General features: G+C 39.5%; 1 protein-coding gene and 1 pseudogene across 2 annotated transcripts; one reads left to right on the forward strand and one right to left on the reverse strand.

Moving 5' to 3' along the window:
* Positions 1-5,888: 5,888 nt before the first annotated feature.
* On the reverse strand, positions 5,889-37,671 carry LOC134212933 (HEAT repeat-containing protein 1 homolog). 2 transcript variants are annotated; one of them, XM_062691285.1, is made up of 7 exons: positions 37,550-37,671; positions 37,035-37,479; positions 36,222-36,950; positions 34,701-36,085; positions 6,375-9,903; positions 6,119-6,311; positions 5,889-6,088 (listed from the first exon to the last, which is right to left on the reverse strand). In XM_062691285.1, the coding sequence occupies exons 2-6, from the start codon at positions 37,469-37,471 to the stop codon at positions 6,119-6,121; spliced, it is 6,273 nt and encodes a 2,090-aa protein (XP_062547269.1). In that variant the 5' UTR covers positions 37,472-37,479; positions 37,550-37,671; the 3' UTR covers positions 5,889-6,088. The 2 variants fall into 2 exon arrangements, with proteins under 2 accessions (XP_062547269.1, XP_062547268.1); XM_062691284.1 differs by having other exon boundaries at positions 5,889-6,311.
* An 18,176-nt stretch (positions 37,672-55,847) lies between these two features.
* On the forward strand, positions 55,848-58,127 carry LOC134210047 (uncharacterized; annotated as a pseudogene).
* Positions 58,128-72,089: the final 13,962 nt, after the last annotated feature.

Here is a 72,089-nt window from a genome sequence, read left to right on the forward strand (position 1 = left end):
TGCATTTGACACATCAGGAAAATGGAAAAGCCAACAGTGTTCTGATATCAATCGCTAGACAAATTTGCGTAAATTTTAAACAATAAGACTTTTTGAAATAAAATTGTTTCTTATTTTCTATATGGGAATTCAGCAGAAAGACGGATAAAATGATACAATGACAGTTTCTCGGCTGATACCAGAAAAGAGGCGCATAATGAGCAAAACGACTTGATGGCTAGACAGCGCATTTAGAAAATTAAATGTGCCAATCACTAGCAATTAAACCGACTGGGATTGCTTGTTCCTGGATCACTCATGCAGTATCGGTTGCATTGTGATGTAAACAGCGGGCTTCGCTTAATAGGTGTTGTACTATGTACAACGGTGTGAGTCCGCTTATCGACGACAAAATAAGTGAGATGCCAAAAAATACGACATTCTACGGTGGGCTGGTTAGTTTAGGGTAGTGTGAATAGGAACATAGAAAACGTTAATAAAAAGAGCAGAAAAGTTTCAATAGACATTGTTTGCAATGAGCGGTAATACGAGTGGTGGTTCATTAATTCAGTGAAAGTGCCTCCTATTCGTACAGAGTCCATAATACGCATATAAACCTTAATGACATTCACTTTTGGTTTTGTTTATCCTATTACATATTAATTAAAAGGTTTTAGCTCTAAAAAGTAATAAAAAAAATATTTTCGAGGTTGTTGCCAAAATCGGGAAGAAAATGTTGCCAAAAACGGGTGTTGCCAAAATCGGGGGTAGACAAAAACGGGTGTTGCCAAAATCGGGATGGGACTGTATACGATTGCAAAAATGGTAATTGGCTTGAAAACCTCGCAGTTTAGTACTGTTGAAGTGCTTAATAAACACTAAGCTGCGAGGCAGCAATGTCCCAGAAGGAGACCCAATGAACATTTCAGGGGCTGTCCACAAACCACGTAGACCGAAATTTCACATTTTCAAACCCCCCTCCCCCCTAGTAGACTTTCCCTCCCCCGCCCCATGAAGTTTACGTAGACTTTCCAAATTTTACAAAATATCATATGTGATTGGACAAACAAAATCGGATTCAAATTTAATCCTCAGCTCCTGAAACCAAATCTCAAAGTCAAATAATTTAATTTCTGTTGAATTCAACTCCTCCTAAAAATTCCAAGAATGTCAAGTCTACATTCCAAAAAGTTTTTCGTGGAAATTTTCCTAGAAGATTCCGATTGATAATCTTTAAAGCTTCCCGGTTATATTTCAAAGAACTCTCCGTGAAAATTCCATGCAATATCAAATTGAATAATCATCCGTTAAAATCCCAAGAATTTTCTTCTAAATTCCAAAACTATTCCCGTTAATATTCCGAGTAAATTTCCGTGAAAATTATTAGAATTATTTATTATTTTAAGTTTAAATGGATATTCCGAAATATTTCCCGTGGAATTTTAGAATGGATTCCTACGTTCTTGCAAATTTGGAACATTTTCCTGAGGAAATTGAAAAAAAAAACCTATAGACATTCCAAAGACTTTTCCGAATAATTTGCGGTGGAAATTATAGAGAATTTTCAGTTGTAATTTTGGTGAATTTCTCGTTAAAATTTCAAATATTTTTTCCTGAAAATACAAAAATTGCAAATATTTTTTTTCTTGCGGAAACTCAAAGAGTTTTTGGTGAGAAAATCAAATAATTTCTCGTGGAAATTTGCAATAGTCTCCGATGGAATTCCGAAGACTTTCCATCGATTATTCCAAAGAATTCGCATTAATACTTCCGAAGAAATTGCCGTGAAACATACGAAGAATTTCCCATCGACATTTCGAAGAATTTCTCTTATTTATCCAAGGAATTCCTCGCGAAAATTCCGAAGAATTTCCGAAATTAAAAAAAAATTCGGGGATTTCCCAGAGAATCTCCAGTGAAGGGTTTCTCGCGAAAATTTCGGTGAATTTCCCGTTGAAGTGCGACATAATTTTTCTAAAGAAGTTCCCCACGAAAATCAAAATATATTCTAGTAGAATCTGCAATAAAGTCCAAGTGGAAATTTTGAAATTTTTACGAAAGTTTTTATAGAATACTTCGGAGAATTTTCCTGCTCAAAACAGAAAAATTTTCTGGGGAAATCCATATAGTTTTAAACTATAGTTCAGACTATTACATCAGTGAAATTCATTAGTTTTTTTCGAGAGAAATTCAAGAGATTATTTCGATAAAGTCTTGCAAAAAAATCTGAGAAAATCCTAAAAAAATCAAACAATAGTGAACTTTGCACATAGCTGCTGTATAATTTGTTTTCCCAAAAAAAGTAAAAAATAAATTAAAAAGTCTACGTAGACTTTTGGTATACCCCCCCGTCCCCCTTCGTAGACTAACGTAGACTTTTTCGAAACCCCTCCCTCCCCCTAAAGAGTCTACGTGGTTTATGGACAGCCCCTCAAGAGGTTCAGAATTTGTTGATCTGTCCAAAATGATGAAAAAAAATGCATTTTTTAGGGATAAATCAACTGATGGCCATGTATCAAAATTTTGTTGCATATAGAAGACTTCTGTCTATGATTTGGTGTGATTTCTGCTTCTTTCAAATGTGCAAAGACTGCTCTAATGTCTTAGCAGTAACGATTTTCACGGGTATTTTTGCCCCATGCAGTAGATCAAGAATGTAGCCATCTTTAAATTGTAGAAAATCTGAACCATATTGATAATATTAACATTCCTAAAAAGTTATGTTTTGTTGCCGGAAAACCCATGAGGCAAAACGCCTGTTAGCCAGCTGCTTCTAGGGAACAACGTACCACGCGTCAGCAAATAAGAATTTCGATATGGAAAGTACGTGGAGATGCGTAGTACTTTGTAAATTAGTCCCAGATGTTTCATCAGAATGTGGAAAATTTCGGTTTTCCACCTTCCTTTCAATTATTTTGACACTTTTTTCGCCTAACCTAGATAATGTTAGGCCATCTTAAACACAGGGAATATGAGGAAATACCTAAAAGGTGTTTTGCATCGCTCGCCGCCCAAACCCCCCCGTGTTCATTTTACAACTGTGGTCGTAGTTCTAGTTTGGAATAATTTTGAAGTGTTGAGTTTTTTTTCCTCGTGAAAGAATGTGAGGCTTATTAACAAATGGGTAATATACGAATTTTATGATTTGTTATACAATGTGCAAAATTGTATGCAGTTTTTCTCAGGTGGGTGGCAAGAAGTATTGAATACTGCTACCCACATAGTTTGGAAAGCTCTGCTCTAGGGATCCAAAAACGAACATTCGCCCTATGTGTTGCATTCAACCATAATACGATAAAACTTGCGTTCAAGTGATATTGTAAACTTTATCCAAAGCAAAGCTCAATATGGCTTCAGAATGCATGAAGATAAAAGCTTAATGTGGGCCCATTTTTTGCATTTTTCAAGAGCAAAGCGTACACTGCCCCTACAATCATAGGTCACCCATTATATGATTTTTTTTGGAGATTGTTAAAATGCACTAAAATTAATGCAAATAAATTCGATTTGTAGGAAATAATGCAATCTATTATTTAAGCTGCTATTTTGACCTCTCTTATATATGTTTATAAGTCCGTTACAAATGAGCATGAGCATGAGCATGATTGACCGCCCACGGTTGCTACTCCGTTATTGCCAGATCAGCTGTAATTACACAGGGAACCAACAGATGAAGTTTGGGACTAACATCATCTTCAATGTGTAAGAACTGGTGACCCAAAAATAAGCAATACCAGCGCCGGCCGTGTCCGAATGCAGGTCAATTAAGGAAAAGGTAGGAAATTGTTGACGTGATACTCGCTTTGATAGAAGCCGACGAGTCATCTGCACTTCCACGAGAAATCACTGGGATGTTGGATATATGGGGTGGGGAGTGTGGCAGGGTTCGTTTTGGTAAACGGTATGCCGTGCATAGCGTGTAGTTTGATTGATTGTAAACAAACACATTCGAACGAACACTATTTTAAATATCGACCGTTAAATATCGTATCGTGTGGTGCACAATTGGATGCGGAATAAATTCTCACTTTCTGATGAATTATTGCGGATCTTTTCAAAATTTTCCATTTTGCGGATTCCGTAAAGTTATTCCGCAGCTGTCAAAATGCTACCGCAAGCCTGAAAATCTTCAATACACTGAAACAAAAATCTGATATTTGTCGTTGTCATCGTAGAATGCCATGTCAAACAGCAGAGAAAAAGTATGAAGAGACAGCTGCGGTAGTTTAAAAATTGAACCGTAAAGAGGAAAGTTTTCTCTGGAACAGCAATACTCACCCGCACAATGCAGAACAAAATTTCGGTGACCGGCTGATCGTTTTGCTTTCCGCACAAAGCGTGGCCCGTGCGAACTATCTGCTTACTGAACATAAACACGACCAAACAGGCGCCGATTGGTTTTCATTTCGAGCGCACAGAGCAACATAATCGGCCCGCGCGAACTATCGGCCGCGTTCGAGTGCAAGTCAATTGGGGATTGGAAAGGAATTGAATGTAATGAAATTCGTTGGGATGAAAACCGAGGAATCCTCTGCATTTTCACGAGTATACATTGGGAACTTGGATAAGGACAGGGTTGTGTTGGGATCGTCTTGGTAAACGATTTGCAAAACTACATGTGAGACTTGTATACATGACATCGAATAAATTTAGTGTATTAAGAGTTTAAGTTTGATTAGTAGAATTGATTTTTAATCTTCATTACCGTGAGTTTTGATGGTTGAACCCAGTTTTCATTGGAATGGAATAATAAAACAAATATATTGATTTCAATATCCATAATGAATATAACGAATATAAAGAATGGAATAAACATGAAAAAAAACGAATGAAATTGAAATGATAATAAATCCATAATGACAATAGCGAATACAAATAATATAATGTTTTGGACGAATGCGAAAATACGCAAAACTCAATACAATTAATTGAATAATGATTGTTGAATTGATTGTATGTAATGTATTCAAAGCAACACCTTCGGCAAAGGAAGTGTATTCACTTTTTTTCATAAAGAAAAAGTTGTTTGAAATGCCTTATACTAGATACTATCTAGTAAATCAGGACGTGATTTAATCTTTGTATTGATTTACTGTGTTATCGTTTAATAGAGTTACTGATAATTGAGCCTCCTTTCAATAATAATATGTAATAATATTTAAATATTTATTGAGAAATTGACTCTTGTACTAGGGTTTTATCTGATACAAAACCGATTCAAAATGATTTTTTCTTAGCACTACATTTTTTCCAATTCCAATGCCAATTCTCTGGAATCCCAATATATTTCATTTAGTCGACATCTTCTGTTGGATTATGGTTAACATGTGTCAGTGAAAGTGATAAATTCATACATTATTGGTAGTATTTTGATCCGTGTATTTTAAACTAATCAACGCTTGATGCAGTTTGACTAAAATAATGGACAACAAGAAAAAATACTGTTTGGATAACACATAAAAATATGTGAAAATGTTTTATATGGTACAATGTGTGTACAATTATGCATATAAATGTTCACATTCAAACTAAAATGGTTTCGAAAAGGCTCTCGAAACAGGTATTTTGTTCCAACAAATAATGTAATGTCGCTTGGAAAGATTATTTTGTAAAAAGACGGCTTTGGCAGGTTTTGTTCTATTATTGGCAGGGGGGGTTTTTGTCGACCGAATTTTATGAAATTTAGCCACAATATTCTTTGATATGCAAAGAATGTTTAGGCCAAATTTGAGCATAATCAGTCATAAAAAACCCTCCTGACAATAATAGAACAAAACCTGCCAAAGACGTCATTCTCCCTACATGTGAACAAATTAACTTCGTACTAATCGCACATTTGCAGACAAACTCACCTTCTAGACTGGTGTGGATTCAGGTGTTTGTTGAATATTTGAATAACGCACTTACTATTTTGTTACGACCAATCCAGGTTTATCTTTCTTCATAACTGGTAGACATATATTCACATAGAGATCAATAGCAAATTACAACAAATTGCACACATAATGAATAAACATTATTTTTAAATTTTATTTTGAAGCAAAACTGTTTTCAAAACACTGTCAAACATATTACTACAAAGGCCTGCTTGGTACCTACTTGATAAGGTTCAGTAGAATGTGATCGAATAGTACTCCACTCATAGATATTTATGCAAAGGCTCACCGGTCACTTTTTCCACTTCGCGAACCGTCTTCTGGACAGCCTTCTCCACTGCTTGATTTTCATCTTCCAGCAACTCGGCCAGGAATGGTATGGTTTCCGGTAGAAGTGGAGCAAAGTTCTCGCCAATTTTGCGAGCTACTTCGGTGCACGCTTGCAGAGCAAACAGCCTATCATGACAAAACAAAGAACATTATACATGAGGAGTTGGATCATGAATATATTTGTCTTACCTTATCTCCGGATCATTGTTGCGCGTTTTGATCAGGACCTGGTGGTTCAATTGTCTCCAAAGGGTGTCATCGGCAACGGCGACTGTCATTTGTGCCAAACAATTCACCACCAAACCACGGATTTCGTTATCTTCGAATATGAGTGTGTTCTCCAACTGGTCAGCGAGCGGCTGCAGTAGCGTATCAAATCGAATTGAATTGATAAAGTTCTGATTGTCGTGGACAAGGATGCTCAGCAAGGTTCGCAGTATATACCGAATCAAGGTGACGTTCTTGCCAGGCACCGGGAAAAATAGATCTTCTTCATCGGTGGTCTTGGCAGCGTTAGTGGCATCTAGAAGCTTGGCGGCGTTCGTTATTAGCTCGCTGGCGAACAGGACGAAAAGATGCTTGAGAGCTTCGGCAACATGGCTGGATAGGTTGAAGAACGTAATGGCACGATCGTTCGTTGAATTATCTCGATTGGCCCACTCGAACACTTTGTAGTACAGCGGCCGGAAGGTACTTTCCGATAGTTTTAAAATCAACACGACAAAGGCTTTGATGACATGCTCCTCAGCGATGTCAACTGACTTTGGGAGAAATTTGGCCGACGATGAGTTGTCACACCGGAACTGAAGGGCCGAAAGAAAGAAGTCCGATAATTCCGACTGAAGAGAATTTAACTCGCTGGTCTGAATATTGTCAAATGCATTGGACAGAAGCTTCATAAGAGGACCAAGAGCGTCCAATGATCCATCCTCGACTACTGACACAAAACCACTTTCGATAGCCGGGATAAGCAAGCGCAGAGGAATTTGAGAACCCAGTTTATCCCATATTGATGTCAGACGTGTGGAGATGTTTGTTAGGCGAGGATCTTCGTTATTGCCAAGCTTAGCTTGAAGTTTGGCAATTCCCACTATTATAGATTGAATATAAGGACTGAGAAAACGGGACAAGGAATCGACGATCTTCAAGATTGATGTTACGATGCCACTGGTTAAGATATCGAATGGATCTGCCTTTTGAACTTGAATGTTGATGAATTTGATTAACTTTGGGATGTACTTTGGTAGGAAAGGAATTGAATGCGCGCCGACGTTAACGCTGACTTCGCCAATGCAAAGAATTAGTGAAGCTAACAGCGACAAATTGGGATCCTTTTTGTAGTCATGTAACTCTTGAACCAATTCTTGCAGAACTTGTTTGAATTCGACCGGATGTTTTGGAGCTAGGAGCTTCGAAAGATGCTTAAACGACAAATACGCTTCCTGAGCAGTTTTGTATCTTCCCGATTGGCTTGTTACAACTCCTACTTCAGTAAGGATTCCTTTGACGAGTTGCAGTAGTGGTCCTAGTAATTCCAATAATTTCGGATGATGACTTTCGTCGAAGTAGTTTGAATTGTATTGCAGCTTCTTGTTAAAGATGTCGATTACTTTCATACGAACAATTACCAAGCGATGCTTAAGCAGCCCACCAAAAACAGTTATCATCATTGCAGGAGCAAGTAGGGAAACAATTCCTTCCAGGATTTCGTAGCACTTAGTCAACGAGATCTCCCAATAAGTAAGCTCACGTTGATCTTCATCGCTTCGGGCCTTCTCCACAATTTTGGCTACCACATTAATGTACGCCAGGCTGCTAACGATAAGTTCCCGATAATATACCCTCATGGCGTCCGTTTCTTTGTCATCCAGCAAAGCGATCTTGTTGATAACTTCTGTCGAACGAATCAATGCGCTAACGAACAAACTCGTAGAATAACGATAATGCCTCAACTGCTTATTCGTATGGCTGTCGACACTGAAGATTGTCGTGTCTGTAATATCAATCTGCATCCGATCTTTTTTATTTTCGATTTGTACCGGCAACTCCATAATATATTGCAACAGCTGGTTACAGGTTTCCATGATAACATCCGGTTTAAATTCCCTGGCGATATTCATCGCAATTACTATTCTCCTGCTAAATTGTTCTGATTCAATTCTATGTTGCTTGTTTCCAGCTTTTTGCTCAATATCCGCCTTTTTGCCACCTTTCATGACATCTGATTCCAACAAAACGCCCAAAAACATCCATAGATACTCAGCGGCACCCAACGTTTGGATTAATTTCATGTACAGCGGAATTCTGCGATGTTCCGGAACGTCCAAAATTACATCGCAGAAAATCTTCAAAATTGGTAGAACTTTTTCTTCCTTCTTTCCTGGGATTTTCTTTTCCATCGCCAAAGTTGGGATAATGGTTTCAATAATTTTAGAAATTATCTGGATACTATAAACATCGTCGTGTCTAACAATAGACGAACCCATGAAAGTGAAAATCTCCATCATGTTGTGCAAAACTTGATCCGGAACCAGGTGAGCCACGTGCGCTAGGAGTAACAAAGCATGGTGATGCGTTTGCGGATTCTGAGTAGCACGAATACATTGCACTATCAGTTCAACCTTGAAAGAGTTCTCCGGGATAGCGGAAGTTTTTTCAGTACTTTCATCAGCGCTAACACAGCAGTTAAACAGCAGAGACAGGATCATCTGTTTCACATACTCTACCGCAGACTGTTCCTCGAAGTCCAAACAGAACTTTAGAATTTCAAACATCTTTGGTATTAGAAGCGCTTTGTTGATCAGATGTTTTTTGTTCTGAAGTAATTCAAGTAAAGTCACACCACATTTCCACTCGTTTGAGGCAAATACCGAATCGGTAGGAATCAACGATTTTCTCTGTCTTCTCTGTGAAACTTTGCTACTCTGTGGCGGTGTCTTCATTTGCTCTATTTGCTCCAGTACTAAAGAAGCATCTAATTTCAAATTTTTAAACATCTTTCCAGCAGCACTATTCGTTTCAGGATTTTGCGAAAATGTTGCAGCTTCCACCACCAACTTCACAATTTCCGCAGCATAAGCATCAGATAGTGTACCAAAAAGCTCTTCGTTGAAAGTATCAATCATCAGAATCGATGTCGACACATGTTTCCTTTCAAAGCACCGCAAAGGAAGATGATTTTTCAGCGCAAGCTGGACAAACTCTCGGCAGCTGTCAATTCGCGTCAAATTGCTGGTAGTGTTTGGATTGATTCTTGCCACTAACAACTTCATAAATTTGGATTCAAACACATCAAAGGAAAGGTTGGTGCCCAATGCGACCCGTTTCAAAATCCGATTACTACGAGCTACAACTTGAACAAAAATATTCTCGTCGTCCAGAAGCTTTAAGATGTTCAGCAATCCAGCCGCCACGTATTCTGGCGTGTCCGAGCGGGTGATTTTGTTAACCAAATCATCGAGAACGTTTCTCAGTAGTCTGTTCTTGTCGGAGGAAAAAACCGTAAACATCACAAGGGACAGTTGTTCACCATCCATCGACAGCTCTTCGCGACGCTTAAGGAGCTTTTTAATGAATGATCGGTAGGGCGGATCCAGGGAACATTTATCGCCAGAAGCGATTAATTCAAGTGTTTTTAGAGCACACTCGCGGATGACAGGCAGTTCAGAGGTTAGTCCTAGAAGAATATTCGCCAGAATGTCCGGATTCATGTTGAAGGCTGTAGATGAAACAGAATAAAGAAAGGGATTATTGAACAGGTTTCAAATATATTCATTGTGGTTTGAAAAAGCTGATTATCTTCATTATGATCATCATGAAAGCATCTGTATCTAAACATTATGTAAATCCAACAGTTTAGAACAGTTCTGTTATAAAAATTGTACTGAATATGCCAGACGTGACGTCATATTCGGTTGCCTTCGGCCATCTTCGGCAACCCAGCTGAGAGTTTCTCTCTCAAAAGAGCGAATTTTCGTTTAACAAATACTACTTTAGGGTTTGGGCCACACCTGTAGTAAAGCACATCGGGTAGAAGCGAAACTCTCAGCTGGGCTGCCGAAGAAGGCCGAAGGCGACCGAATGTGACGTCACGTCTGGTATACTCAGTACAATTTTTATATTGTCGGCGTAGCACCAACTTAGAATTCGGAAGTCCGGACTTCCGAACCGAACTTTCTTCCGAAGTTTTATCTGTCAAACTAATGGATGCGTTGTTTTGCGCATCTTTAGGGAAATCCAGCGCACTACTTCCGAAGTTGGGAAAGTTGCCTGTATCTGGAGAAAAATCCAACTTCGGTATAAAAAGCGGTATAAATTTATTCCGGATACACAATAACAGACATGACGTTTCACTCCGGCCGCCCACTGTGGGTGGCAATGTTTACATTATTTTTTTGACTAATACAGACTTAGGGGACTTTGGCCCACACCTTTACTGAGGCACACGGCACGCCGCACGGCATATTTCGGTGTAAAACATAAATGTCCCATTCTACGGGTTCCCTGGGGGCCCCTGTTAGGTTCCAAGAGTGGCCAATGTGGTCACTTATCGATTTCAAGCGCATAACCATCTGTTTGGTGGAAGATTATGACAAAAGAGCCGCCGCACGGCATATTTTGGTGATAAAACAAAAATGTCCTCTTTTACGGGTTTCTCGAGGGCACCTCATAGGCTCCAAGAGTGGCCAATGTGGTCAATTATCGATTTCAAGCGCATAATCATCTATTTTGTGAAAGATCATGACGAAAGAGCCACCGCATGGCATCTTTTAGTGCTAAAACGGAAATGTATATGGTGCGATTTTTATGCTCCCCTCATAAAACCGACAAGGTCCCCGTGGAAGTCGTTTCCCGGTGGCCATTTTCTCCAGAACCAGCATATCACCACATAGCCACAAAATTGATGAGTTTATCTTTCGAACGGTATATAAACTTTGAAATTCGGTTATAATTTGACTGTTTTATAAGCATTTATATTTCTGGGTCAATTATTCGGCAACTCGGCCGTACGAAAACCATTGTTTGTTAAATATATGTGGACTGTGGATATACAACAGTAAAGCACATGTGGAGATTGGACAAATCAAGCATCCGAAAGATATTCAATTTGCAAAAAAGAGAGCTAACCGCGGTGGAGGTTGGTACTCCGATTCTGATGGGTTTTCCGCAAACGTGACCTTTAAGTGGTCTTGTTGTGTAGGGGTTATCACGCCTATCTAGAGAGTAGGAGGTTGAGGGTTCGAGTCCCTCCACACACTTAGTTTTTATTTCTGCAGCTCGGCAAAAATCCGCACAGCCGTGCGCCAGCAAAATGAAAAGCATAGCACTGATAAAAATATGCTGTAGTTTTAAATGTATTTTCATGCACATATTTGGAGCATGCAAATAAACGTAACATTCAATCGATCCCACTATTCTTTTAAATCGAAATAAATTTAAACGGTGCTTGCTTGTAAAATTCAATCAAATTTAATTGAATATCGAATGTTAATTCGTTTGATGGCGTAACCTGCAGTTTTACACGTCGTTGAATTTTCAAAAGTATTTGCTGTGCAACTCTACGGTATCCAGAAGGTAGCTAAAGCCGGAAGGGTACGATGGGCAGGACATATTGCAAGAATGCTGGACAGCAACCCTGCAAAGATGGTGTTCGCTTCCGATCCGGCAGGTACGATACGGCGTGGAGCGCAGCGAGCGAGATGGGCAGATCAGGTGCAAAACGACTTGGCGAGCGTGGGGCGTATCCGAGGATGGAGAGATGCGGCCTCGAACCGTGTATTGTGGCGTCAAATTGTTGATTCAGTGTTATCTGTTTAGATGTAAACTAAATAAATGAAATGAATGAATGAACGTGGCCCTTACGTGAATGGTTCAACTTCTCATAGAACTTTCGTGTGTTATTAGCGCGGTACAGTTGCTCCGTTCTTCACGGTCTCTGCTGGCGCTTTTTCCTCCGGAAAATCGAGTTTTGTCTGTTCCGCGCCCGTTTGTATCGTGCCTCGTTCGCCCTCGTGCGGTGTTGCAGCAATCTCGCCCATGCTGCATTCTTCTCCTCAACTAACTGCTCACATTCGCCATCATACCAGTCGTTTCTCTGATCCGGGGCCACCATGCCTAGTGCAGCGGTTGCGGTGCTTCCAATGGCGGATCGAATATCTCTCCAGCCATCTTCAAGAGATGCTGCGCCTAGCTGCTCTTCCGTTGGGAGTCCCACTCCGAGGCGTGTTGTACACGACTCACACTACTTGAGGGTCCCAAATGTCGAGAAGCAAATCCAGTTGGCGTTGCTTCGATCCAGGCGAGATGTTATTCCCAGAATCTTGATCAAATGTTCGGCGGCGCAGCTGGTTGAGATGCGACCGAACTAAGCGTTGCTTTTCGGTAAGAACGTTGTACATAACATGATCTACTTTGTAGGTCGTTGTACATAACATGACCACACTCCAATGTAACAGATGCGATTACGAAGTCTTCGTCTTGCTTCACGTGGCGGTTGATGAGATGGGAAAGAATATCAGCGTTTCCGAATTTCTCGGTGGGCACGTATTGCATATTGAAATCGTACGAGAGTAGCGTTAGGGCCCATCGTTGTAGACGATTGACAGTCTGGAGCAGGAACTTACGACCGAAAATCATGCGGTGGAATTTGGTTACTGCATAGATGATGGCTAATCCTTCTCGGTCAATCTAGCTGTAGTTGCGTTCGGCTGGTGCCAAGGCTCTTGAGGCGTGCTGGACTACTTTAATAGACCCATCGGGGAAGCGATGACTAATTGTCGCTCCCAGTCCGACTGACGATGCATCAGCTGAGACTATTATGCCCAGTTTTGGATTGCAATGGGTCATAAGCAAATCCGAAGATAGAATAGTTTTGAATTCGTCAAACGCACGCTGGCATTGAGGCGTCCACACAAATTTTGCATCCGTTTTCAGTAAATCATCTAACGGACTGCGAAGCGCACGCATATTCGGTACAAATTTCCCGTAAAAATGTACTGCTCCGAGAAACGACCGAACTTCCGATACATTTGTGGGTGCCGGCATGAGCTTGATGTCTTCAACTTTCGCTGGATCGGGACGAATTCCATGCTGGTCAAGCAAATGGGCGAGGTACTTTATCTGCTCACGTCCAAACGAAAATTTCTCCAAACGAATCGTAAACCCGAACTCTTGCAGACGTTGAAAAAGCGCGTTCAAGTTTTTCCAGTGCTCCTCTTCGTTTATTCCACCCACGATTACGTCATCAATATAACCGCAAGTGTGCTCGAGTCCCGCCAACATGGTGTCAACGAGCTGTTGGAACGCTCCTGGTGCCGCTTTTACTCCGGGTGCTAGGCGATTAATCTTGTAGAGGCCCTGGTGGGTGTTTATTGTCAGGAGGGTACTCGTTCGACATCGACCTGGAGGTACGATTCTGACATGTCGATAATGCTGAACGCTTTACAGTTGGCGAGTTAGCAGTTAACGAAGATGTCCTGTGGAAGTGGTAACGGGTACTGATGCGGTTGAAGAGCTTCATTCAACCCAGCGGAGTAGTCACCACAAATTCTGATTGCACCGCTAGCTTTCCGCACGACCACAATTGGTGCGCCCAATCGAAATAGTCGATTGGAGTGATAATCTTCAATTGCTCGAGACGATCGAGCTCTTCATCTACGGCTTGATACATGGCGTATGCCACGGGGCGTTTGGGACGAAAAACTGGACGCTGTCCTGGCTTGAGGTCTAACTTTACTGTTGCTTTGGTGCACCGGCCAAGATTGGTGCTAAAAACTTGCGGATAAGTGTTCTTCAGTCGTTCGACAATTGATGAAGAAGAATAGTTTACTTGACCACAGAAAACGTTCATCGGCACGGCATCCAACTCGAATTTTTCCACCAAATCCAGTCCCAAAATTTGTAGGTTCTGCTCGACAACGAAGACGGTGCTGACTTGGGTAACATCATTTATGGTGATCGAGCAGTCGAACTCCGAGAGTAGTTTAAGCGGATCACCCGAAGCCGTTTTTGCATTCACTGACGGTGGTATGGTTGGTGGCTCAACAAGCTGTTGCCATGTCCGGTTCAATATTACGGTGATGTCCGACGCCGAGTCGAACTGTAGGCGAACCGAGACGCCGTTTAGTAACACCGGAACGAATTTTCTTCTTCCTCGAACATTGTTCACTGACACTTGCACAGTTTTTGTTTCTACAATGACATTTCTCAAACGTCTCTCAACCGCTTCTTATGGGACTTTTTATCACTGTCACAATAGGGCACTGCACGGAAGAATCTCTTTTTCTTTCGTTCTTCATGAAATTTGACGTTTACTGGCCTTGTTGTTTTCACATTTCTTTACAGCGAAAAAGAGACAAAGCAGTCCGTGCAGTGCCCTATAACCTTCTTTATGTCCACTTTGGTGGCACATTGAGCACTTATGGTCCTGGCATTGACCCTTTTTATCACTAGCCACGATCGAGAATATTTTTGGAACCGTTTGACTGCATTAACTGTGTTGTTTGAAGCTTCGATCATGGCAGTATCATGACGCAAGTTTAGCATTCGCTGACATTCAGCTGACAACTGCTCGAGAGTAACGTCAGTTTTCTCTTCAATTCGCGCAAGCAACCGGGTTCGGATTTCAGCATCTGCTTCAGAAATTAAGCCGCAAACAAAAATCAACACTTTGAACTGCTCTTCTGAAAAATTTCCTCGAATTCAACACAAGTTTTGTTGATACGACAGGTGTATGTAACAAAATTTTAGGTGGAGCTTTTGGCTATTTGGAGACATCGATAGCGTTTGCTTATCAGCGATTCAGCTGCTCCAAACAGTCCTTTATGTTTAGCGACCGTTTCATCGAAGGTGAAATCCTTCGAAGTTTTCGGCAGTATAAAACTGCAATAGCGTTCGTGCTCCGCGAATCCGAGCTTTCGCATCACTAGAGTAGAGTGGGGCAAGAGTACGCACTTAGTTTTCAATCGATCATGTGGCCCTTATGAAGCAAGCTTCTGCATATCAAATCAGTGTCGATGATTCATATACTCTTCCTTTATGTTACCCAGTGGAAAAAATATTGAAATTATTGAGATTCGTTTTAGTAGAACCCTTATTGCAAGACAAGTGAAAAACGCACTCTTACCCCACCGGTGGGGTAAAAGTGCGCATCGGGTGGGGTAAGAGTACGCATTTATCCAATCATGTGCTTTAAGTATATATTAACACAAAAAAAAATTAATAACATTTAATTAATGTTTAATGATCATATATTACGGAATATTTAAAGATAACGTAACTTTTAAAGGGGGAGGGGGTCCTAAAAATGAGCACTTTCATTCGAACAACCATTGATTTTTATATATACAAAAAACTACAGAGGTAAAAATATTTATCAGGTTTCGCGTGGCGTATACAAAGGCATTTTCCTTAAAGAAAGTCCACCAATCACGTAACGTAAAATGTGGCTATTTCATCACCCATCACCCCCCCCCCCCCCCTATATTACACTATTAGTATGAATCCTCTAAAAATTAAATGTCACATATCTCGCAACCCCTCCCAGCTGAGAGTTGCGTAATTCATGAATGTTTCTTTTGATTAAATGAAATTATCATTTAGATGAAATTGTGTTTTCGTACTATGTTTAGGTGTACAACAAGTCATAATACAATTTCATTATTTCGCTTCAGTGCTTTGTTCGCTAATTCTTTTCTAACACCGAATTACTTCAACTTATCCTAAAAACTTGTGATAAATTCGAATTCTGTCCCTTTTTTCTTAGTTGTGGATCTTTACGCTTTGGAAGAAGTCTTATTTCGGCCGGAGATACGGGTTTGACATCATAACTTGAAGATTCATATGCGTACTCTTGCCCCACCGGTTCCTGCGTACTTTTACCCTACAGTCCCAAAAATTATTCAAGTAATGGTTTTGACTTCTTGGAAAACTAACCGGATTGGTGTTCTGTACCATAAAGTACTCTATACAATAGGTTATTGAAATGGTATAATGTTCACCTGATTGAACGTATACCGTGGACCCCCGATAATTTGAACGGTACCTCATTCAAATTAACGGGGTTCATTTTTAATTTGTACTTCTGGTTACTCTATTTGCATCAGAAAAACTGGATTCTGGCCGCTCTCTTTGCTGATTTGTTTTGATTATGCGTTCCGTTTCACGATGTTTCGTTTATCTTCTCTCGATTCCACGTGCTAAATGACGTTTGAACCATTTTTAATTTGAACGATGTTCAAATGAACGGGGTTCAAATTAAAAAGTGTTCAGATTAAAAGCGGTCATATTACCGGGGGTCCACGGTATATGGTAATGAAATACTAGTTGCGGAAACCCAATTATTTTTAGCAAAATGACCAAAAAGTTATCTAACTCCATATCTCCCTTGTTGTTTATTCAAATCGTTTACAATTACACATGATAATAGTTGGCCAGAATACCTGTCAAACTGATGCAGTGCTGCTAGTTTATCTTTTTTTATTACTTCAAAAAATCGAAAACGTACTCTTACCCCACGCGCACTCTTGCCCCACTCTACTCTAATCTAACCTTTGCTTGATCGTCGAGCCGCGCCGCATCGTTGGCGAAAAGCTCCTCGTAACGGGAACGGGGGAAAACCATGACGAAAAAGTGATGCTGTTCTCGACTTCGTATCGGAACTCTTTCACATTTGAAGCCAACGAATCGAGAATCGCTTCGGGATTCGGCGGAACCTGGACTTGGATGTTTCGGAGCACGTTTTCCTGCTGCTGGATAAACGCACGTTGCTGATCATTGGACTGCTCCTGGTTGCGGAGGAGTTCGATCGTAACAAGCTGCTGCTGCTGCAGCTGCTTCAGCACCTGGAGGATGAGCGCATCCGTGGCCATTAATGCTGGTTGCTGCTGATAGTTCGGCATTCCGGAATCGTCTTCTGCAGGCGATGAAAGCTTGCGCATTTTCCGCGTGGGAGGTGCGATTTTGCTATTTACTTTTCACTCGCGAAAACGACAGAAAAAATCGCGCACCTGAGTCGCCACTGTTACGACGCGTTAGTGGGAGGTGGCCGTGCCACAACACTCTGTTCTCCTCCTCCACTATAACAAGTCGCTCCATAAACTTAATAACTCGTTCCACATCCAATGCGTAGCCAAGATCATGAACCAAATGTTTGTCGCGAGTTTTACATGGATTTTCGTTAGTTAGGTGTATTTGCTGATCGATGTCGACATTTCCCAATTCACCTTCTCCAGCAACTTCAATTTCGTTATCCTCATATTCGTGGTCTAAATCCATTGGAGTTGCTTCTTCGATCGATAAAGCACCTATTTTCATCGGATCAAGTCACATCACATTTCTGTGATTTGTGAAATCAGAGTTGGCGAAATACTTCGAGCAGATTTAACTGTTCTTATTGATATCAGAGTTTTGACAAAACTCGATCCAGGGTCTCACATCTTTAAACGCACTTCACTGTGTAATGACTAAGCGAAAGATTACTGTTCGGTAAATTGGAAGAATCCATCCAGTAGGGTTCTCAGAATATTGTTGTATCGAGAGCGTATTGAGCGGAGCAGGGCTCTTGTGCTTGAGCGCTGATGATAATAAAATCAGAATTAGTTTGACTGACCACGAACTCGGACGTGTATTTATTTCCCTTAAAGAACATCCATTTTTAGTGAAGAAGCTAGTTATATCAGTGGCGACGAGGAGAAAAATAAAAATAAAATTGAACCATTTTCCGCCTTTTTTTCACGACCGCTGGTGAATGCTTTTGGCGTGATTTTTCGGCGCAGGTTGGTTTTTAGTGAAAGTGAGACGTTAATGCTATTCGCGTAAAAACTCGAATTCATTTTTTTTCGAGGGTGGTCTGTGATTGATCAATTCTCTACATTTTATCGATTGGTGTTGCGTGTATAAAAAAACGCTTTTTGCAAAACTAGCTATTTTTGTGCCAATAGATTTTTTTATTGTGTAGAGGAATAGTGTACTTTGTACTTTACAATACTTTTGATCCTATTAAAGAAATGCTTTTGTTTCTTTTATCTTAAAACAATCCTATATTGTTACTATTTTTGCTAATTTATAATATCCACCATTTTCTTCTTTCATCCACAGCACAAAGAAATTGGATATTATATACACTGGATTTTGTTTTTACGCGATTTACATTTTCTCAATTTTCCATTCATCCTAAATATTTAACATATATTAATTACCATGTGATTTTTCTTTGATTTATTCTGGATTTTTTGAAACATGTTGCGAAGAGTTTGATGGCAAATTGAAGTCACACGATCAAAAATACGAGCGAAAAAAAATCGTGTAAAAACAAAATCCTGTGTACCAGCTCATTTGTCTTGATAAACTGTGGTTTATGCAAGGTCCAGCCAGCACCACTTTTCCGTTCTCTTTCTGAGTGCGGTGAGAACCGACGTTTGACAGTTTATGGTGTAGCAAGTGAATCTCGCCGTATAGTGCATTTTGCGGTCGTCGGCGAAAGTGCATTCGTAGTTGGTGGTTGCTGCTGTTGTTGACTACTGGTGGATCGCTGTTCGCAAGGTGGAAGGTCATTGACTCAAGCATTGACCTCGGTCATATTGGTGACTATACAAACTGCGGATTATCAGCTGGGCTTGCTGTTGCTGAAGGAGTTTTGTTGTGGATTGCTGTTGTTGCTTTTTCTGCTGCGGGTGCATTCGAGGTGCTTTTGTAGTTTGCTGTGCATTGTGGCCTGCTTTTGGTTGATTTTGGAGTGCTTTTGGATTGTGCGCCATCACTGCAGGGTAAAGATTACAGGTATGTTGTTTTTGTTTCCTTTTCTTTGAATTTTTAATCGTAGCAGCTGTTTTCATTGTACAGTTAGTCGTTTTTGTGCAATTTAGAGAAATTTATAGACTTGCATTTGTGCTTCCGTTTTTTATTTTGATATTGATGAATAGGATGTCTTTGACAACGACGACAGAACCGTACGTGCCGGGATCCATCCCCTTCTCCCAATATTTGGAACAATTAGAATTTTTGTTCGAGCACAATAATTACACTGCCGATAGATACAAAATTTCGTTTTTGGCCGTTTGTGGCATTGAAGTTTATAGCCAAATAAAACTGCTTTTTCCGGGACAAAACATTAAAGATTTAACATACAAACAAATAACAGACGAATTAAAAAAACGATATGATAAAAAAGATTCCGATGTAATCCATACATATAAGTTTTGGACCCGCAGTCAGGGGCAATACGAGAAGTGCGAAGATTTTGTACTTGCCATAAAACAGATGGCAGAATTATGCGGTTTTGGAGATTTTAAGGAACGAGCCATTCGGGACGCGTTGGTTATTGGAACATATGACCGGAATTTACAAAAACGTTTGTTCGATGAGGATGATTTGACCGCGGCTAAAGCTGAGAAGTTGATCGTCAATCAAGAGCTATCATCAAATAGTACGCGTTTTGTGAACCGTGACGAGGAACAAAGAACCAGTGTCGTTGCTAGGTTGGGCAGAAGAGAGCAGTATAATCCAACTAGACAAGGTTTCCGAGATAGAAGTAGGAGTTTTGAGCGTAACCCATCTAGGCAAAATTTTAGGAATAGAAGCAGGAGTTTTGAGCGTAGTCGATCTTTCTACTCTAGAAGCGGAAGCGGAGGTAGAAGGATTGGGAATGAGAATGAGGAAAAAGTTTTCAAGTGTTCTTTTTGTCATAAAACTGGACACACAAAGAAATTTTGTTACAGATTGAAAAGGAAGAGTCCTCGTAAGTCTATGCAATCAGTGAAATTTATCGACTCTCCCAAGCCTCGTCATACATTTTTAAGCGTCTTAAAGAAGAACTAAATGGGTCTGAATCTGACGATGAGGACATTCATTGCATGATGGTTTCTGCAAAGAGTAGGAATAGCGCACCTTGCTATATTGAGGCATTAATCGACAAGTGGCGTTTATCTATGGAAGTAGACTGTGGCTCCGATGAAACTGTGATTTCAGAAAATCTTTTCCTGCGAAATTTTGGAAAATGCCATTTGGAGAAAAGCAATAGGAAACTTTATGTCATCGACGGTAACAGGCTGGATATTTTGGGAAAATTAAGTCTCGGTGCAATTGAATGGAATAGTGAGTGGCCAATACCTGATTGTTCTTCAAGGGGCTAATGATTTTGTTCCTCTGATGGGTCGAAGCTGGCTGGACATTTTCTTCGACGGATGGCGCAGAACTTTCTTGGAGCCGACGATAAATCAGCGTGTTAATACCGTGACGGTGGAGTTCGCAAGGGAGAAAGTGATTGATGATGCCAAGCGTAAGTTTCCAACACTTTTCGACAAAAATTTGGTAAATCCAATTGTTGGTTTTGAGGGTGATTTAATCCTGATACATGATACACCCGTGTTTAAGAAAGCGTATGAGGTTCCTTTAAGATTAAGGGATAAGGTTGTTGATCATCTCGACTTGCTGGAGAGAGACGGTATTATTTCGCCGATAGAAGCTAGTGAATGGGCTTCACCGGTGATAGTAGTGATAAAAACCCAGATTAATCCACCTAGCGGTGATGGCGCCTTTCTCGCGCAATAAGGTAATAAATGTAGCCTTTACGCTTACACCTCGATGATGTACAAGAAAAGCAAAACAGTTACACCGTCTTATGTTATGATAAAAATTTTACACTAGTAGACGACAGATGGCGCTGCCAAAAGTTTCTCGAATTTCTTATGTTCGAATTTTGACTTTCGGACAATTTCATAGTACTATGAAACTGAACGAAGAGCATACTTACGCCTAAATGCGTGCAACACGTGCATCTTTATAGAACGATGAAACTCTTAATGGGAAGCCACGGATAAAATATTCATAGATGCAAGGCATTTTTCATAACACATTATTGTTCTATGTGACTATGTCTCATCACTATTTTAATATTATCTATTTTTTGCAATTTGCAATTATTATGAAATTCAATAGTGATCAACAGCGTTTTAGTCTCTGTCGGATGCAACTTGTTGCAAGAAAATCGGTTAAGAGTTTCTATGTGAAAATTTGGCTAATGTTTTTTATGGCATTTTGTGCACACACACGCACACACATACACACACACATACGCACACACGGACAGACAGACATTTGTTCAGCTCATCGAGCTGAGTCGAATGGTATATAACACTATGTGTCTCCGGGACTTCTATCAAAAGTTCGATTTTGGAGTGAAATGATAGCCTTTCGGTACAACTTAGTTGTACGAGAAAGGCAAAAAGGATCAGGGGATACGTCTCGTAATAGACTATAAAGTCTCGATAAATAAACTTATAATTCCAAACAAATATCCTTTACCACTGCCGCAAGACTTATTCGCAGCGCTCTCCGGTTCAAAAGTATTTTGTTCTTTGGATCTTGCTGGAGCTTATTCCCAGCTTTTGCTTTCTAAGCGATCTAAAAAGTTCATGGTGATCAACACCATCAAAGGCCTCTACGCGTATAATCGACTTCCATAGGGGGCATCGTCGAGTGCCGCGATTTTCCAGAAAGTAATGGATCAGGTACTTAAAGGGTTGGAGTACGTATTTTGTTATTTAGACGACGTTCTAATTGCCGGTAAGGACTTCGAGGATTGCAGGAAGAAACTTTATTTGGTCCTAGAAAGACTGGCTAGATTCAACATAAAGGTAAACTTTAAAAAATGCAAGTTTTTTGTAGACAAATTGCCTTATCTGGGTCATGTACTGACAGATGCTGGTCTTTTACCATGCCCAGAGAAAGTAGAGACTATCCGCGAAGCTCGCGCTCCGCGGAATGTTACGGAACTTAAGGCTTTTTTGGGTTTGATTACTTATTATTCCAAATTTATCCCAAATTTGTCCTCCCGGATTAGAGTCCTTTATGGGCTTTTGAAGAAGAACGTACGTTTTGATTGGACTGAAGAATGTGACCTAGTTTTCAACCAATGTAAACAATTTTTGCTAAAACCTAATGTGTTAGAATACTTTGACCCTGACAAACCGGTGATTGTGGTTACTGACGCGTGTAATTATGGCCTCGGTGGAGTAATCGCGCACGTAGTGAATGGAGAAGAAAGATCCATCTCATTCACATCATTTTCACTCAACGAAGCACAGAAAAAGTATCCAATTCTTCATCTGGAGGCTTTGGCTGTTGTTACCACAGTGAAGAAGTTCCATAAGTTCCTGTACGGGAAGAAATTTACAATCTACACGGACCACAAGCCGTTGATTGGCATCTACGGGAAGGAAGGTAGGAATTCTATTTCTGTTACACGGTTACAACGCTACGTGATAGACCTTGCAATCTACGACTATGATATAATTTATAGACCGTCAGCAAGAATGGGAAACGCGGACTTTTGTTCGCGATTTCCAATTTCTCAGGAGGTTCCCAAGGAGTTGAATCAAGAATACGTTAAAAGCCTAAACTTCACTGAAGAATTCCCATTGGATTATAAGAAGATAGCAGCTGAAACGGGAAAAGACGAATTTCTTCTGAGGATTATGGAGTACCTGAGGAAAGGATGGCCGGATCGTTTAGAGAAAAAGTTTCGGGATGTTTATTCTCATTACCAAGATTTGGAAGAAATCGAAGGTTGTGTGCTTTTCCAGGGCAGAGTACCCAGGTAACCATTAGCACTTTATTTCGCCTTTTCGGCTATATAGGGCTATTATAGAGCCAGTATGAAGTTTGTTAGCCCTGTGGTAGCCTGGTAGGGTTTTCCTCAATATATTTTCTAGGTTCGGGTTGCCAGATGTGCTCTCCATTCAACTCAGAACATTTTCAAACTTTTTTCAAGAAACAAGGAGTAATCGTTATGAAGAGTCCTGCATACCATCCGGAAAGCAACGGCCAGGCGGAACGAAAGGTGCGTTTGGTTAAGGATGGCCTGAAGAAGTTTTTGATTGACCCAGAGACAAGAAGACTAGACACGGATGTACAGATTTATTATTTCTTGATGAATTATAGGAATATTTGCGTAGGATCGGACAACAATTTCCCCTCAGAGCGCCTTCTTTCATACAAACCAAAGACGACGTTGGATTTCATTAACCCAAAGCATAGTTTTAAGTACAACTTGACAAAATCGGAAGATTGCAACAATGCATGTTCTACCAACACAGAAAACACTCACAGCACGCTAACAAATTTGAGAAAAGATTTATTGTATTATAAAAATCCATACAAATCTGACATTAGACAATGGTTACCTGCTGCATACCTAACGCACATTTCTCCAAATGTTTTACAGATTAACCTCAGCGGGCGGATCGTTTCGGCACACAGACGGCAAATCAAGATCCCTAAGGACTCTCGCCGAAGACGATCGCAACGCTTTGTTTTTAGTGGAGAGAGTCCCAGCATTTCAGCACAACTTTGCAATAGCAACAACAGCAGTTTTGAAGAAGGAACCTATGGCGGTTCCGAAAGTCACAGCAAGAAGAGGAAGAGAAGTGAAGAAGATGATACAGATTCGGACTTTTACGGCTTCGCGGCCGATTCCCTTTTGTTCGAAGAGGATCAGGATCCTCTATGGAATCCTTTGCTTTCTCGAGATGGAGAGGGGCTTGGATACACCCAAACCTTTGGTGCCTCAGCTAGCCAGGCCAGCGAGAGCGCGCTTGTTCCGGAAGGGAATGTTGAAATCTCAAAATACGAAGTGAATTGTACACGTAGTAAGAGAAAAACGCAGAAAAGGAGGAAAGTAGATTATGAGTATTATTAATTTAAGCAAACTATCGAACTATAGAATGGTCGACATTTGAACTGCATTTTCTTTAGTTTAATTCAGTGTGGATTTTCCAATATGCAAACATGAATGAAGAAGTTTGCTTTCTGATTTTAATTATTTTAGTAATCTTCAAGTTTTGATATGGATGCTCAGCATTTTCAGAAATATATAAGCTTTTACTTAAGCGGGAAGGAGTTGTAATGACTAAGCAAAAGATTACTGTTCGGTAAATTGGAAGAATCCATCCAGTAGGGTTCTCTCAATATTGTTGTATCGAGAGAGTATTGAGTGGAGCAGGGCTCTTGTGCTTGAGCGCTGATGATAATAAAATCAGAATTAGTTTGACTGACCACGAACTCGGACGTGTATTTATTTCCCTTAAAGAACATCCATTTTTAGTGAAGAAGCTAGTTATATCACACTGTATGAAAATAAGAAGGCCATCGTCTTGTATGAATTGTTTGCATGGTGCAATGGTTCAGCTGTTATTGCTTTATTTTATTGACATTTCTTCAAAAGATGATCGACCTAAATTAACAGTGTACTAGTTCGGATTTTGTTCACTTGCGGCGCTTATTGTGTCTCCGTAAAATCGTAGAAGTCGGGGATCTTGTTGCTTCTAGTCATCTTTGATTTAATGTTATTAAAAAAGAAGGCGATGTATTTGTCTCGATAGAAAAAAAACTTTGCGATTTTAGGGTGCAAATTTTTAACAAACAGGTTTACTGCTACTCTTGGACGACGCGAATGAGATTGGTGATTCTGCTGTAATTGTGATAATATGTACACACTGAGAGAGAAGTAGGAACAGTATCATATTCTTAACCAAACGAAAGACAAAAATGTATCAATGTTATGTCAAAGATAGGAAGTTTTGCATTCAATATTTTGTTTTCCATGTCCTCCTTTTTCAACTACTTTTTTTCGCCTCGATTTGAGTAATTGTCATATGGTCACCCTAAATAGGCACTGCAGAGCTGAAAGTCGTCGTGATTCATCCGATGAAGTGCGATATCGATCTGAGAAGTATCACATCGATGAACACAGTTAGCGCTCAACTTCCAAGCTGTTCAGTCGATTTACTCGAAGGAGCTAGTTTTCCGAAGTCGTTCACAGACTATTTCGTACGTTTCCGTCGATAACATTTACCATTCGCTAAAAGTATCGTGTTACTTAACCATCGCGAGGTCGTCGTATTCCGCGATGCCGCGCCGCGAAAATACGTTTCGCGTCGACTACTCGCAATTTCCGAAACATCTTTCACACGATGAAATACTTAAATTCATCGGGAAAGAGCTCGGTCTTTCGCGAGAAAACGTGCTTCTACTCCAGCCAAGCAGGCGGCTGGGTTGCACCTTCGTGGAGGTCAGTGATCTCGAACTTGCTGAGGACATCGTACTCAAACACGATAACAAGCACGAGTTCGTGTTTGATGGTAAAATACACAAACTACGCATAACGATGGAGGATGGAGCTGTAGAGGTGCGCTTGTTTGACCTATCCAACGAGATCACTAACGACCATGTTGCTGAGTTTCTCGCCGAGTACGGTGACGTTCTCAACGTTCGGGATCTGCTTTGGGACAATCGTTCGGCTTTCGCCGGCGTTAAAACCGGAGTGCGCATTGCTCGGATGGTGGTGAAGAAGAATATCCCTTCTCTCGTTACGATTCGCGGAGAAGACACGGCAGTGGGTTACAGGGGGCAACGTCAGAGCTGCATACACTGCCAAGATTTTGTACACGTCGGGATTCCGTGTGTGCAAAATAAAAAACTGCTTGTGCAAAAACTCGTAGCAGACCAATCGTATGCAAACGTCACCAAGCAGCCGGCGCTGCCAAAAAAACCAGCATTACCAAGCCATCCTCTATTGAAGGGACAAGAGCAACACAGACAATCAAGACGGCAGATTAGAAAGCCCGATGATATCCGAACCCCATCAGCACAGCGAACGAGCGTGATGCCCCCTCCAGCTCCCAAGCCCCCTGGAGCAGTTGAAGCACAGCCGATAGTTCAAATCCAGCAGCTATCAATACCTTCAGCAGCTGAAAATACCTACATACCAAAACAAATTGATGGCAATGATACGGACAGCTCTACATCAAGCAACAGCCGACGATTGCGTAGCAGACGATCGCCTCCAGGGAAGAAGATGAGGCATTGCGATGAAACTTCCACCGAACACGGACGAGCTGTGAACATCGGCTCCATCAACATCAACACAATAACGAACACAACAAAAATCAATGCTCTACGAACTTTCATCCGCACAGTCGATCTGGATATTATTCTCATGCAGGAGGTAGAAAACGATCAGCTGGTTCTGCCTGGCTACAACGTCATCTGTAACGTCGACCATACAAGGAGAGGAACAGCAATTGCTCTCAAGGAGCACATCAAATTTTCGAATGTCGAAAGGAGTCTGGACGGTGGGCTGATTGCTTTACGCGTTCACAATACGACACTGTGCAATGTGTACGCTCCATCGGGATCGGCTTTTCGTGCTGAGCGGGAACGATTTTTCAACAACACTGTCGCCTATTACCTACGTCATCGTTCCGAACACTCCATTCTAGGCGGTGACTTTAACTGTGTGATTCGGCAGTGCGACGCGACCGGATCAAACCCGAGCCCTGCACTGCAAACCACCGTACAGCAACTTCGGCTTCACGACGTCTGGCAGCAGCTGCGTTCCCGCGAACCTGGCTACACATACATCTCACACAATTCCTCCTCTAGACTAGACAGGCTTTACGTCAGCGCCAGCTTACGAGAACAGCTGAGAGCAACAGATGTTCACGTTTGCTGTTTTTCGGACCATAAAGCCATCACTGCAAGAATATGCCTTCCTCTACCTGATACAGCACCGGGGCGAGGATTCTGGTCTCTTCGTCCCCATCTCCTGACCACGGAAAATATTCAAGAGTTCCAGATGCGGTGGCAATACTTGACCCGCCAGCGTCGCTATTACCGTTCATGGATGGAATGGTGGTTGACATGTGCCAAACCGCAGATCAACTCCTTTTATCGCTGGAAATCAAAAATAGCTTTCGAACAATTTCACCATGAGCAGCAACGCCTCTACGGATTGTTGCGACGAGCGTATGATGAATATCACAACGATCGTTCCATGCTTACCAGAATCAACCAGATAAAAGCCCAGATGCTCTCACATCAGCGACGTTTTACTGAAATGTTCGTACACATCAACGAAAGGTACGTGGCGGGGGAACCGCTGTCCGTCTATCAGCTGGGAGAACGCGCAAGACGAAAAACTAACATCGAAATGTTACGAAACGAAAGAGATGAGATTGTTGACAACGCCGACGAGATCCGAAACCACATGGTACAATATTTCACCCATCTCTATGCACGAGCAGACGCTGCTAATGTGGAAGGCACTGGTTTCCAATGCGAGAGAACCATCCCAGAGGAGGATCCTGTTAATGAAGCCTGTATGAGCGAGATCACAACAACCGACATTCTGTTGTCTATTCGTACGATCGCATCCAGAAAATCGCCGGGCCCCGACGGTCTGCCAAAAGAATTCTACCTACGTACATTCGACGTGATACACCGAGAGCTGAATCTTGTGATGAATGAAGCAATCAGATCGAACGTTCCCGCACAGTTTGTCGATGGGGTGATAGTCTTGGTGAAGAAACGTGGAGCGGGAGACACCGCTCGCTCTTATAGACCAATTAGCTTGGTCAATTACGACTATAAGATACTTTCTCGAATTCTAAAAACCAGGATTGAGAATGTTTTGCGAACCCACAACGTCCTCACCGATTCGCAAAAGTGCTCTAATGGAGCAAAAAACATTTTTCAAGCCACTCTGTCAATAAAAGACAGATACTCGAGTCGGCATAGTGTACACAAATTCAGTTAGAGAAATGGTTAACCTTAATTGGGACACAATTGTGACAAATTTTCAACATCAGGTTTGGCTTCATTCGTTGCGGAGCCTAACGTTACACCCAAAAGTGACTTTGCTGAACACATTTATATCATCGAAGATGTGGTACATGGCGGCACACCTGCATCCTACGGCAGCGCACATAGCAAAGTTGACTGCCACAATGCAGCGGTATTTTTTTCGTGGAGCTCCAGCGACCATCCCGATGCACACTGGGGATTTTCAAAAGCAAAAGGCTCGAAATTCAATTACTCCAGCTGACGCTGCAAAATTTCCAGAAAGTAGATGTTTCCTGAAGGAAAAAAGTGCGATAAATCGATTGCGCGGTGTTTCGTGCTGGTCAGACCACTTTGAAGTGCCCATTTTGCCCAAATTCCCCTAAAAATCACAATATTTTTACTATGCCTTGAACTGACGCTAATATTTTTTCAATAATTATAAGTTCCCTGAAGCGAAAAAGTGTGATAAATCGATTGCGAGGGGTTTCGTGTTGGTCAGACCACTTTGAAGTGCCCATTTCGCCCAAATTCCCTTGTAATTACAATATTTCTACTATGCCTCGAGCTGACGCTGATATTTTTCCAATAAGTATAAGTTTTCTGAAGCGAAAAAGTGTTATAAATCAATTGCGAGGGGTTTCGTGCTGGTCACCCCACTTTAAAGTGCCCATTTGCCCAAATTCCCCTAAAAATCACAATATTTCTACTATGCCTTGAACTGACGCTGATATTTTTTCAATAATTATAAGTTTCATGAAGGGAAAAATGTGATAAATCGAATGCGAGGGGTTTCGTGTTTAAAGTGCCCATTTTGCCCTAATTCCTAATGCCCTGATTTTATGGTATGCTATAACTTAATTACTATGTTTCATAACTATTTTAATATTTAGATTTTTTGGAATGCGCAATCGTTATGAAATTCAATAGTGATCAACTACGCTTTATTCTCTGTAACTTGATGTACGAGAATCGGTTTAGAATTAGTATGTGAATTTACACGCACACACACATACACACGGACAAACAGACACTTACTCAGTTCGTCGAGCTGAGTCGATTGGTAGATAACATTATGGGTATCTGTTCTCTGAGCTTTCTATAAAAAGTTTGATATTGGAGTGAAATGATAGCCTTTCAGTACAACTTTGTTGCACGAGAATGGCAAAAACCATATTCCCTCTTGCCTTCTGCTGGGCAAATGCTTGACTTGCCTTAAACCAAGCGACTACACGAATTAAAAGAAGGAATCAAATATATCTTATATCTTCTTATTATTATCTTCCCTTGTCATAAACCATGGAAATACATCAATTGAAAGAAGGAATCAAATTAATTAACATTGATTCTAGTTAAAAAAAAATACTTTGGAAGCATTTGAAAAAAAGGGATTTATATCTTCCTTATCCATATGCCGGGAAAATGCATCCTTTGAAGAAAGAATCGCACAAGACAAAGTGTGTTTGAACAATATGTTTCTACCTGCTGAAGAACGTTCTTCATTGAATTTTATCGTCTTTTCCGCAACATTTCGTAACATTTTTGTTGAGAAAATATCAGCGTCACTTCAAGCTAAAGGGAAAATATTGTGATTTTCAAGAGAATTGTGCAAAATGGACACTTCTAGTCTGACCAGCACGAAATCCCACTCAATCGAATAATCGCACTTTTTCCTTCAGGAAACATATATTTATTGAAGAAATATCAGCGTCAGTTTGAGTCATAGTAGAAATATTGTGATTTCTGGAGAATTAGGGCAAAATGGGCCTATCAAATAAATATCAGCGTCAGTTCGAGGCATAGCAGAAATATCGATTTCAAAGGAAATATCGGCAAAATGGGCACTTTAAAGAGGTCTGACCAGCACGATACCACCCGCAATCGATTTAGCGCACTTTTTCCCTTCATGAAACATATATTTATTGAAGAAACTGACGCTGATAGTTTAAGGCATAGTAGAAATATTGTGATTTCAGGGGAATTAGGTCAAAATGGGCACTTGGAAGTGTTCTGACCAGCACGAAACCTCTCTCAATCGATTTATCACACTTTTTCCCTTCAGGAAACTTATAATTATTCAAAAAATATAAGCGTCAGTTCGAGGCATAGTAGAAATGTTGTGATTTTTAGGGGAATTTGGAAAAAATGGGCACTTTAAAGTGATCTGACCAGCACGAAACCACTCGCAATTGATTTATCACACTATTTCCCTTCATGAAACTTATAATTATTTAAAGAGGGGCGTAGCAGAAATATTGTGATTTCAGAGGAATTAGGGCAAAATGGGCACTTAAAAGTGGTCTGACCAGCACGAAACCCCTCGCATTCGATTTATCACACTTTTTCCCTTTAAAAAACTTATATGTAATTTTTGAAAAAAATATCAGCGTCAGTTCGAGGCATAGTAAAAATATTGCGATTTTTAAGGGAATTTGGGCAAAATGGGCACTTTTAAGTGATCTGACCAGCACGAAACCCCTCGCAATTGATTTATCACACTTTTTCCCTTCATGAAACTTATAATTATTTAAAGAATATCAGCGTCAGTTTGAGGCGTAGCAGAAATATTGTGATTTCAGGGGAAATAGAGCAAAATGGGCACTTCAAAGTGGTCTGACCAGCACGAAACCCCTCGCATTCGATTTATCACACTTTTTCCCTACAGGAAACTTATAATTATTGAAAAAATATCAGCGTCAGTTCGAGGCATAGTAGAAATGTTGTAATTTTTAGGGGAATTTGGGCAAAATGGGCACTTTAAAGTGGTCTGACCAGCACGAAACCCCACGCAATCGACTTATCGCACGTTTTCCCTTCAGGAAACATCTACTTTCTGGAAGTTTTGCAGCGTCAGCTGGAGTAATTGATTTTCGAGCCTTTTGCTTTTGAAAATCCCCAGTGTGCGATGCATCAACTAGCATGGAACAGAGAGGATGGGGGAATGAAGTTGCACCTCTTCAAATCTAAAGCTTTGCTTATTAACAGGCATATTAGCGAACTTGATTCTCTTCCCTATTACCGTTCCATCATTCATCAAGCCGGTGGTTGTGGTTGTGTATCTGACGATTACATTGGTTCACTTTTCTGTTGCCGAGAAAATCTGATTTAAAACCGTCTTTCCGCTTGTTATAATTGAAGAAGAACGCTCAACAGAATCCCTGCTGTATGATCTTCGTGTTTGGCGGATAGAAATTACTGCTCAAGAACGGGTCTCTGCCGAAGCTTCGAATTTATTATTTTTGCTGTGGAATCATCTCTCCGGGACTCCATTACACCTGTTCACACACGCAGCATGGATTGTCCAAAGTGCTCTAAACCAGTAAACATCAAAACAGATATTTTTGTTGTATGCGGAGGTAGGTGCTGCGAAAGGTTCCACGCACACTGTGTTGGACTCAATCAAGCTACTGTGGATGTTTTGATTAATAATGTTATGTGGTTTTGCAACGAGTGTTTGAGTACTTTATCTTCATTGCTGTTTCAAACCGATGAGTGCCAAGCGTGCGATGGAGATCATGTGAAGAAGCACACTGGGCCAAAAGCGACGGAAGAAGGACAAATAATGAGCGAAATAAGCATATTGAAATGCCAAGTTTCCGACATTGTGAAGACATTGGAAGACTTTGCGCAAAAAATGCACGATACATCTTCGCCAAGACAGAGTTCTACGCCGATCACCTCATCAAAGGCTCTGGATGAAATATTTATTGGACTGGAGGCTTCTTGCAGTGTTGGCTCAAATATCAACTCTGGTGCTAAAGCGAAACAATCGTTTTCACTGTTGCTATCAAACATCGATAATCGGGTAACAGAACGAGAAATCGATACTTTAGTATGCAATTCACTCGGAATAACGGGAATAGGAGAAACACATAATGTTACAAAGCTCGTATCAAGATGGAAGTCGTGCGAAGAAATGGACTATATTTCATTCAAGGTCGTTCTTGATAATAAATGGAGATCCATTGCTTTGGATGCGTCTACATGGCCCCAGTATATCAGATGTCGAGAATTTGTAAGCAAGCACCGTACTACGTGGTATCCCGCATATTAGCTAGTTATTTTTTTGCAATTATTGTTAATTTAGATATTCAAGTGTTAGTTTCTGTTGTAGCTTATGATTGTTTATTGCTTCAGTGAATATGATAATACCAATGTTGTATTGTTTTATAGTTTCAAGACACATCATTTGGGCTCTATTGCCTGTTGATGTTAATAATAATAAATAAATAAATAAATAAATAATAATAATAAATAAAGCCATTCCTCGTCAAACAAATCTCCTATCAGATCTTCCCTGCCTAAAATTAATTATCAGCAATATACCGCTCCTCCCATTCCAAGTCCGCCTGCACCCCTCTGCGGATCTTATCCATAGTTTCTTTGTGCAACGTACAGACAAACCGAAGGTGGAAATAGACCATCCAAATTGTAACTGGTCTCGTGTTTGGATGAACATTGCAAACCGACGATTTCTGTCATCACAGTAAAGCACGCTGTATATGTGGGTAAACCAAAAATTGCCGCACCGGCGATTACTCTTCAGGATGAGACGAACAGATGGAGAAAGCTGCATACACTGTGGTACGGTTAGTGAAACCATACAACACAAATTTTTCTTATGCCCCAGAGTTGACGGAGCGTGGAGAGAACTACAACGAAGGATGTTGGCTTTAACAAATAGACAAAGAATGTTTGACTGTAATGAACTTTTGAGACCATCCCTTGAATGGTTATCACAGACTAAGAAAATAGCACTGCTCAAAATGTTAGGTAATTATATTATCTACATTGAAAATTGCAATGGTAGGATAGATATAGATGCATTAATTTTCACCCTAGAAGTCGAAGTTTAAATCAATTATTGTAAATAATTTTAAATAAGCACATCGACCAATAAACGTACTATTACAAAAAAAACAGCACTGGAACGAAAGGACTTCTTTTCGCAAAGCTTTTTTTTTTGGGCGGGGGTAAACGGAAATTTGAAAACAGACACCAGAGGAGGTTAACACAGGCTCACCCGACCCACTAAATTCAAAACCCATTCGTCAGTCTGTGCCTCACCGCAATTAAGCAATACTTCAGGGGGAGACTATTGAGAATGCTCACATTTATGTTAACGCACAAGGCATTAAAAACATTTCGACGTTAGAGCATCATTATCGGTCGCGAGCATTTTAATTACCCGCGCAGCGCTTTCATTTTAGTTTCGTCACTCGTTTCCGTATCGGTCACTATTTTCGGCTCTCAATTTGGTTGCTGTATTCCGTACCGGTGACGTTTGACAGTTGACAGTTCATCAAATAGCAGCGCTCTTATCGCGCTACCAAATTTGGTCACCTGTCAGTCGCGCTACTGTTATAGCAGCGCGTTTAGTAGCGACCAGTAAAGTGTCAAGTAATGATACTGCGCTGCCAAACGGCTTAAACTCACCACCGGTAATCTTGCTCTTATAGGTGATGCACTCTGATCGATATTGTACTCGGATTCAAGTGCCTTGTACGTCGTATCGGATAATATACAATGCTACACCCTCTATAAGCCTACGCACCTGACTGCACCGCCGATCTGTTGGGCATCATTCGCGATAAAGATTTTATAGCCAATAAAGCCCTTTGGCATACATAATCGACGTGGCTCGTAAAATTGTGCTTATCGGCTATCATCACGCCCAGATGCTTTAACGTTCTCACGGACTTAACTGTGCCGGTCCCTACCTTTATCTTGGCTTCCTGCAACCCATGGCGGTTATGCACAACTACGACTTCTGTCTTGTGATGTGCTAACACCAACCTCCTTGAGTTGAGCCATTCCTCGAGGTGCACTGCCTAAAATCGTTGTTTTTTTAAACGTTGTTCGTCCACTACTAAAATATTTCTAGGTCTTTATCTCGCCTCCGTATTAGCAGAACAAAATTCAGCGCATTGAAAGTATGCAACAAATTTGCTCTATCTCGTACACCAAAGTTGTCATTTTACTTTAAAAGCGAACTTTTTGTAAAAGGCTTGTAATAGTCCCATAGTGTGATAAGTTAATCGACTCCGCTCGTCGAACTTAGCAAGAGTATGTCTTTTTTTTCTGGGCCCATCCATCAGTACGTCACGCTTCTTAGGGGATTGGCTCCAAGTCCAGAGCTACGTGACGATTTATATTAAAAAAAATTAGAGGTTTAATACAGAGACGAAATGGAGACGGGGACTAAAAAACCAGATTAATCCACCTAGCGTTGGCGGTGCCTTTCTCGCATTTAGTTAAGACACCAACCTTATATGGGGTTTATATGGTCCGGTGTACCATTTTCTTCATAACTTTTAAACGCAATGACCGATCGTTATAAAATTCAATAGTGATCAACAAGGCTTTGTCCCCTGTCGAATGAAACCTGTTGCGAGAAAATCGGTTGAGGATTACTATACGAAAAGTTGTCTAATGTTTTTTATAGCTTTTGTGCACACACATACACACACACATACACACATACATACACACGGACAGACAGACATGTGCTCAGCTCGTCGAGCTGAGTCGATTGGTATATAATACTATGGGTCTCAGAGGCTTCTATAAAAAGTTCGTATTCGGAGTGAAATGATAGCCTTTCGGTACAACTTAGTTGTACGAGAAAGGCAAAAAGACAGTTTTTGCGTGACGTACTTTATGGATGTTCTGTATGCGTGCATCATAATAATAAATTGTTTTCATGTCTCAAGGGAAATAAAGGAAAACATGAAAATGGAACTTGAAAATAATTACCCGCACAACTATGGGCCTATTATTTCAAATCCAGAGCAACTACAGAAAAGCTGATTTCAAACGAGTAACGTGGAGAATTTTTTTTAACGAATACAATTTTGTTGAAGAACAATTAAAACTAATTTTAAAAAATGTCGTACTTACCAATTTGCTCAAGCATTGCATTTAGTAACCGAAAAGCAGCGACTTGCACCTCTGCTTGAACGTCCGTCATCTGCTTCCCCATTTTGTAGCCTTCAACCAAATGAGCCGCATAGAAACTGGTCATAAATTCCACTTTGTGTTCCGGTTGCGGGTATACATGTTTCAAAAACTTGCTAATTTCTTGGCCAAATATTTTTCTGATATCTCCATGCTCCTCTTTCATAGCAAAATACTTCTCCACCAGTAGGCCAAAAATCTTCAACTGCAAGCTCAAGGAAGCGGATTGATTGGAATAATCCTGAACTTCGTGAACAAATCGAACGCGATCAATCAAATACCCAGTGGCAATCACGTGGATGTCCATAGGAAGTCGATTGTGCTTTAAGCAGCTCAAGCTGGACGAAGGAGCATACTTGAAGCGTCCGTGCAGAAGGCGTATAACGAAATCGAACACCCTCGTAGCTAGCAGGACTGGTGCATCTTGAGGAAGCGACGAAACCACTAAGAGCACGTTGAAGCACGCTTGAATGGCGTGACAATGCTGTCCTTCACCGAGCATCAGTTCCAATGTGTTGAGTATAGACTCGCAGTCCACGTTATCCATCTTGTTCTTCGATAGCATGAGGATGTTGTGCTTACGGGAAAAATCCGACGTTAGCACCTTTTGTGCCATTTGAGTCCCTAGTTCATCGTTTTCCGGGGGAAATAAAAATGGATATAGGGCAATTATGATCTTATTAAGGTTTGCTCCCTGGTAGAGCTTTTTGTCGGTAAGGAGGTCAATTATTTTTGACGCCACCGCTTCCCATTTGTGCAGATCTCTTAAACATTTCAAGCTAATTCTAATCAATTTTTCGATTAGCTCGTCCTTGCCCAATAGTTTGATCAAGTCCGCCGTATCAAACTTCAAAACTTCTACGACTACTTCCCAATTATCGTCATTCAAGCGTTCCTGCACACTGTCCTTCAACAATTCGCAATTCCCATCTGCTTTTAGACTAATATTGTTGAAATTGTCCACCAAATATCGAACAGCATCCGCTCGGCGATCTACGTCGTAGTGGAAAAGATTCTCGAAGACATTGGTATCATCCTCACTGTATTCAGTTTGCGTCAGGAAACCAAGTACGTTCCTCAGGGCATTTCTCTTATTTTGGGAGAAAGTATTCTGTCCTTTCATTATACGTTTCACGACGATATCAAAACTATTGGGATATTGGTTCTCAAGATGCTTCAAGAATCCCGAATACCACTGTGTCACGGAATCGTCTTTACGCTCGAAATCTTCTTCGTCCGAATCCAAACTAATAACCTCCGAATCGTTTACACTAGTGTGTGTTGCCACTGAAGTGGTATTTTTGTGGAAGTAGGAATCCAACACGCATCTGCAATTGAGTTAAATTTATGTCAAATTAACATTAAATAAACAGATAACATTAAATAAACAGATAATAGGTGAAAACATTCCACTAAAAAGCTCAAAATAATTTTCTTATCAAGATAATACAGACTAATACTTACTGCACAATGGTTTCTGATTCATCTGCATCCAATGTTATCTCCAATAGTAGACCTTCGCAATAGGTTTTATATGCTTCAACGTCCTCTTCCAGGTGACAGATTTTATTCAAGCATTTCTTCAAAATAGCTCGATACAAAGGCGTCACATTAACTCCATCCTGCTTGATCCGTGACAAAGTTAATGGAAGCCACTTTGCGTTCAAAATTGATGCTATCAAACTGTCCGAAAGTTCCCCCAGTTGCCCACTTTGTGTATCGACAATCAACACCATTAGCATAGCTGCATCTCCCGCCAAGGAAGGGTGGATCAAAACACACAACCTGTTTAGGAAAATTTCCAAGGATTTCTTCGCCAAATTTGCCTTCGTGATTAGAAGTCCGATAATCATATAGCTTGCTGCGGTAAAATCAATCGCTTTCGAACTCAAACCCTTGCTAAGAGTTTTCAGGATGGCGGTCACCAGATTTTCCCCTACTGAATCCACCGCGTCCAGCACTCCGATCGCCGTCGTGCAGTAAAACGCAATCATTGCTTGGAGAGCATTTGCCTTACTGTCTAGTTCCTTCACAGCTCGTTCCAAAAATTCTCCATAGGACCTCAAAAAACCCGGATAACCAACGGCATGGTTAAATATTGCCTTCTTCGCCAGAGCACTGCCACTCTTTTTAACTCCATTTAGCCAATACAACGAATCGTTCTTTCCGGGTATGTCCAAAATTTGTACGCACCTGAAACAAATTTTATCGTTTTCATAATGCATGAAAGGTACTTTGGCTATTATTCTACTTTTACATTTATCCTACAACAATTACCTTACGAACATCAGCGTTTCGTGATACGGAAGAATCAACCGGACAAAGTCCTCCCGGTTAAATTCGTGGATGTGGAACCTCCGAATCAACCACTCTAAGCATTTGTGAGCCGGTTGCAGCAAAAAGTACGGCGAAAGATGGAAGAAAAATTTCCGGATGTTCAAGTTCAACTTAACATTCAGCTCCTTGTTTTCCACCGTTCGCTGCAAGTCAATTGCCGTTTTGTCAAACAAAGTATCCTCGAACTGGGCAAAAGCTGGGTTCAAGTGAATCAACTCCTGCAAACCACTGATTCCGATGTCATAGATTACTTCTCGGTCCTTGGAGGCAGCTTGATTGGTATCGAATAGGATCGAAGGCTTCTTGCGGCTGTCGTACAGCAGCGACGTCTGTGGGGCAGCTAGGCGCTGCAGTTGGGCGGCAAGGCTAGTGGTCATTATTGCGGCTGAAAACAGTGAGGATTTATATCATTAGTTGAACTATTGAAAACAAAATTTGATTGAATCAATTCTTACCGAAAATTACCACAGGAACATATATTTTTCACCGAATAAAATCGAGAATTTGAGATATTAATTCCTTCCTATTCCTTCTACGTTAGGTAAACACGTGCGTACGATGTAAACAGCATCAAGCAGAAGCGTGTAGATTTTGACGTTCGCATTGAAAGCTTTCGCAAACGCTTTTCATGAAATTTGAGCTTTTCGTCAGTGCTGCCATAAAAAATAGGTGCTACTCGAAACATTCTATAGTTCGGCCCTGTTAGGTCCATTCGCGATTAAAATAAAAATAAACTTAAAAGTTTCCCATTTTCAACTAAATTCTAATAACTTTTCGTCTAGAATTTAATATAAGCATTTTGAAATGATCTCCGTGAGTCCTGTCCAAGTTAGCACCATCAGTTGTGTTCTTCTAATTTTTATTTAGATTCGTCTATAAAAAAGATATTTTAGTTACTAGATAAAGATTGTCGCTTCGGTTCCCTTTGTTCTGCAGTCCGGAACATGTTGGGTACCAAGCTGTCAAATCGTATGGATTTTCCTTCTTTGACATTTAGCTCCCCTATCATCGTCGGCAAAAGATGTTCCGGACAGCGACGACAGCGAAAAACTTTATCTTGTAACTAAAACATCTTTTGTCTATAATCTCTTCCACAAATTCACTGCGTGCAATATTTCACGTTACGTAAATTATCTTCAATCCATTATCAAGAATTGCACAACGGTTGGTGCACGAGCTTAAGCTTTGCGGAGCATGTCTCCGCTAGAAAGTTGCGCAAAACTTTTTCTACACACTCAGCCAAAGCTACCCAGATTTATCATTTTAGAGAAGTTGAATCAGCAGTGATTAATTAGATTGAAATCATTGACGTAAATAAGGGGGGGCTAGGGGGGGCTAAGCCCTCCCTAGAAAAAAATTAGCCCCCCTAGGATTTGATAAATTAGTTAGCAGTGATATCAGTTTTCAACATATAGCATAATGAATTACCGAAAAAGTTTGAAGACTAAAGAGTTATCTCTCATATTCACTCTATCATACTTAATGAAATGAGTGGAAGAAAAAATAGCTTGTTTCTGAATTCTGAGAAAGATTCCCATCAGGGGCTGTCCACAAACCACGTAGACCGAAATTTCACATTTTCAAACCCCCCCTCCCCCTGGTAGACTTTCGTAGACTTTTATGAAACCCCTCCCCCACCCCCTTGAAGTCTACGTAGACTTTTCCAGATTTTACAAAATATCATAGCTGATTGGAAAAATATGAAAATTACCCAAGTTTTAATCAATTCAGCTATTGATATCCTAAGAAGAAGCGGAAGCTAAGCGGATCGGACTAGTCATCAACACGTCGAAGACGAAGTACATGATAGGAAGAGGTTCAAGAGAAGATAATGTGAGCCACCCACCGCGAGTTTGCATCGGTGGTGACGAAATCGAGGTGGTAGAAGAATTTGTGTACTTGGGCTCACTGGTGACTGCCGAAAATGACACCAGCAGAGAAATTCGGAGACGCATAGTGGCTGGAAATCGTACGTACTTTGGACTCCGCAAGACGCTCCGATCGAATAGAGTTCGCCGCCGTACCAAACTGACAATCTACAAAACGCTAATTAGACCGGTAGTCCTCTACGGACACGAGACCTGGACGATGCTCGTGGAGGACCAACGCGCACTTGGAGTTTTCGAAAGGAAAGTGCTGCGTACCATCTATGGTGGGGTGCAGATGGCGGACGGTACGTGGAGGAGGCGAATGAACCACGAATTGTATCAGCTGTTGGGAGAACCATCCATCGTTCACACCGCGAAAATCGGACGACTGCGATGGGCCGGGCACGTAGCCAGAATGTCGGACAGTAACCCGGTGAAAATGGTTCTCGACAACGATCCGACGGGCACAAGAAGGCGAGGTGCGCAGCGGGCAAGGTGGATCGATCAGGTGGAGGATGACTTGCGGACCCTCCGTAGACTGCGTGGTTGGCGACGTGTAGCCATGGACCGAGCCGAATGGAGAAGACTCTTATATACCGCACAGGCCACAGGCCAGTCTGAATAAATAATAAATAATAGCTATTGATATCCATTTCAGTATGGAAAAATTACTTAGCTTACTTAGCTTATGAACACTAAGCTGCGAGGCGGCTCTGTCCCAGTGTGGGGATGTAATGCCAGTAAGAAGAAGAAGAAGATGGAAAAATTACAATAAAATTCGAATTTCGAACACAACAAGAATCAATTCAAAATTAAAGAAAATTTAATCCTCTCTCCACAGCTCCTGAAACCAATTCTCAAAGTCAATTAATTTAATTTCTGTTGAATTCGATTCCTCCTAGACGTGTGCAGGTTCAATTTTATAGAAAACCGAAGTATTTTCAGAATTTCTAGAAATTTCGAATTGAAATGCCGAGAATGTCAAGTCTTCATTCCAATAAGTTTTTTGGAAATTTCGTATAATTTCTCGATTGATAACCTTTAAAGTTTCCCGGTAATACTCCAAAAAACTCTCCGGGAAAATTCCAATGCTTTTCTTGAAAATTCCTTGCAATATCCCTTTGAATAAACATCCGTTGAAATCCCAATAATTTCCATCTGATTTCCAAAAGTATCCTCGTTAATATTCTGAATAATTTTTCGTGACAATTTCAAATTATTTCCTGAGGTTAAGTTTTAACGGACATTCCGAAATATTTAATGGAGTTTTAGAGTCGTTCTTGCAAATTTCCTGAGGATATTTAAAAGAATTCCTATGTACATTCCAAAGAATTTACAAATAATTTCCATAATTTCCAAGGAATTTGCATTAGAACTCCCGAATAAATTGCCGTAAAATTTTCGAAGAATTTCCCATGGAGATTTCAAAGAATTTCGCTTCTATGTCCAAAGAATTCGTCGCCAAAAATTCCGAAGAATTTCCGAAATTAAGAAAAATTTCCTGGAGATTTGTCAAAAAAATTCCAGTGGGAATTCTGAAGGGTTTTTCGCGGAAATTTCGGAGGATTCCCCGTACATGTTCCAAAGAATGTCTTTTGGGAATCCCAAAGACTTTTTCTTTGATATACCAAAATGCTTCCTTTGTAAATGCCAAAAAAAAATCGATATAATTTCCCGTGAATACTCTAAAGAATTACTTGTAGTTTCCAAAGAAGATCCTGCCGAAAATCATCAGATATTCCAGTAGAATCTGCAATAAAATCCTTGTGGAAAAATTAGAAGAAAATTGGAAATATTTTATAGAATACTACTGTCAATTTTCCTGCTCAACACAGAAAAATTTCCTTTCGTGATAGATTTAAGTCGTAGTTCAGACTATTACTTCAGTGAAATTCATCAGATTTTGCTGGAGACATTCAAGATATTATTTCATATTATTTCTGCTGTATAAATTGTAAAAAAAAATAAATTAAATAAAAGTCTACGTAGACTTTTGGTATACCCCCCCGTCCCCCTTCGTAGACCAACGTAGACTTTTTTGAAACCCCTCCCTCCCCCTCAAGAGTCTACGTGGTTTGTGGACAGCCCCTCAGCATCCGAGAAGGATTCTCATCAGAATCCGAGAAGAATTCTCACTTCAATCACTAAAGAATTCTTTTCGGATTCATCGAAGTATTCCAATCGTAATCCAGAAGAATTCCTACTGGATTCTTTCCAGTATTGTTAAGCAATACCCTTGGGAATCTGTGAAAAATACCCTTTAGAATCTCTTGTTGATTTGCTCCGGAATATCTCCAGATGCGTTTTAAGATTGGTTTAGGAATTTCTTGACAAATCAGAATCCTTCGGCGATTTGCTTCATAATCCTTTGAAGATTTAATTCGGAGTCTCTCGACGTTTTGCAAATGATCTGCGTTGGGATCTCTAGACGATAAGGAATCCGGCTGACGATTAGCTTTGGAATCCCGCGAAGAATTGCTTCAGAATCATTCGACGTTTCGTTTCGGAATACATCGACGGTTTGCTTCAGAATTTCTCATAGATTTTGTTCAGAGTCCCTTAACGATTTTTTTTTGGAACCATTCGACGATTTGCTTTGAAATCCTTTGATGATTTGCGTCGGAATCCCTCAACGATTTGCTTCAACATCCTTGGAGATCGCTGGAGGATTCTTTTCGAAATAACTGAAGCGCAGTGTTGTAAAATGTCATTTGCATTGTTCTTCATAATTTTCCCAGAACTTTTTTCAGTAGTTATCTATCAACTATCAAGTATGGCGAACTTATAGCGCTTAAATGTGGCTACAACTTTGTCTAACAAGAAATTGCTGTAAATATGTAATCTGGGGCGTGGGAGGCAAAATGTCATTCAAATGACATTATGTCAAATGACACGTGACATTTTGGAGAGATTTCACTCTCTAACCTCAGATGTTATATTTAGAGTAATGTACCTTTGGTCAAAAATATAGCACTACTCAAGCGTTATGCGTGTATCTAAAATTTTGATGTAAATTTGGCTTCCGAAGAAAGTTATGAACAAATTAGTCAAATGACATGCAGATGACATTTTACAAGCCCGACTGAAGGATTAATTCGGAGTCGCTCGACGATTTGCTTCGAAGTTCTTCGACGGATTGCTTCGGAATCCTTCGACGATATGCGTCTTCATCCCTGGAACATTGCTCATGAAATACCTGGAACCATCATGTTGGAATTCCTGGAGGGTTTTCGACGAAATCCCTGGAATATTCCCCTTCAAATTCCTGAAATATTCCCGTCGAAATTCCTGGAGAGCGAAGAATCCCTGGTACATTCTCGTCGGAATCCTTGAAATTTTTCCGTTGGAATTCCTGAAATATTCCCTCCAAAATCCCTGGTGGATTCCCTTCATGATCCCTGGAGGCTCCCATCGGTATTCTCGTCGAAATATCTAGAGATTCCCGTCGGAGTCCCTGGAACATTCCAGTCAGGATCACTAAAGGATTCTCATCAGAATTCTTGGAAGATTCTCGGCGGAATCCATGGAAAGTTGCACTATGTTTTTTCACAGATAACAGATATTGATGCTGGCATCCAAAACGTGTGTAAACATCGGCAACCGGTAATTCAAATGTATTTTAAATTGGGACCGCGTTTAGCAATCGATTGGAGATGGCGCAAGGATCATTGTTATTGGAAACGCAGTCCGAATGCGGCTGTCAAATCCATTGGCTGCGTTCGACGGTTGTTAATCAGCTGCGTCCGTATGTGGCTGCGTTCGACGGTTGTTAATCAGCTGCGTCCGTATGTACTGTCGCAATCAGTTGGGTAGATGGCAGTAGTGGACCAACGTATATCGTGGTATATCAATTCAAAAGTTTACACAGAATTTTCAATAAAATTTGTTCTAGCTTAAATACCTGTTATCTGTGGTTTTTTTCATTTGGGATAGATAGAATTTTTATGAAGTATGCAAATATATCCACTGCCGGACACTAGTCGAGCGCAATTAAACATAGACTGTGAGTTGTTGCTCACACGTGCACACGTGCACGTGCTTGAGAAAAAAGAATAATATGAATGAGTGTGATGGATCCGCAATTGCCTAAGGTGGTTGGACATTACCGCTGATAACTTGATGAGATGTTAAAATGTTCGAGAATTTTCAAAAAGAGGGTCAATTTCGAGAAAAAATATGAATGGGCTTATTAGCCCCCCCTAGGCATCGGAGGTAGTTACGCCAATGAGTGAAATCAGAAGTGATTCAAATTATAGATAGTGGAATATATAGATGAGCAAAGATAAATCCTCTGTCTCCAAACGAACTGTCAAACGTGTCTTCAAACGAGCATGACGTCACGATTTCAATGGAAACGTTAAGGGGTGTGACATCATAAGCGCGTGTGCACGGGCAAAAAATCGACTCAGCCATGCTTTCGCTCATCTATTGAGATTCTCACGTCCGAATGTGTGAGTGGCGATAAAAGGAAAACAAACACTCCTAGATGGTGCTACTCAGCAAAGTTTGGGTAAAAATGAGTATATTTTCATATATTTTTTGACTCCTTCGCAACCATCGTGATGACTCGATCAATTTTGAGGTTATGAGCAGAAGGAAAACAAACATGTATTTACACATGCCGAATTGCACATCAGTGTGCGAGCGTTAAACGTCACTCATCTCTATAGATTCTACTAATCTAAATATAATTCAGATTCATTCGCGAAGTCGAAGCAAAATTCTTCACACAAACAATGACAGTTCTTTATGGGTTTTTACAGTAGAGCAACGGAGAGGAGGAGATGGCGGCCATGTTGCTGCCAAGAAAGGCGCCGTAACTGCAAAGTGGATTGATCCGTAGATAAAATGACGCGTTCATACACCAAAACAATTGAAAAATATTTGAATCTCGTGATTCATTCGTGGTTCAAATCTGCAGACAATAAAACCACAGTTAACAGATATTGAGGCTGGCATCCGATACGTGTGTAAACATCCGCACCCGTTAATTCAAATGTGTTTTAAATTGGTAACGCGTTTGGCAATCGTTTGGAGATGGCGCAAGGGTCAATGTTATGGAAAACGCAGCCTGAATGCGGCTGTCAAATGCATTGGCTGCGTTCGATGGTTGCTAATCAGCTGCGTCCGTATGTACTTCTGCAATCAGTTGAGTAGATGGCAGCAGTGGACCAACGTATATCAATTCAAAAATTTACACAGGATTTTGTTCTAGCCTAAATATCTGTTATCTGTGATAGAACGGAGCGTTATACCAGTTTAATTTTTTTGACAGTTGACTGGAATAAAAAATGAATCTAGAACAGCTGCTGGGAAAATGAATGTTTCAGCACAGACAAACAAACATAACACTCGTCAAATCTCCATCGTTCACTGATTTACTGGCCAATTCAAATAATCATTAGTTGGCCAATGGACCACTCGTGGCGCACGCATCGGATTTGCTCTAGTTTGACGTTTGCTCACTACCGCCATCTGGTTCGTGATTTGCCCAATTAACTGAAATCAACAGATGTCGTTATTGTTTGAACGACGATGAATTTGATGAGTGAATGTTCAATGTGTTATGTCTGTTTGTCTGTGGTTTCAGATTCATATTCAAACTGACAGCCCCGAACGATTTGAATCACTGCTGATTTTACTCTTAGCTTAGGGCATCTTTAGTAATGTTACAGTTATAGTTACATTTATTTCCCGAGTTTTACATTTTATAACTGTCAAAGATATAAAACACGAAATGCATCTTCAGTAGCAGTTATAAACTGCACATGTTTTATACTGGGGTCCTCCTTAGCCGTACGGTAAGACGCGCGGCTACAAAGCAAGACCATGCTGAGGGTGGCTGGGTTCGATTCCCGGTGCCGGTCTAGGCAATTTTCGGATTGGAAATTGTCTCGACATCCCTGGGCATAAAAGTATCATCGTGTTAGCCTCATGATATACGAATGCAAAAATGGTAACCTGGCTTAGAAACCTCGCAGTTAATAACTGTGGAAGTGCTTAATGAACACTAAGCTGCGAGGCGGCTCTGTTCCAGTGTGGGGATGTAATGCCAATAAGAAGAAGAAGAAGAAGATAGTATACAATTTAAACTGATTTATACTAAAATAGTATACACGTAAAAAAATAACCTTATATGTTATGGCAAAAAACCATTCGAAAATACTAATACTCTTCATTATTATGCATCTTGAGATAAAATAGAATACTGCGGCTTCCTGCTGGTTGCTTTTCAGGTAATCGCAACGGTCACTAAACAAAACAGTGTTAATGAAAATCTCACCCACCGTATGCACTTGCCATGATAAACACTCTCCATGTACTTAGTGACTCCGGTTGCCTCTCACTAATACAATCGAACACTGCTGTCATTTCGCGAAAAGCACGTGGTTTTTTTTAACGGGAAAATTCTGCCTATGTTTTAACACGGCGGCTATCTTGACGTTTACCTTCGCAGTCGAGCCTGCGAGTGTAAGACCGCCGCAGCATTCTAGAAAAAGATAAGCGCGACAATATGCCACCTAATGAATGATCCCATATCAATAAGCTAATAACATTCATAAGTTAATGAAAAGTATAAGTTTCCGAATGTATGTGACTAATGCGATGTATAAGTTTTTTCTTATACATGTCATTGAGCGCCTGCTTTGGCAAAAAAGTATTAGAAATATTAATAAGAAACAACATTAATTTTTTTTACGTGTAGATTTTACTAATACGAAATACTATCATAGTATACAAATTAAACTACAAAAGATTTCCCGGATAAAAGTGTACCATAGGCTCAACAGTGTAAACAATTGAATTACCATACGCTCTACGGTATACAATAGGATATATAGTTTCTTGATGGTTGTCCATATTGTATCAACATCGTGGATATGACGTTCTCTAATGTAACAATACCTCCAATTGTTTTTAGAACATTTAGTGCCTAAATTTAAATCATTGATAACTTCTGAAAATTTTGTTCAAATTGCATATATACAATATAATAATATTCATCCCATTGCCGCAAATATGCATTATTTTTCTTAAAATTTCATTGTTGAACGGTAAAGCCGTCATAATTAGGAAATCCAATCGTATTGTTTTACTATAAAAATACAATTCAGTCTAATGTATTTTGAACGGTTTTCTTCGGATATTTCAACAATATATTTACGATACATTCTATTGTTTGACAAAAAAAAGTGTGTGAAAAAAACTCAGATTTTGTATAGTTACGATACTTAACAACCCGTACGTTCTAATGCGAAAACTTCATTTACAATTTAATGAATGGTTCATAACAATACATTCTAATGTATTTCTATTATTTCATCTACAATAAAATCTATTGTAAATTTATTGTGTTTTATAGTGATGTTACAATAAATTGTATTGTTTTTCCATAATATTTTTTATCCGGGTTGCGCGAAAGTATTTTCTCTAGTATATTACGGAGAAAAAGAAAAATTTGGAAGGCTACGCGGAAATAACGCGCAGAAGTAAATCCCCGCATAGAACAAATCATGCATAGTGTGCGTTGAATCAAGTTTAAACATAAACATAAATCAACTGTCATGATTGTGCTATGCGTGTGCCTACGTAGACATGGAACATGGATTGATTTATTTTAGAAGAATGAGTAAGTAAGTAAACTGTTGATTGGTTTTTACAGGTGGCTTATAAGGCTTGTGCAAACATCCTGTCTAGACAAGGATGAAGTCTTTCCCAAAAACAGAGCTTGAGCTAGCGTACTTTGAGCGACAAACGATCGCTTTGGTAGGACCTATGTTAATACATACACTCAAAATAATCTAAACGTTGTTTCCACCTGAATTTTCAGGTACATTTTACGTGCACACGTAGCTGCAAATGCTTCAGAAAACTCAGGTGAAACTTACGTGTCCGGTGAATTCTATCCAAAACTCAGGTAGAACTTACCTGATTTTCACGTAGAATGAGAATTCTATCGAAAAATCAGGTAAAAGTTACGTGAATATCAGGTGGAAAAAATCTACGTACTTTTTCAGGTGGAAACAACGTGCAGATTTTTTTGGGTGTAGGTAAATAGCTTTTTTATAAAAACTCAACTGTGCTCGTTGTGATACCATATCACATCCTATGCAAGCCCCACAATTCTAAGTGGCCAGAGGAGATGTCCCCAAGCCCTTGCACGGCATCCTCTATTCCGGTCTGTGAAACGTTTTTTTTTTCGGAATCGTTCATTCTTATTATTATTTTGGGGGCAGGTATTGGAAAAACTAAAACATTGGACTTGGGAAATTCCTAAACTGAAAAAAGTTTTAATCAATTCATTTGTATTCTATTATCCCTCCACCCACGTTATCCACAACTATCAACATCTTTAAAATATTCCCATTGATCATATTATTCTTCAAAAGGATTTAAATAAAGAAATGTCATTGATATATATATAGCAACAAAAACATAACATGGGGTTAAGCAATAGCTACCTATGATCACATACCGGGAAAATATTTTTTGGTGGCGCATTGAATTTTCCAGGATCCAGGATGATGTTGACAGTTCGTCACTAGCGTGTAAAATAAGCGCTCATTGAGTACAATATTGAAATTCTTGAACTTATTCTAGAATTTAATAATGCTAGGCGATGGTAAACGCATTACTTGCGTGAAAGGTAAGTTGTGCAGAAGAGACATAGCACCAATCTACGCTATCCACGGGTTCCACACAACATAAGAATGAGTAAGTAAGTAAACTGTTGATTGGTTTTTACAGGTGGCTTATAAGGCTTGTGCAAACATCCTGTCTAGACAAGGATGAAGTCTTTCCCAAAAACAGAGCTTGAGCTAGCGTACTTTGAGCGACAAACGATCGCTTTGGTAGGACCTATGTTAATACATACACTCAAAATAATCTAAACGTTGTTTCCACCTGAATTTTCAGGTACATTTTACGTGCACACGTAGCTGCAAATGCTTCAGAAAACTCAGGTGAAACTTACGTGTCCGGTGAATTCTATCCAAAACTCAGGTAGAACTTACCTGATTTTCACGTAGAATGAGAATTCTATCGAAAAATCAGGTAAAAGTTACGTGAATATCAGGTGGAAAAAATGTACACGGATAAAAATGAAAAAGCTATTTAGCTTATTCTTTATTCCTTTTCAAGCTTTATTGAATTTTAATTATTTCAACGCTTTTAAATTAGAATAGCATGATTTTGTTTTATGCATTGTAATGCTTTTCTAAAATTTAATCATCCAATTGCTTATCAAGTTACTCTCGGGAGACAATTTTTTTTCTTAAGTTAGCATCCATATTCTACATTTTATTCTAAATTCTATAAGGATCGGCCGAAATAATAGGTAATGGGTTAAACAGTTTATTCCTACACGATCTGATTTATAGTTTTTTGAATATTCGTTTTTTTTATTGTGATTTATTGCTACGCAACAATAATAAAGAATACCGCGTCGAACGGAAGCTGAATCGGATCTTCAACCGCAAAAAGCCATCGTGTTCGCGGCCTTTTCGAAGTCTACGGCCTCTTCCGGGAAGGATATAAAATTGGTTCTAAATACGCCTAAGCGAGTGCCAAACAGATCAAATTTCGATCGACAACATCGATGATGACCGTCTAAGACGAATTAAGTACTGTCCATTTAATTCCACCAGTTAATTTTCGTTATCTTTGCAGATACGTATTTCGACCACAACTGTGTGGTCGTCTTCAGTGTCTTGTACTTGACTCGAAGTCGAGTCAAGTACAAGACACTGAAGACGACCACACAGTTGTGGTCGAAATACGTATCTGCAAAGATAACGAAAATTAACTGGTGGAATTAAATGGACAGTACTTAATTCGTCTTAGACGGTTTAATACATTCCACTAAACGAGCTTAATATATTTTTCTGATCGATGATGACTTTTTTAAAACAACATTGTTGTATTTGGAGGCGAAATCATCAACGAGTCGAGTTCCTGTCAGTCCTAGACTACTAACATCTATAGTCACCTTTCCGGATCGAGAACGAAGGAGGTTCAATCTGTCCAAGGAAGGCGGCCATTGAACAGTGTATTCTGTCAGGATATCTCCGGTCAGATAATAGCTTTTAGTCTCCCAGCTCCAATTCCTCAGCAAGCTACAGGTAGGAAAACCGTGAATCTTCTCGTACACGAAAGTACATATTTATAAAATTGCAGGTATCAGATACTGCTCCATTTAACACTGGTGGAAAAACAGATGCTTTTGGGTCAACCATCTAATCACTTGGGTAGAAGATTACGAAGCGCTAATGGAATATCTCATCAGTCGATCATGCTCAAAACGGGATTACATTCACCCTGACTACGACACATGTCCACCAGAAAAATGTAGAAACCTTTGCTCCGAAAAATATAATTTCTGAAACAAATGCCGTGCCGTCTTCTTAATTCCAAAACGTCATTTTTTTCTGAAAATAAAATCATTTAACTGAAATAAATTGCCATTAATCTTGATTCTATTAAACACGGAATAAGCAGTCCAATGAATAAATTGAGATTAATCATTTACAGCTTATTGGCAATTTAATCATTGTAATGAGTGGATAGACAGAATATGGTTTTAGATTAGTTTTTAATCTATTTAGCTTTTATATTTTTATCCGTGTACGTACTTTTTCAGGTGGAAACAACGTGCAGATTTTTTTGGGTGTAGGTAAATAGCTTTTTTATAAAAGCTCAACTGTGCTCGTTGTGATACCATATCACATCCTATGCAAGCCCCACAATTCAGAGGAGATGTCGCCAAGCCCTTGCACGGCATCCTCTATTCCGGTCTGTGAAACGTTTTTTTTTCGGAATCGATCATTCTTATTATTATTTTGGGGGCAGGTATTGGAAAAACTAAAACATTGGACTTGGGAAATTCCTAAACTGATAAAAGTTTTGCGATTTAATAAATTCATTTGTATTCTATTATCCCACCACCCACGTTATCCCCAACTATCAACATCTTTAAAATATTCCCATTGATCATATTATTCTTCAAAAGGATTTGAATAAAGAAATGTCATTGATATATATAGCAACAAAAACATAACATGGGGTTAAGCAATAGCTACCTATGATCACATACCGGGAAAATATTTTTTGGTGGCGCTTTGAATTTTCCAGGATCCAGGATGATGTTGACAGTTCGTCACTAGCGTGTAAAATAAGCGCTCATTGAGTACAATATTGAAATTCTTGAACTTATTCTAGAATTTAATAATGCTAGGCGATGGTAAACGCATTACTTGCGTGAAAGGTAAGTTGTGCAGAAGAGACGGCACCAATCCACGCTATCCACGGGTTCCACACAACATAAGTTCCAAATGTTTCTTTGTAGGCAATGCCGGGGCATTGATGATGCCGTCTCCAAAAACCAGGATCGAATCACCGGATAAACTGTTTCTTGAAAGCAGTTGGACGCGTCAAAGACAAAGTACATGCTTGTGGGCGGAACCGAGCGCGACAGGGCCCGCCTGGGAAGCAGTGTTACGATAGACGGGGATACCTTCGAGGTGGTCGAGGAATTTGTCTACCTTGAAGCTTTGCTAACGGCTGATAACAATGTTAGTCATGAAATGCGAATGCGCATCATCTGTGGAAGTCGGGCCTAATAAGGGCTCCAGGAGAAACTGCGGTAAAAAGATTCGCCACCGCATGTACAAGACGCTAATAAGACCGGTTGTCCTCTACGGACACGAAACATGGACAATGCTCGAGAAGGACTTGCAAGCACTCGGGGTATTCGAGAGACGGGTGCGCAGGACCATCTTTGGCGGCGTGCAAGAAGACGGTGTGTGGCGACGAAGAATGAACCACGAGCTCGCCCAACTTTACGGCTTAACCAGTATTCAGAAGGTAGCTATAAAGCCGAAAGGGTATGATGGGCAGAACATGTGGCAAGAATGCCGGACAGCAACCCTGCAAAGATGGTGTTCGCTTCCGATCCGGCAGGTACCAGACGGCGTGGAGCACAGCGAGCAAGGTGGACAGACCAGGTGCAAAACGGTTTGGCGAGCGTGGGACGTATTCGAGGATGGAGAGATGCGGCCTCGAACCGTGCATTGTGGCTTCAAATTGTTAATTCAGTGTTATCTGTTTAGATGTAAACTAAATAAATTAAATGAATGTCGTTTATTTGCATTACTTTCGCGTGCATGTGTGTGTCGCTTACCGTGACCGGTATACCGTAATCAGGATCTCACTGGTATTAACCCTGATGTGCCAGTTGGCACTCGTGTTGGGCTTGTGCACTTTGAGAGGCACACGGTTGCTTACCAGTCAACATAAAGTCGTATAGGGTGCAATACAAGGTGCTAATTTGGAGACGATATACATGCATGTTGTATGGAGAAGAAACTCTATCGCCTCCACTTCAGCATCCTACACGACACCATGCACCTTCACCTGACACATGCAGCTTTTTGTAGAGGTTTTACAGAGCCCACTGTCAAACCCCACCACATCCTAGGCAGGTCCCCTTACTCGCAGTGGCCATATTTTGGTGGGTTATTTTATCTTCGGATCAATATACTTTACAATGACGGTGTCTTCTTTCGCAGCAAGTGAATTATTTCATTTAACTGAAAATGTTTCAAACATGAATGGAACACTGCTGAGTCAAGTACGAGACACTGAAGACGGCCTTACTGTTGAGGTCGAAATACGTATCTGTCAAAGGTACTATAAAATGGATCAAATGGAATAGTACAAACCCGTCTTTTGACAAGTGAAGTTTCACTAAACAAACACTTAAGTTTTCGTTTATACATCAGGAATCAAAAATTTACGAGTCCTTTTGGTGAAGGTGGGTTGAGTACCAAAACAAAGCTTTGAAAGTGTTGGTACAATAAAAACTGTCATATACTGTAGTAGTATTGGTGTCGTATTTATAAAAAAACATAAAATATTAGTAGGGTGGTTCAAAAAACGACCCAGCTCCAACACGCTCACTCGATTCCGTCCCATGCTCCGAGTGTCCTCCAAAAACCGAATCGGTTGAGCACAAGCCGGTTTGTATGAAAACTAGTATGGGAAATTAAACCTTTCATTACACTGGCTACAGCGCCTCCCCTCCAAATGCTGGCGAAAAGAGAACCCACATAGCTGAAAGCAACATTCCAGAGACTTCACTGAACGAAAATCGCACCGCAGGAAGATCCATTGATTACGTAACGCAAAAAATAGCATTTTATACCCCGCTCACCCCCATGTCACACTTTCTGTATGAAGTATCTGCCCCTGGTGCAGATATCACAGACAAATTCTGGCTATTTTGTTGAATTACACGTTTCACTGATGCCTTCTGAGAAGCCTGATTATCATGCTCAGACTCACTCATATCAGACTCACAACCTCGATTAAAATCGACTTTCAACTATTGGAACGACCATTCAATATGTATTGTCTATGGAGTTAAAGCTCTTGAATATTTCATCCGGTCATATGTCATCAGAAAAATGTTAAATTCAACCTCGCCATATCAACTGTCATTCATACAAACCTGAAACGACCTGTGCACGATAAGCCCCTATTTAAACCAGCCCATCAAACGACACCCAAAATATGAAACATAATCGACTGAGCCTGGCGGAGCAAAATCATTTTTGAACCACCCTAGTTATTAGTTTGCTGCTATCGGTGCCGCCGGTGTTTACATTCGCTCCGCGATCAGTTTTTAATCGTTTTTTTCGGGCAAAAATAGCAGTTTTTATAAAGTTTTCGGTTCAAACAGTGACTGATTTCAAAAAGTGATGTTTAATTTGCATCCCATCCAAGGATGTTAACGATCATTCAGTAATTTGCGTTCGATCATTTAGTAGTTTGTCAATGAAACATTCCAGAAGCTGAATTTCAAAATATTTTGTATGGTGGACTTCTAGTACGAAGGTTTTTCTACAACTCTGCTTAATGGTTCGTTATTTGAATTCCACTAGTAACGGAGTTATAGCTATAGTTTCAGTAACTCAGACTAAATGATAACAAAATTCCAATCATTTAGTTTGAGTTACTGCAACTAGGGCTCTAACTCCGTTATTAGTTGAATTCTAATAACGAACCATTAGGCAAAGTTGTAGAAAAACCTTCGCACTAAAAGTCCACCATACAACATATTTTGAAATTCAGCTTCTGGAATGTGTCATTGACAAACTACTAAATGATCGAACGCAAATTACTGAATGATCGTTAACATCCTTGATCCCATCAACATTTCGGGCTGCTCATGTGCGGAGAAGTGAGTAAAAACTTGATTTTTCCAATGCCCTTTGAGAAGAAATGAAGTGCAGTGATAACCCCACCAAATCGCGAACGGCTATTAAATTGGCACGAAACTGCTGATTTATGTTATAATTCGAGCCGAAATACATAGGACTCTTTGGAGAAACATGTTCATTATCACGGGAAGTGAATAAATATGCTGTGAACAGGTTAGTAATTTGAATATTAAACTTTTGTTCGATGCTGTTCGATGCATTCGAATGTTGGTGGAAGAGGAGTGCGGGAGGTGTGGGGTTGACCCGTGGAAGGTCCGGTGCCATATAGGTCATTGCGCGCCGCAAACCTAACCTCACTATTTTGACAGGTGCTGGTCCTGTTGTTTACGTTTCGGACTTAGAATTTTTTTTATCCAAATTAAATCTGCATATTGCACAATGTTGAAGACATTCTGTACATTCCGCATTCAAATATTGGTAATTATCGATAAGTTTAGGTAATTATCGATCAGAAAATCCAAAGAATCATAGAAGAATCTCAAAATTAAAATAAAGTCGTCTGTAAACAACAGGACCAGTACCTGTCAAAAGTCGTGCGTGACGTCACTGTGCAATGGAGTATTGACGGCCATTGTGGTACTCTTCCAACTATGTCCTTAAGAGCATCTATTAACACTCAAAACATCGTACATTGCCCATAATATGGTGTGACATCATATTATTCTATTTAAAAGCGGAAGACAATTTCCCCAAATTTGATAGAATTATAATAAATAAATTCAGAAGGAAAATTGAATTTGCAACTGAGTCGTGCGACACTGCAGGAATATTAAAATAGGAGCAACAACAACAGACTTTCCCACTACACTCACTGGCGATGCTCTCATACTGAAAATTTGAGATTGTTTTGGAGGGGCTGAAAACTCAGCTTGAATTTGCATTTACCATAATGTGGAAAATGTGCGAAGCCGAGCTGGAAGTATCTTTTGAGAAGTTGACATTAACTTACTGGATCAGTTACACATTGGCAATTCGACTCGTTTGATAAAAAAAGTCCTGTCAATAGCTGCCAGTTGTCTAAGCAGATTCTGACTCAACTGTAAATATGAGAAAATTTGCTAACATTTTTAGGCAATCCAGAATATTTGCTCATTAGTTGATAGGACATACATTTTTGCTAGGTTCTGGCCCGTCTGGTCCGAGAGAAATCGGAAACATCTCGGAACAATGGGCATCCAACTCTAAACTTTGAGATAATTTTACTCATTGTTCCGCAGTAATATTTCGTAGTATTCCTAGTATCAATGATTTTCTTAAGCCAAAGAAACGGTTGCCATGGCATTTTGCAGTTTGTTGTTGACAAGGTGCAGCACGCAACGCTCCGTTCACGGTTCGATTAATTTAATTGAAATTGTGTTTCAGTGAATAAACATGGAGAATTTAACAGTAAGTACTCAAAATAATTTCATTAATTTATATTCCATTGCCTATTGCATTGCTTTTCAGGAAGTCTGAACATAGAAAATCTGTCTCCGGCTATTATTCCGGATATCGAGGTGGATATGCAGAGTCTGGCAGAAGTGTATAGAGCGCGAGAAGATTTCGGTTTGCTGTATGGTGACTTTGCAGGAAATCCACAAGCCTTTCGATTTTTAATGGGAGAAAAAGCCTGCATCGGGAAATTATGTACGATGCTCAAAGCATCCGGAGCGCAGAAGTACCTCAAGATGAAATCGTCTAAAAGTGACACAGTAAACACAAGTTCTGGGTTTTTATCTGAAGCGAAGGAGCTTCAAGACAAAATCGTTTTAAACTTCCAGTCTTTGTCAATGTCTGTTGTGCTTTGCTTATTTTAATTCAAAGTGAACGATATTTTTATTATTATTTTGCAGAGAGCTAAACGATCCTAAGTTTGAAGAATTTTTCGGTAAAATAAAAACGGTTAAAGCGTCAGTAACTTCTTCAGAAGACGGAAAGCTCATTGGTTCCGTGTTTTGTCCAATTTGTTCAACGTCAAGCAAATCAAAGTGGCTTCGAGTAACAAAAGATGTGGGTAAATCATGGGTGACGGGAAACTTCATTAAACATTGTGAAAAGCAACACTACGCTTATCCCCGAGAAGCTAAAAAACGAAAAATCCGATCATCAAACTTCGAAGAAAATGAAACTACTATTGTATATGCTGATAATGAAATATACGACGAATTCGTCGGTGGAAAATACATTATTTATGAGGCAGGTTCAGAGGATAATCAGGACCACGGTACTCAATTTAACGATGAAGGTATTACATTGTGGAACTGCCTCAATTGTATTTCCCGATATTTTTAGAAACTTCAACTCATAAGGCAGGCCGTAACGGGTCAATGGAACATCAGGACCATGATGTTCAATTCAACAATCAAGGTATCAAATTTCAAACCGTTCTAACAAGGCATCCCTAATGCACTTCTAAATATTCCAGAGATTTCAGTTCAATACAGTGTAGAAGGGATAGATATCGACAATGGAAATGAAAGTTATTCGGAAAACTAAAATCGTGGGAGGATGAGGCCGGTCTTCCCATAGATAATCAACAACAGGTCGTAAATGTCGCTAATGGTTCACAACTGCTTAGTATTGATAATAATATACAACTTCGATCGACAATTTATAAGAAACGAGGAATGAGATATCGGACGCACGAAAAAGACGTGAAAGCCTACGAATTCATGAAAGCTGGAAATAGTTTTCACGAATATCAGTCGTTGAACAAACATTGCATTAATCACCGCACATTGCGAAATCACATATCAGCAAGTACAACAGATTCAACAGAAGGTGTTCTTTTAGTGGAACCATTGAAGGAGTATCTATCGTCTATCGGCTATTATTATGTAGTCAGCTTGAGTGAAGATGCATCCAGTTTAACACCGCGCCCAATGTATGGTCCTGCAACCGATAGTATTTCCGGACTGGTTCCTCCGTTTGACAAAAATGGAATGCCTGAAATGCATCATTTCATCATGACGTCTGCAACGAAAATGGCGAACGTTTGAAAACGTTCCCTTTAGGAACCCTGACATACATGATATTGGCGACACCTATGGAAGAAGGAGCGTCCCCTTTCTGTATCTACTATGCATGTGCTGACAATAACTTCGATTCAAACATAGTGCTACGAAGATGGAAGTATGTGGAGCGAGAATTATTAGCAGCAGGGATATCTGTCATTAGTAATTGTTCGGATGGAGACCCTCGGTTGCTCAAAGCGATGGTTTCAAGATCAGGATTGGCTGTGTCAATGCCAAACTCAAAATGGGGAAAATGGTTTATTGCTCCTGAAAGAAATACTCCTGTTTGTATACAAGATACGGTTCATCTGGTCAACAAAATCCTTGCTTGGTAAATCCAAAAAAACATCTAGTGCTGGGTATGATCATATATATACAAACATGTAGTATGATATAGTTAAATGCGTCTTTTTTCAATCTTCCAGGGCGGTTTGAAGTATCGCTGTCTCACTTACAAACACTTATTGCAAAAAAAAGTTGGAAAAGATAAACATTTGCTAACAGCATCAGATTTGAATACTAGAGATAAAATGAAGTTTGATCCAACCATCAAAATGATGAACCCTGACGTACGTAATCTCCTGGCAACTCATGTTCCCGGAAGCGAAGGGACTGTTTTATTGCTTAACATAATGCATCAAATATATGACTCGTACACAGCAATTAACATGCATGCGCTCAAGCGAATTTATTTGATCTGGTATAATTTCAAGTTTGAAGTGATTTTAAGAATTATGTGATTTCTAATTTTTACAGGAACTCATTATTTTTGCCTCGCGCTTGGCGAGGATGGTGTTGGAAACAGTTTCACAATATCAAAAACTGTATTACATCAAATGTGTATTTGTCACTTGAAATAAATGCACATTCACTTGTCATTTTTCCTCTTGGTGCAGAGATCGTCGGGTCCCGCAACAGTTCATAGTCGAGCACTTATCAAGTCAACCAAATGAGCATGTATTTCGAGAACTTAGATCTATGGCAACAGCAAATTAATTTTTGTATGGGAGAACTTATCACTAAAATGAAGCGCCTGCAAATGCAGTTTAAAGTTAAATACACGTGGCAGCATGTATTGAAATTTCCAACTGGAACCAAAAAACATACCGATTATGACGAAATTAATTCAAACGGGTTGCCTCAGATGAAGAGATTAAGATTACCATTGAAAACGCAAGAATTGATGCGCATGCCATGCTTAAATCGATCGGTATTGAAGAAATGGACATAAATTTCAATGACCAGATCAACTTGAAGACAAAAGCTACGCAACCAGATGACAATGAAATATTAAGTACGGAAGATAAGCAGACATAATCAGATGACGATTCTAATGCTGTGGAATGTGGTGGGGACAGTTATGAAGAAACCACAGAGGAAATAACAAACGCTGAAGAAATTTTTGAAAATTGCGGAGGCCCCAAGTAACACCAAGCATTACAATATTGCACATATCAATCACAAATCGGCATGCTAAATGCTAATTGCATTAGATCAGTTTTAACGATGCGAAGTTGCATTTATTCATCAACTGTCAGACAACGATACTCAGAATTAGCATTACAAATGCAGCGATGCATTACTGATGCTTTATTTCAACATGTCAAAGTAATGAGCCTTTAATTCGATCTTATAATTGCCCTTTTCCACTTTAAGTCAACTTTTAGGGCTGTGTTTCTTACAAGCATATATAGCTTCATGGTTACTTGGGGCGAACTAAATTTACGAGAATGCTCAACTAGCTTCAAACACACCTTCAAAATTAAAGGAAACAACGAAAAAGTATACAACATCAAGAAATCCACAGTGCTGTGGATGCTTCACAACAAGAAATTCGAATATTCGAATGATCGAATAAGAAGGTTTCATGGTCCTAAGAAACTATCATCGTAACAATATATACGTAGTATCAAGCGTAGTATCCTAGTAGTATAATTTATGCCAAATAAATGTACCTTTTTAGCAGATTAGTTATGAGAATAAGTTTTATTTTTTCGTCTAGAAAACACAATTTATTCAGTAATTGTTGAAATGGGATTTTTTCAACCTGAATTCCTTGAAAATGTTCTTACCATACATATTGTGGATAATTAAAAATGGAGCGAATATATGTAATCTAGGAACTATTCAAGGAAGCTTCAAGCTTGTGAGGATTTCTGGGAACTCGTCTGTAAGGGTCACTGCTCTCTTAATTCATAACATGTACCCATATCAGTAACAATCAAAGACAAATTATTGGAGTGAAAATTCCTTTGTTTCGAAATTTTGAGTTTATTTTCAGTAATTAGCTCGAATGATAGAAATAAAAAAATATATAGATTAAACCGGAACAGTCCATTTAGTGAATATTATTCATATAGGAGTATGTGATAAATGAGGGAACAATGTTTATCTTAAAATCAGAAATTTAAGCTTTCAGTTACCATTTCGAAACGTAATGATATAAAATTATGAACAATTTCACGTGACAGAAATCCTGATTATTAGAAACAAATCCAACCGAAATTCCTTTTTTTAAATTACGTTCAAAAATTATAAACATCTGAAGATTTGATCCAGAATGTCCAAAAGGATCGCTGAAAAGTCAATAGAATTTAAAGAAAGCATAGTGCACAGATTTTGCTTTTGGTAGAATGTGGCAGTTATCAATTTATTCACTGCTTTGCAATACCATCCAGAACTTCTTTTTATATCTTTATTATCGAGACTTTCAGCCCAAGGCTGGCTCATCTCGTGAAACAGATTTTCATGTAAAGATATTCAAAAATAATGGATAGAAAGGAACAATATATTTTGAATCTTTGAGTGTAGCACATATTATATTTCTCTTAGGCACAATGATCTACGAACACAGCACTATTTAAGTCCGAAATATGCATTTGGTTTTATTATTTTAAGATTATAGCTCCTTCGAAAATCTCCCGCTTTTCATTTAGCCATTTTTTGTCCATCCTCGTCTCGGTACGGCTCTTCCTTTAATAGTAATGGAATTCAAAATTGGATTCAAGAAACAAATGAGTTCCTTGAAAACAGCACGAATAACTTATAACGTTATTTACGTATTTCTGTACCTTGTTCTGTACCAATCATAATGTCAGAACAAAAACAATGCTTTCCGAACCAGGGCTCTTTGATCAATATTCCATACGTACACAATAGTATTTCGCTAGTATTTATTAGTATTTTGGAATACTGTGAAAAGTTTAGAGTTGGTTACCCCTTGTCTCGGAATATTGATTCCTCGAGAAATTCTGACATTTGGCAAACACGTCAAAAATTTTATGGTTTCACTACTTATGATAAAGCCATTATCATTTGTTCGATTAAGTAAGAAACTTGTAGCATTGGTATGGAAGCGTAAATGGCATATTGACTGCAGCGACCTAACGATAGAATCCGGGGGAGCCTTAACATGGCATTGTTATGGCATGCTTCAAGAAGATTAAACTCTGATGAAACTCTTAAGGGGAATGGGGAATGAAATGACTGTCAAACTGTCAAATCCCCTCTTATTATGGTCATTATATATGTTGAAAAATGACCAATCGGCATTTGCAACAGCTAATCAAAAATAGTAAATAAGCAATTACGCATGGAAAAAGCTTTTTTAATGTCACATTTAAACATTATGATTTTGAAGTTGATTTCATGGAAGCAAAACAATTATTTAAACAAATGGACCTCAAAAAATCATCTCGGATGCCATCGACATATTTTTTTCCACTTAGCGTCAGCGGAGACTTTGCATCCATATATGTAGGTATACTGCATTACATTCATCGTATTTTATAAACAAATTTCCTAAGAACAATCAAAAATACATAAATAACAATTATTTACATAAATAACAATTTTTACAAAAAACGATTTTTTTTGTTTATCGAAAAATTAGTTTTTTGAAAAATATTTGTAAAATTGGAGTTTTTTGAGAGCGCATCAGTTATATCAATGTTTTGCGCCATATGAGACAATAAATCTGATTTCGCATAAAAAAAATGCACCATACAGCAACTCTGCTTCAATTATTTTTATCGATGATTCAGATTATTTTGTTTACATTTGATTATGGTATTTTATGGTTTCATATCAATAGATTTCAATTTATTTTCTTGAGAACATATTTTATTATTTCATGTGATTGTTTGAATAAAGCTAGATTTAGAGAACTATGCAGGCATCAAGATTAAATAACTTAGAAAAGGTTTTAAATAATGCCAACTTTCATTTATAGGAGTTTGGAAATGGATTTCTAAAGGTTCTTGATGCCGTTTTTTTGTTTATGTTTCGTCAGATTCTGATCTTGAGCTCCGTCTTACATTTACACTTAAAACCCATTGCAAGAGTGGGCCAACTGGGCGGATACTACACTTCAAGAGGTTTTGGTGTAAGCGACCGAGAAGTAAATACCTTGGCTAGGGTTTTATTGTCATAGGATTCAAATACTCTTGTAGCAAACCATAAAACTCAAAATGTTACTTGGGTTGTCTCACTAGTCCTATTGAGGATCATGTCACGCGGAAGTTCGAAAACATTTTCAAACAAGAGAATGTTTTTGACCCTTCATTGGGAACTAATTTGAAGGAAGTGAGATCTATTACTACAAAATTTTAAAATATGAAAACCTCGGCTGATGATGGTATTTTCTACATAGTTATCAAAAAACATTCTGCGAGCTCTTTATCCTTTTTGATTAATTTATTTAAAAAATGTTTATAATTGGCATTTATCCCAGATAAATGGAAAGTCGCCAAATTTTGAAGCCGAACAAAAATCCAGCTGATTCTTCTAGTTATCGCTTTCTTCAAGCCACAATTATAATCCATACAAGTATCGTACCTGGTATCACCGGACTCGCTAGAAAAAGAAATATTTGAAAATGTGATTATTATGTATTCCCAGGGTACGTCTGGGTTATGTTACCGCGTTTTGTTTCAATTCATCCATTAGTGAAAATTTATAACTTAATGCTTTCGCTCATCTATAGATTCTACTATCTATAGGTAGCCTCACACATCGGCAAATCGGTCCGCGGATTTTTCCCCATGTATTTTTGCATATGCGATGTTTTCGGGATTTGGGCACGGAAAATCAAAATCCCGGCTACATTTAAAATGCACGGGGACCAAAATCCGGCGGAAAATTTTCCCGATGAGTAAGGTAGCCTTTACCAACTAGCTTATTATTATAGGTTGATATAAATTACCAACATGTTTTATAACAAATGTTCGTAAACGCTTCTGAACACAAACTTTGCAACCGATTTCATCTACCCAGTTCTGATGTTTTCACGACCAAAACTTCCTCTCTCATTCTTTTTATGTTTCCCACAAGGAACTTCAAATTACTTTTCCCCAAAGCAGAACCTCAATTCCTCAATGACAACGAAAGCGTTGTCATCACTTGTTCCGCTTCTGATGTGATTACGCCTACAAACTTCACAAGGCGCAAGCAGACCATCGTTACTTTTAAAGTTCTGCCGAGGTAAGCCCACTTGTGTTCGCTAAAGATTCTAAAACCAGCAGGAGCCTGACGCCCATCAGGGCTCAAAGTTTATCATTGCACTGCCGGATGTCTTCATCGTCTTCAAATTTACATTATTATTACCCATCATCTGGCGATACAGAAGGACGCCGCGTAACACTCTTCCCACCATACGCCTTGTGGAATTGTGTTATCTTGACGATAACTTGAGGAGAGGAGTAACTTTGTGTACAACTTTGCACAAGATGAAAAAGCAATTCTTACTGAACCTTCTCACCTCTACTCTAGTGAAATGAGTTTTATTGCATACAGGGGTTTACAAGATATAATATTTGCGGAGCATGTTTATATAACCATCTTGGACGCATTATACTAATGACACACTGTTGGTATTCGTACCTTGGTACAAGTTGTACCACAGGTGTGTCAAAAACATGTGTGGAAAACCATGGTACAATATGTACTAGGGTAGATAACCGTGATATACCACGGTCATTGTACCACAAGTGTGTCTTTAGTGTTAGATAGTTTACACACACCGAAACAGCCTTTCTAAATTACCAAGATGTTTCGAACGAATAACAAGCCAGTTCAATGTTAGAATGTTTAAACCAAAACGTTTAATATTTCAAACTTTGGCTAGGAACACACTGGGCACATCCGAAGGTAGCCTATGAACCTCTGCTGCTTTTGATTGTTGAATGAAACGCAACTCTGAACGATGATGACGATAATGGAGAGGTGGCGGGACCACGGTGAGTATGACCCTCAACCCGGTTCCTCAACCGCAGCAGAAGACTGGACGAGATGCGGAGGCGCAAACTTTGAAACAATAATAAGTAAGCAGAAGTTTTCATACTTGAAGAAATTCTTGCTTCCTGTTCTGGGCTGCGAGAGTGCGTTATAATCTTGTATCATTTTCCATCTTGCGAAAAACTTGAATTCGTCTGGGTGCATAACTAAAGGGGACGAAACACACCACGCCGAGCACTGGGCTATCAACTAGCTGTGAGGCGTGCATGCTTGGAAAATTTTGTCGCAAGGAGGAGGAGATTTTGAACTGCTTGTTGGGAAATGATGGGGTTAGCATGCGGAGCAGCGAGTACTTTTACGTATCAGTTCGTGCAGCTGCAGATCAATTTGGGTGGTTCTTTATACGAAATGTGAAAATGAATTCAAAATAATTATAATAATAACTCTATTGTAATTCGCATTTTCAGAGAAACCAAAAACTAAGGGACAACTACTGACAACATTTTATTTTAGTTTTGTTTCGCAGTATATGAATATGAAGTTAAAATATGAGCTTCGTTAAGGTTGGAACCTTGAAAAATAGAGGTCGAACAACAAGCGGATATGATGAGAGTTGTAATTAGTTTGTTGTCGAAACTCCGGACGAAAAAGAAATCTTTTACAAATGTGTAATTAAGTCCTGGATTAGTTCCTTGATTTCTAAAATACTTTTGCCAGTACTCCAGAAGTTATTACTGTAGAATATTAGAAAAAAACACCTTAATTATTGGTTGTAGAAGTTGTTGGAAGAGGAAAGAAGCAGAACCAATAAATACATATTTTGGCGTTTATGGAAGTTCACAAAAAAAACTTGCAAGAGTTCTTTCACAAATAACATAACGCTAAATTTGGCGATTTTGAAAACCCAAGTAACACTTTTTGTGTGTAAGGTTTAATTTTTTATATGAATCATAACGCTCAGCCTGACCCCCTCCTTCCCTCTAAAGCGTTACGTAATTTGTGAATCTTAATATCTCTAACGAATCTGTTTTTCAAACCTACGAAATCTACGAAACTACGAAATAATTCGCTAAGTCATTCTTCAAACCGCTCTATTATTGAGACCTCGAAGATCGTCTAAGCCTGTCTGTAGTGTCACGCATTTTTCTAATCCATTTTTCGTCTTAATCAGGTGAACTAAACAAACATTTTACTTCTTAACTTTTGAAAATCGAGTCAAAATTCTATTCTAACTATCTTCCAAGAAATTAGTTGAAAGTTCAAGATCCACCCAATGCAGCTGGTTACTACCTCACAACAAAGCCGGATTCACGAGGAAGCAAATTTCTGTATCTTCTTTCCGAAGCTCGAGTTGCTTATAAATTATATGACTGCTCAAAAGAATGATGTTAATACGAAAATAATTCACAATTGGTTCAGAATTATCTCGGAAAAGTTGCTTCTGGCATCTGCCAGAAGCGGGTAATGGTTCTGGTGTCTCCATTGCCAACGAAGCGCCTCCAGTTCGTTATCCACCCGGATGGTACCGAATTCCACTGAAATGAAAAGGTAAACTCTGCTAGGTTCGGTGTCTGGATGGATCATAATGGAGCACGTTGTGTAAGGAAACAGTTTTTAGTTGCGAGGGCCGGATTGGTTGGCTCCACTCCATTGCTTTTAAATATTAAATTAATTGTACAGCAGCTATAATTTATTATTTGCATACGAATGGGTTTCCCAGCTGAGGGTTGTCGGAATCTTTCTCTTAGTTTTACTGTCGTGTAAATTTCAATCCACTCGGGGAAGATGCTTGGGCAGCAAGAGGTTGTGGTTGAGCTCTGGAAATTAGTATCCTTTGCTCAGTGGAACGTTGGACCGATAAGATTCACCTCCCCCTCCAGAACGGTTTGGAATATTTTGCAAAACAAATGGAGAGGATTTAGTGGCAAATGAAATGGTGGATTTGCTCGAATGAAATGTGAGGTACGCTTTCAAGTGATTTGGATGATAATTTATGGCGCCTTTCCGGATAAAATTCCATGAACTGGTAGCACTAAATTCCTCCCAGGGATTGTCCAAAATTTCGATCATTAATTATCCAAACATGTCACCGCCATCCATTGCAAACCATAAAGTCCCTATTCCCAACGATCAGTAAAACGGTGCAAATTGGCTTCGGGGCCATTCAATTAGTCGCTAACAAATTTGCATTAATGTCAATTTGGACGTTGTTATCGGATGAATTATAAATTATGATGGATTTAAAACCGACCGAAGCAGTGGGGGCTGAAACGATAACAATAACAAAGGCACATGCCACTAGGTTTATATCGAACTCGGCGACAAACTAACTTTGACAAACCTCCATGGAAAGGGAGGGAGGAATTCATCACAGCCGAACCAGCCAGCACACCTATCCTATGTCACTGGGATCCATTCAAGACCAACGTTTTTTGGGGGTGGGATGCAATGGCAGTCATCAGTCATGCATCCAGAGACTCAGAGGCTATGACATGAAACGTAGAGCATAGGTACTCACGTTTATTGAAGCATAGTGCTGTTTGTGGTGGAGGTAATGGTGGTTGGTTTATAATTTGTATTCATTTTCGCTACGCGTAAATTGATACTTTCTACGCACCCTAGCTTTTCGTGTTGACTGATTGATCTCAAGTAATTGATTGGAATTCGAGGTTGGAAAACAGTCGTTAGAGAAAGAGAGTACACGGAAGTCGGTTTTCACTCGAGTGATTCGAATACTGTACCGCGTAAAAAAAGCATACATTGTAAAATCAGCGCAAAACGAGTGTAATTTTCAAAATCCGTGTAAAAAGCGACCCCAGTGTATATCTAATGCAAATGGTTGCATGTCCATATCGTCCATATAGTATGAAAGGTTCTTAATCCAATAACTTCTCTTCTTCTCTTCTCCATGGCTCTACATTCCAACTGGAACTTGGCCTAGCTTTTCAACTTGGCCTAGCTTTAGCACTAGGATAGGATGTGACAACTCAATTGAGACTGCCTTGTTGTTTTTTAGTCGGTTGCTCTGACGAGGTGGTCGCCAGTGCAGCCAAAGTAATTTGGTACAAAATCTTCCAAATATCATGTATCAAAATTTGATGTTTTTCTTCCCGTTCCATCCACTATTTATGTAAGAGAAGTGAAAGACTAACAGAGAGAAGTTTTCGCTACTGAAAAATGACTTTTAGATCGGAAACGACGGAAAGGTGAATGATAATGCTTAAAATCAACAGTTTTAAACCTGTACAACCCTTGAGGATAATTTATATGGCGTTTGCAGTTCAATATAAATTTATTTCTTACCAAAAAACTGGAACTCAAACATTTTCGTATTTTGCTTAATACCAACTTTAAAAACCTGCAACACGGCCAAACTAACAACATGCTGCCCTACGGAAAACGCGCCGCTACCAATCGAAGTAATCGATTGTCATATTCAACCAATCAGCAACCGGTACGATTGTGACAGCAAATCGGTACGATTTTTACTGACTACTTGTCACATCCTATCCTAGCTTTAGCATTTCCTCAGTTATTAATTAAAGGCTTTTTTATGCCCGCCATTGCATGAGTATGTATCTTGTGTGGCAAGTACAATGGATACACTATGCCCAGGGAGTCGAGAATGTTTCCAACCCGTAAACATCCTAGACCGGACCGAGAATCGAACTCGCCATCTCCGGATTGGCAATCCTATGCCTTTGCTCGCAAGGCTACTGGAGACCCCCAATAACTTGGAACCTTCAATGGCTTAGCGGTAGATGCTCGGCCATAGAGCCAGGAACTACCGTGTGTGTATGTGTGTATCTTCAATCTAACCCCCACTGTCCGGCAGTGGTATTATGGAAGAAAGCTGTATGTAATAAAGTCAGCTTCAGCCCGGGAGTTAGAAGGTGTTAGCTCTACTGCAGCTCCAGTGACCCATTTCAGACTGCCTGGTAACTCACGCCCAATCCGAGGTTGTTTGTTTGTTTGTTTTTATTAACGACATTTCACACTGCTGGAGAGCATTCATGTCGAATCAAAAAAATTCCCCCCTTCCCGATATAATTTTCGTACAATACATTTCATTTTTCTTCGACCTAGTGTTGTACACTTTCCATCCTGGATCGGAAAGATTCTCTTCGGTGTACTGCAGTTCATGCAGGCAGCAGTCATCGCCACACGATCTCTTCCGATCTTGTTCGCATCTAGCCTCATTCGAATTCGATTCATTTGTCCCAGTCGACAACCGCCTCTTTGCTGTGGTTCCGGGCTGTGGGTCGATGTGTGCTTCATCATCATCATCATTATGCAACGTACACACCAGTCAAGCAGTTTGACGAACATTGACTCCGCCCCCAAGAAATCGCTTCGGTTGCTGCTTTGTTTGAACGTGTGTGAAGTTGTTCGACCAACGATTTGACAGTTGGCGGCTCGGTTGGAAAATATTAAAGGTTCCCCCAAACACACGCGATGCGACAGTCGCGACGCGATTCTATCGCTTGGCGACAGCGATTCTGTCGTCGGTAATATGGAAGCGTAAATACCAAATTGCTTGCAGCGACCCAACGATAGAATCGCGGCGACTAGTTGTCGCCGTCGCGGCGATGAAATCGCTTAGGTCTGGGGGAGCCTTAAAACGGTTTGATTTTGGTTTGAGTTGTCGGAGGTGGAGTCAAGGTTTGCCGAACATGTTTGAGCATTTGTAGTGAAGTTGCACAAACCCACATATATTTTTTGATGGTTGGTACTCAAGTTGGCGCTTCGGTCGTTCGTGTGTGATATTGTTGGTCGAATAAATTGATTGTTCGTGCCGCTGTTGGTGGAATTTGAATAAACTTGATGGATGTTTGAATAAACGAGAGGTGGAGTCAATGTTGGTCAAACTGCTTGACCGTGTGTACGTTCCATTAGATTCGCTTGAGTTGAGATCTGCCGCATGCGGGGTAGCTTCAGCTGTACCGTTGCAATTTTCGTCCACGTCTTTGCTCTGTCGTTCGGCGGTGTTTGAAACTGTATTCGTTTTTCTTGCTGAGTCTCAGATCCTCCGCCCGGTGTCACTTGTTTACTTTGGCCTCGGAAAGTTACGAGTGTAGATTCGTTTTCAATCACTATACGCGATGGTATTTGTACCTCCATCTTCATTCGTATCACTCTGACACCGTTTGGTATCCCAGGGAAGAAGTTCTTCCATACTTCGTTTTGAATGGAGATCACTTTTCCATATTGCTCCGAAGTAGTTTTCACTTGCAATAAGCTCCGCCTGTTTATACTACCATTATCAATCGGATAATGGATCCATAAACAAACTTCCGGATTTTTAAATCCAGCGCGTATTTAGTTTCGGAATCATATAAAAACATATTGAAACAATCTCACCAAATTAAAGACCACACCTAGTGCCCACGAAAAAATCACTACACTCTTCCAGAGCTATTCTGACCAATTCGTTATTGATCCATCTTTTCCTGATATTATCACACAGTCATGCATATTTTCACCAAAGACACCCCTGTATACCAACTACACAAATGATTTCGCGCACTCAAATAAGAATACACTAGTAAAAGTCACCAAATTCTTAATCTCAAACTTCAGATAACTTTTTTCTTCTAGTACATATGTAAAAAATATACATCAATTTATTTCTTGCGGAAACGAACAAAAACGTGGCAGCAAATTTTTTAAGCAACCATCCGAGCGCATGGTTTGCTGCGATCCATAGAGCCAGGAACTACCAAACTTCTAATAATAGGATTATACCGAATAAAAAATTTCACAAAGAATCGTGGCTCGGTTGAGTGTTATAAAATGACAGGATCACCGTCTTCGACCAGAAGTCGTTCAGACCGAATACTTCATCCTAGGATTAGACAACGAACAGGACATTCACACAACACCCAGTGGACCAGTGGAGAATTTTCTGTTTCACAAAAAGTGTAACTTGCTAGCGCAATGAATGAATATTCTTCCTCAAATTCCTGGAGGAAGGCAGCGTAAAAGAGCAGTGGATCATCAAGAATGCCTTTAATCCGTAAATCCACAGGACGAACTTTTAATTTTGAAAACCATGTATCTCCCTTTTTATAGTTGAGAAAACTAGGTGGCCCAAAAACGTAATTTTAGGCTGTGATATATAAAACTGGTCATATTTGACAATTTAATGGTTCGATTATCAACCCGTATAAACATATCTAATCAATATGATTCAATTGTGTTAGATTTATGCAAATAATGTAACAAGAACTATCTTAATGCCCAGTGTTTGCAGAAGTCGTTCTCAATAGATAACGAACAACGATAAAAGAGAGGCAAAAACTGTTCCGAATCATAACAAGCCATGATAACAAATTTATGAAACTTGTATATAAGTGCAAAAAAACAGAAGCTTATATGGAAAAAGTGAAAAGTCTGGAATTACAAACTTTGCACCCTTAAATGACAGTTTGGGGGTCCCAGAAGCTCCCCTGAAAATTTCAGCTCATTCGGTCCAGTGGTTGGAGTGCGCAAATGGCTCAAAGTTTGTATGGGAAAAGTGATCCAAATGTATGGGGAAACGCAACCGTTTCGGTTTTTTTGCTTCTAAGTGGCGCTGTAGTCGACGGATTCCTGTGTGTGTTTTATATAAGGAAGCGACTGGTGAAGACCGGATGTAAATCCCTTTGAAATTGGCCAAGTTATATGCATCCAAAGTCGAGGATGTCGAGCGTGTCCCCCAGGGGTGTTTAAAATGAGAGCAACGTACCACCGACCATTGCGGCGGCGATGCAGGCGTATTCGGTGCCGTGCGAAATTAAATGCATGATTATCACGCAATCTTGCGAATTTTTATCCGATTGGTAAATATTTTCCGTGCTCTGTACAGTAGTGTAGATAGAGAGGGAGGGGGTGACTTACCACTGAAGCCAACGAGCTGAAGTTTTTAAGGGGAGACAAAATTCATGAAATATTTGTAACGAGTTGTTTTCGGACATCGTGATGCCCGTTGCATCAATTTTAGAACGATATGATATAATCGTTACAGACAGAGGGACAGAAGGCCAGAAAGACAGAGAGATCTGGAATATTATATAAGTTATATATTTTTCAAACAATAGTTTTAATGTTTATAGCATAATTTATTAACTGTATAGAACTATAAAGTTATCAACAAACAAAACTTATACCTATATTAATTATTTATTTCAACTGCTAGGCCTTCCTTTATAACAGAGCGAGTGCAACCTGGAAAATTTTGCCTATGCTGTTGAACAACTTTGAGAAGATATTGAAGCTGTTCTTCATTTTTTGTCAGTTTTCCACAAAAATTTGAACTAGTTTAACTCTTCTTTCAGCACAGTCATTCACTACCAAAAATGAATTATTTTTATTTCTACTTTCAACAAATTCTTCCAATTCATCCCATATACTAGGATCTTCTTTGAGAAAATTTGCAGATATTCCAGAAATTTCAAAAAAATCATCGTATTTTGAGAAACAAAATCCGAAAACGTACAAGAAGTCAACTTATCGACCGTAGATACTTTCAATTTTATTTTTCTTACTTCATCACCCTCAGATTTTAAATTGTGTGCCATTTCTTTTCTCTCATCAGTAGATATTTCTGGGTCGAAAAAAGCCAGAGCGACTAGTTCTTCACTCAAGTACCATAGATGATTTGCAAATCTTGAAGCCGCAGCCATATACACATTTCTTGATTGATCAGGGAAAGCATCTCGTTAAGTTATCAATTTTTTGCCAGGTTTAGATCATTTCGTGCTGCTGATGAGGATAAAGGAGCTTTAAACCAAGACCAAATGTAAACTCGTAAATGCTGTGTTGTGTTTCATCACCAAGGATCTCAATAATGTTTTCGTCTAACATATTTTCATCAAAGGATTGATCCATAGTAGGCCTTGCCGATTTAAATTTTATAAAAATACTTGAAGAAGGGCCTTTTGAAGGAAATAGTTTTTCCCAAGCTGCTGTCATCAAAACTTCAGCAATATGATGCCCACACGCCAGCCATAAAAGATCTCTGCCAATCCGCTTTTCTATTAGGGTACAAGCGCCTTTTTTGATTCCTGTATTTGCTGCTCTTTTATCAAATCCCATTGCACAGATGCGATCGCTTAGTTCCCATGCATTCATCAATTTGCAAACTTCGTTTGCCTGTCTTTCACCAGTTCCAGAAGACAATTTTGGGACTCCAAGCAGCTGAACATTTGCTCCAGAAGATACCAAAACAATCTTTCTACTTTGTCAGTACCTGAAAAGAAAAAAAAACAGGTAGATTCTTAAAAAAAAAGTTAAAAATATGTTACAAATAGCTCCTTAAAAAAAAAAAACAAATATTACCGAATGTAATCTAAAATTGTAGGAAAGAAATTTCAAATAACAAAAAAACCTATCGATTACTTCAAATTATGCTTAGTTAGAAGATATCCAAAAATCATAACACAGAATAACACATTTTAATGCTATCGCAGCTTTTCATTCCAATGTACAACAAGTGGTCCATTTAGATCAAAATTGCTTTAGATATTAGCAATCTCTTCGCGATATTCTTCACGGGCCCTTGAGATTGTTTGTCTGCTAACGGTAAAATCGTCTGAAAAATAGATAAAGTTGATAAAGATTTTGTTTTAGTTACAAGATACTATCAATATAATAAAATTAAACTCAAGGAGAAAGAACAATACAATAAAAGTACTGTTTAGGTGAACTTACCGCATGCGGCCCTCGAAGCCTTTTGCTGCGGCCCGCGAAGGATTTCAGAATATACATTTCATGTGGCCCGTTGATACGCAATAGATGTCACCAAATGCTTTTCATCATGCCCAGTTGTTCGTGCTGCCCAGGGTTCGTGCTGTCATGTTCACATCATTATGATGTTTAAGCACCATAAATATTAATTATATTCATCACTTCATAGATGTTACAACAAACAACTGTGATGGTATTGCCCCGGGCTATGAAAATAGAAAAGATTTCCATTTTTTTCCACAGATTCAAACGAACTAAATGTTGAACTTGAGGTCAAAATAATGTTGTCATACACCTCTCTGAAATGAGACATATTTCTATACAAGTTAAGATTCGGCAACATTTAAATTGTTTTTTTTTTAACTCCAGAAAACAAGCTGAATATCAATGTCCTTTACGCTACCTAATTTTTTAACAAAGTCAAGGTTTTGTCCACGCTCCGATTAGTTGATGAAGGTTTCAGTAAATTTCAATTGATCGGAAATCGGGAAATAGTGTGGAATTAGTGCGGAATTGGGATTTATTCAACTTCTATTCAAAATTGTTAGCAAATTATCCTGGCTCCGAAACATGAAGTCAAGAAATCTTACTTTTTATCTATTCAATGACACAGAATTGGAAGATTTAAATATTTTGACTGCCCAAATAGGAAATAAAATTATCACAGTCAAATCATAGCTAATCAAAATCTCTTTATTCCATACATTTACGCGCACGAATTTTGCATATTGAAAATCCTTGAACCGCTAGAATGAGGTTAAGGAATCGTTACTTATGTTTATTAAATTTATTAAAATATTATTAAAATATTTTTGTTTTCCCCTTGAAAAAGACACAATTCCCGTGGCGACACGTCGAGTGAATAATAAAAAATTGTAAGACTGAGTAGCCGTT

The sequence above is a fragment of the Armigeres subalbatus genome, chromosome 2, assembly GCF_024139115.2.
Source record: "Armigeres subalbatus isolate Guangzhou_Male chromosome 2, GZ_Asu_2, whole genome shotgun sequence".
Lineage (NCBI taxonomy): Eukaryota > Metazoa > Arthropoda > Insecta > Diptera > Culicidae > Armigeres > Armigeres subalbatus.

Coding starts and splice junctions, on each gene's coding strand:
- LOC134212933 (XM_062691285.1), bottom strand. CDS start 37,471: ATGACCACTAGCCTTGCCGCCCAACTGCAGCGCCTAGCTGCCCCACAG. Junction 36,951..37,034: donor GAAACGCTGATGTTCGTAAG/GTAATTGTTGTA, acceptor AATTTGTTTCAG/GTGCGTACAAATTTTGGACA. Junction 9,904..34,700: donor TGCAATGCTTGAGCAAATTG/GTAAGTACGACA, acceptor TTTCATCTACAG/CCTTCAACATGAATCCGGAC.